The following is a 72,089-nucleotide window of genomic DNA, read 5'->3' as shown; positions in this document are numbered from 1 at the left end:
TTTCTTTCTCTTTCTTTCTTTTTCTTTCTTTCTTTTTCTTTCTTTCTTTCTTTCTTTCTTTCTTTCTTTCTTTCTTTCTTTCTTTCTTTCTTCTTTCTTTCTTCTTTCTTGCTTTCTTGCTTTCTTGCTTTCTTTCTTCTTTCTTTCTTTCCTGCTTGCTTTCTTGCTTCCGTTCTTCCCCTCTTCCTCTTCCTCTTTCTCCCTCCCTTTCTTTCTTCCTTCTTTCTTTATCTTCTTCTCTTTTCATTTCTTTTATTTTCTTCCCTTTTTTCTTGTCTCCAAGTTTAAATCTTTTCCAAGCTTTGGGCTAAACACCATTTCGTTGATAGACTCAAAAGAAGTATATATAATACCTTAAGGAAAATGCTCTGTCAGAGACATTTACTTTTCAGCAATATCAAGGAGAAACCAACGGGCATTTTATGAAGAAAGATGACTATAACGTTGGTAGTTTTCATCTTACAAAGTACTTTAGAGTGTTTCTTTCAGTTTCTCATAGTCCATCCCTTCTTATTTTCTTCTAGCACTCTGAACTATAATGATGTAACTGGAGAATTTTTGGTTCTAACGATATCATGAATCAGATAACTTTAATACTAACTTTCTGCAAACATCTACACATGCTGGATAAGTTGCAATACCCATTATTTTAAATGCATAGTTACATTTGTAAGAAAAAAAAGTAAATCTTATATATGTGAAAAAAAAAAAGCAATCTGAAAATCAGGATAGTGATCCCATTACTGGAAGTGGACTTTGCTAACTAGAGTGAGGAGTGGTGTACGTGTGGGGTGTTTTCAGTCTTAATAATCCAAAGACTTGAGTTTCATGCCTGCACAGGGACAGAAGATGGTGGTCTCAAGGCTGCATGAGGCTGGGAGATGGAACTGGAAAGCCACACAATCAGGACTTTAGAAGGAGAAACCAGAAAAAACATACTTCCATTGGCATAAGTTGGTGGCAAGGAAATTTTAGAGTTCTGTCAAGATCCAGGGTAAAAAAATAAAATAAAAAGACTTTGGAAATTAGGAATAAAAGGGCCATTCTTAAGCTGATAAGGGGAATTACAAAAATGTCTAGAACAAACATCAAACCTAATGCTAAAATTTTTTAAAACTTCACTTTGGGAGAAGGATATCAATACCACCACCTATAGTCATTATTAGTCATCACAGTGAGGGGAAAAAAGGGTATAAGAATTGGAAGTGAGGAGCTCAACACATTGTTTTACATTCTGTGATTTTCCTCATAGAAAACACTAAAAAAATCTACAGACAAATTTCTAGATATAATAGGGGAGTTTAGCAAGGTAGAAGAAAAAAAAAGACAAACTGAAACAATTCAAAGAAAAATGGTCAAAGGATTTGACCAGGTGCTTTACTAGAAGAGGAGATACAAGCAACCCATAAATATATTGAAAACAGCTCAACCTGACTAGCAATCAGGAGAATTCAAATTAAGACCATGCTGAATTGTGATTTTACATCCACCTGACTGGCAAAAAGCAAAGTATGATGAACTAAAGGAATCTCCTAAGTGGATTTCTGGAGATCTTTTTGTCTATATAGTTTCCTCCTTTCTGTAACTCTGCCCCAGAACTTCCAGCCACCTCACCCTCTCTGAGCCCCAATCTGTGCTTCCCCAGCTCGGTGAGACAACCAAACATTGCCTGCAATGATCTTCCCTGTTGGAATGTGCCTCCAGCAGAAAGATAGCTGGACAATCATTGGACTCACCTTGTTTTCCCCTTCTCTCAGGCATCACAGTCTGGGACTGCCTGTTGTCTAATACCTGAAAACAGTTGTTTAATTTACCTTGTTCAGTTTTCTAGGTGTTTGCAGTGGGAAGGTATTTCTGGTTCCTGTTACTCTTTCATGGCTGGAAACAGAAACCCCCTGTATTATGCATGGCTGAGTTCTGAGAGAATGAAGTAATGAAGAAAAAGGACTCCAGAAATCTGCACAGGGGTGCCCTTGAATATTTCTTGATATTAAAATATGCATACATAGGGTAAAACTTCATGCAGTTGGAAAGAAAAATGACAAGGGACCTGTAAACTGAGTGGTTCCAAGAACTCAAGCAGGATATGAAATTTTAACCAAAGTTGCAAGTCCTCACTGATCATTTATTAGAGACTGTAGATGGGTCAGACCATATAAATGAAACTAAATCATCCCTGCAGTAAAGGTTATTCTGGGATTTCCCTGACAAAGCTTAAAATAAGACACTAAGAGACTAATCTAACTTGCAATTAATGTTACTACCTATAAAAACAAAGTCTAAAAGTCTATAGAGGAAGTCAACAAAATCCAGACACTTAAAATATATTCACCTAAAAAATTCACAATGTCCAGAATTCAATGAAAAATTATTAGACTTGTAAAGCAGGAAAATGTGACAAAGGATTAGGAGAAAAATCAGCCATTAGAAAAAGACCAAAATGATAGAAACAGATGGAAATGATGGAATTAGCAGACAAGGATGTTAGAATTATATAAAGTAAAATGTGAACTGAATGAGAGAAATGGAGATGTAAAATAAAACCCAAATTACAGACATGAAAAATAAAATACTTGAAATGAGAAGTTCACCAAATTGTGCTAATGGCAGATTGCATTCTGCAGAAGATGACTGAATTATAGAAACTAACCACAATGAAGTACAGAGCAAATAATTTTAGTATGTCTAATCCAGTTGTATGTGTATGTGTATATATATATATATATATATAAAATATATATATTATAATTATATACTTAAAATTATAATTATATATAATATATATGTATAATAAAATATATTATAGTTTAAATTATATTTTATTATAATTATATATTATATAAATACATGACATATTATTATATATTGCATATTATAAAAATAATTATATATATTTATATATATAATTATATATATTTATATTATATTATTTTTTACAATATATAATATGTAATATATCATATATATTATATTACAATAATATTATATAATACTTATTATATATTACCTATAATATATACAATATATAATATATATTTTATAATATATTACATCATATTATATATTATAATATTATACATTAATATATAAGTATATAATCAACATATAATATTAATATATAATTAATACACATTAATATATTAATATATAATTTTATTATAAGTTAATACTATTATAATATAATATAATTAAAATAATTAAATAATTAAAATAATTATTAATATAATTAATACAACGTATTAATATAATTAATATATAATCAATATTATATTAATATAATATTATATATTAATGTAATATAATGATATATAATATATAATTATATTATGTATGATATACTATATCATATAATTATAATTATATATTATATAATAGGATGTAATATAGTATATCATATATAATATAATATATTATACATTATATATATTTATATATCTATAATAGTAATTTTAATATATCAATATAATATAATATTATATATATATTTAGATATATACATATAAATACATATATATGTATATGTAATTCTGTATATATAAACTAAAATATTATAATATTTGTATAGAAATATATCAAATTACAGAAGAGAGAAGTTAGAAACAGATCCCTATATATATAAGAAATGGAATATGACAAGAGTGTAATTAATAGCTAGTGGAGAAATAATAATTATTGTTATATATAACACATGTGTGTGTGAGATACACTTATAACAATCTTATTATCTGCCATGCTCAGTTATAAGCACTTCTATATATTAGGACGTAGTCCTTATAACCAGCCTTTGAAAGCAGACTGTTCAAAAAATAGTGACATCAGGGATTCTTTTCAGATACTCAAGATAATTCCCTAAATTATTTAGTACAATATTGAACATTTGTGGCTCATGTGAAAACTTATATTTATAATTCCCTCAAAAAAAGAAAAAAAAGACTTAAAAACATTGCAGTCTTGAAAACATCTTTTTTCCCTGTTAAAAATTATTGGTTTCTATACACACACATATACACACACACACTATTTAGTAATTAGTAAACCTTTGCTAGGAACTTTAGCATAATATATATGATTCTGTTAAACATAGTTGAGCAAATGGGAGAGAAAGTAAGGTATTCTCCTAAGTAAACAATCTCCTAAAATTATAATAACTATGTTTGTTGAGAATTTTCTATATGCCAGATACTTCCAATAGGTTATGTCAATGACTGTGTTATTAACATTAACATAGACCATTGATATACATTACTTGAACTTCATAAGTTTGGTAAGTTCTCTGTCATTAGGAATTCAAAACCTAATGAAAGAAGATATACACAAAACACAGATATAATGAAAATGAGTTAACTACATATGTTTCATCATTGAATCTATAAGTCAAAAAGATGTTTGTATTCTAAGGATGGAATAGTTTAACTGGATCTAAATCAGTTGAGGACTATGTCCTCAGGGAGATGAATTTTTAAGTGCTTTTACTAGGAAGAATCAGTCTATTCTAAGCATATGTTTATGTTTTAGTAAGGGATTGGATATGGAGAATCCTTTTCCTGGCTAGGTTGAATATGTGAACAAAATTGACTAGGAGGTAACTAGAGTTAAACAGTGTAGGCTAAAATAATAGAGTTCCTTAATCAAGATTAAGGAGCCAAAATCAAGATTTTATATTTCAGCCAATGGGTAAGTCTTATGCTCTTAGGTATCAGAAGAGAATTAAATAGATGCAGCCAGAAAAACCTGCATGAAAACTCTTGAAGAGTGAAGAAGCTGGGTATGGGCAAACCATACAATATACTGGTTAAGAACACCACAGTTTCTGGAGTCAAATGCCTGAACTCAAGTCCTGACTCAGTCACTTACTAGGTATGTGATTGCAGGCAAGTTTCTTAACCTCTTTGTGTCTCAGTTAGTTCAATAGGAAAGGGGGCAAACACTAAAAGCTCTCTCATACTGTTTTGAAAATTAATTAAAGAATCTACTTTAAGCAATTACTACAATGCCTAACATATAGTAAGAACTCCATAAATGTTAGTTTTTATCATTTATATTATTTTGGCTCTCGAACAAAGACTGTTGAAGAGGGGCCCAAGATGACAATGCAGGAAGAACCTGAGTTCACCTCCTCCCATGGACACATAAAATCTACATCTACATAAAGAGCAATTCCACTTGAAGAAGACCTGAGTGTTTACTGAACAGCTACTACACATAGAAGGACCACATAGAAATGAGTAGGAAAGATGGAGACAAGGTATCCACAAGAACACCACCCCTGAAACAGCAACCTGCAGTAAGGAGAGATAATGCTGAAGGAACTGAGTGTAGACTTGCCTGCCCTGAGACAAAGAGAAAAAACAAACAAACAAACAAACAAAAACAGAAGTTTAAAGTGCACCTAGACTATATGGGAAGAAAATCCATTTACTAACCCTGTAGCTACTGCCAATTAGAGACACCATTGAGGGTCATTGTTTGAGTTTCCCTGGGACTTTCCCTGGTCCGAACCCATTCCAGCTCCAGCTGCCCTGCCAAGGCAGCCTTGGCCCAGGAACTGCCTCCGGCCAGGGACTTCAGCCCCAGCAGTCCACCAAGGCAGCCCCAGGTGCAGTGCTTACCAGGAACTGCTATATATACAGGTGGTTATATATGAATCTCATGGTAAACACAAACCAGAAACCTACAACAAAAAATAGAGAGAAAGGAATGCAAACATAATGGTAAAGGAATCCATCAAAGCACAGAGGAAGATAGGAACAGAGAAGAACTACAAAAACAACCCGAAAACAATGAACAAAATTGCAATAAGTACATATCTATCAATAATTACTTTAAACATAAATGGACTAAATGTTCCAATCAAAAGACACAGACAGTGTGTCTGAATGGATAAAAAAACAGCATCCATATATATGCTGCCTACCAGAAACTCACCTTGGATCTAAAAACACACACAGACTGAAAGTGAGGGAATGGAAAAAGCTATTCCATGCACAGGGAAATGAAAAGTAAGCTGGGGTAGGAATATTTATATCAGACAAAAGAAACTTTAAAACAAAGAGTGTAATAAGAGACAAAGAAGGACATTACATGATAAAGATATGGATCCAACAAGAAGATGTAACAATTGTAAATATATATGTAACCAACATAGGAGCACCTAAACACATAAGGCAAATATTAACAAACATAAAGGGAGAAATCGACAGCAACACAATAACAGTAGGGGACTTTAATACCTCATTTACATCAATAGACAGATCATCCAGACAGAAGAATCAATAAGGAAATGTTGGCCTTAAATGACACATTAAATGAGATTGACTTAATAGATATATATAGAACATTTCATCCAAAGCAACAGAATACAACTGCACATAGAACATTCTCCAGGACAGATCACATGCTAGGCCACACAACAAGATGCAATTAATTTAAAAATATTGAAATCATATTAAGCTTCATTTCTGACCACAATGGTATGAGAATAGAAGTCAACTACAAAAAAAAATCTGCAAAACACACAAACATATTAAGGCCAAACTATATGCTACTAAACAACAAATGGGCCACTGAAGAGATCAAAGAGGAAATTTAAAAAATACCTATAGACAATAAAAATGGAAACAACAATTCAAAATCTATGGGATGCAGCAAAAGCAGTTCTAAGAGAGAATTATATAGTAATACAAGCCTACCTCAGGAAACAAGAAAAATCTGAAATAAGCAATCTAACCTTACACCTAAAGTAACTAGAAAAAGAACAAACAAAATCCAAAGTTAGTAGAATGTCTTTCCTTATAATAAAGATCATAGCAGAAATAAATGAAATAGAGACTAAAACAATAGAAAATTTCAACAAAACTAAGAGCTGGTTTTTTGAAAAGATAAGCAAAATTGATAAACTTTAGCCAGACTCTTGAAAAAAAAAAAAAGAAAGAGAGAGCCCAGATCAATAAAATCAGAAAATGGACAACCTAGAAGAAATGGATAAATTCTTAGAAACAAACAATTACCCAAGTCTGAATCAGGAAGAAATAGAAAATATGAACAGCCTGATTACCAGTAATGAAAATGAACCAATAAAAAATGTAAAACTCCCAACAAACAAAAGTTCAGGACCAGACAGCTTCACTGTTAAATTCTACCTAATATTTAAAGAAGAGTTAATACCTATATTTCTCAAACTATTGCAAAATTGAAGAGGAACACTTCTTAATTCACTCTACAAGGCCAGCATCCCCCTGATACTAAAACCAGAGAAAGATGCCACAAAAAAATTGTAGGCCAATATCCCTGATGAACATAGAAATAAAATTCCTCAACAACAAAGTAGCAAACTGAATACAACAGTACATTAAAAAGATCATACACCATAATCAAGTAGGATTTATCCCAGGGATGAAAGTGTGGTTCAATATCTGCAAATCAATTAATGTGATACGTCACATTAACAAATTGAAGAATAAAAATTATAAGACCATCTCCATTGATGCAGAAGGTATTTGCAAACAATATATTAGATAAGGGGTTGATATCCAAAATATATGAAGAACTCATACAACTCAATATAAAGAAAATGATTAAAAAATGGGCAAATGACCTGAATAGACAAATTTCCAAAGAAGACATACAGGTGACCAACAGGCACCAACATCACTAATCATCAGGGAAATGTGAATCAAAACCACAATAAGATACCACCTCACACCTGTTTGAATGGCTATTATCAAATAGACAAGAAACAACAAGTGTGGTGAGAATATGGAGAGAAGGGAACCTTTTGTGCACTGTTGGTGGGAAAGTAAACTGGTGCAGCCACTATAGAAAACAGTGTGGAGGTTCCTCAGAAAACTAAAATTAGAACTATTATATGATGCAGCAATTCCACTTCTGGGTGTTAACTGAAAGAAAATGAAAACACTAATTTGACAAGATGCATATACCCCTATGTTCATTGCAGCATTATTTACAATAGTTAAGATATGGAAGCAACTAAAATGTCCATCAACAGACAAATGGATAAAAAAGATGTGATACACACACACACACACACACACACACACACACACACACACACACACACACGATGGAATATTACTCAGCCATAAAAAAGAATAAAGTCTTGCATTTGAGACAACAAGTATGGATATGTAGGGTACTGTGCTATGTAAAATAAGTTAAACAGAAAAACAAACACAAAACAATTTTACATATATATGGAATCCAAAAAAAAAAAAATAAAACAAACGAACAAAACAAAACAAAACAGAAACAGACTCATAGATACAGAGAACAAACTGCTTTTTGCAGGAGAGGAAGGGGAAGTTGGGAACAGACAAATTAGGGAAAGAGGGTGATGAAGTACAAACTTCCAACTATAAAATAAATAAATCACAGGGATGTTATATACAGCATAGAAAATACAGGCAATAATGTAATAAGTTTGCATGGTGGTGGACAGTAACGTCTTAATATGGTATATATTTCATAATATATAAAAATATCACATCAGTATGTTGTATCACCTGAAACCAATATTGTATGTTAATTATAACTCAATTTTTAAAAAAGGCAAAGAAAATGTTGATAAGGAAAAAGAAAAAATGATTGCTTTAGGTTGTGAATATAATCTGATCATAATTTAGGTGAAATACCAACTTTAATGCACACACACACCTGCAATCCAGGAAGAGGTGACAGTTATAACAGTGCCGTTGTAAGACTCCAGTAAAAGTCTTGTTCATAGAAACAGAGGCTTAGAGACCAGTTGGAGAGGTATTATTAGCCAAGGAAAGTGTTGGGACTTGTCAGTGAACCAGAATTACTTTGATTTATAAGAATTTGGAAGAGACTGTTGAGTATTGTTTAAATGTGTAACCATTCCTGAATTACAATCTCAGTGAGTCATGCTGCACTTATTGCACCGGGGAGTGTAGGGGGTGACGCCCGTCTACGTTCTTGCACATACTGGCCTGTTTGCTCACAGGGGATGGGGTGTTTATGGACATAACTTCACTCAAGTCTGTGCTCCTTACAAAGTTGCAAACATTATGCCAATGACCTTCATCTTGCCTCAGTCTGCCTATTTCATGCACTTTTTCTAATCTGCTTGAGGCTTCAAATCCTCACTTCATCATTATCTCATATTGTACCCAGTTGAAGATACTAAGTATTTTTTTCACAGAGTCACATCTTCCTCATCCTGAACTTATGATTTAGGGGCTTTAGGAAAGGACTTTAAATTCCTTTGATAATATTTCAGTTTGCTAGATTCGGTCCATCAGTCCTGTCTGTCTGTTGAGATCAGACTCTGCCATCCATTCTGATTTTGGGTCCTCAGGGTATCTAGTTAAGCATGTGTTCTATGACTTCATCCAAGCCATTAATAAAAATATTGAAAATAATAAGCTGAAGGACAGAGCCCTAATGCAAATCACTGTAGAAATCCCTCCAGTTTAACATTAATTTGATAGTTAGCACGCTTCAGGTATATATTCTAATTAGCTCTAGATAGTAGACTACATCATTCAGCTAAGCCAAGGGATTGTATAATTGGGGGACTATATATAGTCAGGGAGTTCAAAGAAAAATCCCTTAAACTGAAATCTGAAAATATGGCTCTGATACTTCTCATTCACTATAACTGTTCAATTCCTAACAGGGCTATAGTTTTAGGGCTGAATCATAAAGCTGTGTTCTTAAAGAGTAGACAGGAGCTCCTATAAATTACCTTTGTGTATTTCTCATAGTGTCAGTCCTGGGAGATTTTTGGTTAAAACAACAACACGGGTTTCATAGTCAAATCTATTCTGAAGATGCTACCTTCGAGGTTCAAGTCGCATGTTAGCATCATAAAGATTTAGATAATCCCTCAGTGCAGAAGGACTTACTTGGCCAGGAAATACCTGTTCACGGAACACCACTTAACACTGCAGGGGACTGCAGTTGCAGAGCACGAGGAGAGCCGGAGGGTCTTGTGAAACAAGGTCTAACACCCCAGGGAGAGGCCCTCAACATCATGTAGGGTGGAATGACATCGTGTAGAGGGGCCGAAATCCTGTGTGAGGAGAGGTCCAGGCCTCCGGGTGTTCTGCTGGTTCTATTCCATGAGCTGGAAGTCTCCAGAAGCTCAGTGTTCTTCCTCACTGGTTGGCTAGTCCCTGCAGAAGAGTGTGGAGGACTCGGATTGTAGCCATGATTTCAGAAAGATAGTAAAGGAACTATAGTCAGTCCTGGCTCGAACCGGAATCATCCTGAGTGGAGGTGTCCGAATGGTTCTCCATAACAAATGAAAACAGTTCACTGTGAAATACAATGTCTCTAACATGTGTGACTCTTGGGTAACATGCTTCTCATTCCCATGGCTGATGTCAATCATTCTGTAATCTGTAGATAAAGTGACAGTCTATTCCCGGGAATGAACTGGAAGAAAGATATACTTATTCTGCATTTCCCCCCAACCCTCTGAAAGTCCTTTTTCTATTAGAGTTTCAGAGATAAGAAGAAAGAAAAGAATAGGCTCTACTTTGTTTGTTGTCTTTGTGAGGAGGAACCACGGTGGGTACAGAGGAATGAGGCTGACCTCTGCTTCACACAAGCCAGGACTGATGCCTGAATCTTCCTTCCCCTCTCCCTGGGTGTGCTGGGACCAAAGGATTATGAGAATGTCAAGACATGATTTCAGTTTTTTGATTATCTAGGGGTTATGTCAGACAGCTAAACAACACACTTCTGTCCCTGCCTCCTCACCCCAGAGCTGACCCTGACTTAGCAAGACTACCCTCCGCCTAGCATAACATCCAATCCTCCCATTTGTTCACCCTGAGTTCTCCTACGCCCTGAAGAGGCCAAATGTGTTTAATGACCAGAGATTATTTTGTAATCCAGTGGGCTACCACCCTACAGAGACTCCCGCTGAGATCAGAATGTTCATTTCCCCGTCAGAGGTCAGCTGTGATGTTAATCCATGTTGTGTCAGAAGTGAAGAGTTCCATGATCTAAGCTCAGATCTTAGACCGTATGTCAGTGACGGGATGCTTTCGGCAGCAGCAGGAATCATGTTCCCAAACCCCTAAACAATAACTTTTTAAAAAGTTCTTCCAATCTCTAAACACATAAATTCTCCTACCCAGTCCACCTTTTTTGCCTCCTGTTCTTCTTTCTATTTTTCTTGGCAGCTATTGGTGTTGGGTAAATACTCCTTTCATAGAGGTGCTTGTCTGTTGGGTCCCGCAGACAGTAAAGAAAATGGCAACTTCATGAATTGAGGACTGTGTCTGGCAGGAGGTGTGCTTCTATCCCATGTGGCACATCTGGCGGCAGGTTAAAACAAAATGAAACCTAACAATGGAGTAAAAATGCAGCACTCAGAAATCTGAGGTTAAAGCAGAATTAAGTAAATATCCTAAATGTAAATGTCCCTAAAACTGAGAGCATGTGATGAAAGCAGAGAAAGGGGACCAGAAGAAACAAATTCATCATTATTGGACAATTTAAAAAATACTTAAAAAGCAGCAATAAGAAGAATTCAAAATGAAGCAGGTCCAAAAATGTACAATGTTTTAGGCTCTTGCCCTACCGGTGCTGCATAAGGGAGGGACAAGTAATGAACTTCCAGGAGCAGAGCACTTTCTCTACGATGCAAGAGTTGCTCCAGGCACGTCCCCCTCAGTGTCTCATTCTCTGTAATGGCACTGCTGGTGCTTTAGAGAAAATGCAGGATGATTGGTTATTATTTCAAGGCAAAAAGATTAGACAATCACGTCTAAAGATGTTGCTGGTTGAAAGTGAGAACCGTTTCATTTCACTTCTACAAGGTGGTAGAAAGTTTTGTTTGCCTAAACCACTAACAACAAGTCTTTCTTTGCCAAAAGCAAGAACCCCCCCCCAAAACAAAACAAAAAACCTAAAAAGCAATAATAAAAACTGCAGATGAACAAACACAAATCCTCGGTGGTGCAATTAATTTCAAGAAATCCATGTGCTCATTGGGCATCTCATCATCCCTGACTTCTCAGCTTACACTTGTACCTCATCCCTCACCAATGTCAAGTACAGATTCACTTTAATAAGTAAATATTTGCTAACAAGCAATAACAGGATGGAAAGCAGATATTGAATAAAAGTATTCATCTTCCTTGAAGACTTGAAGGTAGGGAAACTGAAGGCAAAAATTTCCATGAGAAGAAAATTTGGCGTTTTATTTAATTATTCAAGTGGTCTTATGATGTTATCTGTTAGAAGGTTAGAGGGAGTCCCTCTGTAGAAGATATGTCCTAAGAGCCATAATGCACTGATGTTATGAGTTACCATTCCATACACCAAGACTCCCCTAAAGCCAATTAGACAGATTTCACACTGAACATGTATTATGAAGGAATGCCAGAGTATGAGCATGAACTCCTGTATCTGGAGGGCAAGAAGGGTTGACCTGTCAGAGGTCTTTTTGCAATGATGCCAGGGAACAGCACAGGAGAAACCTGACCCCAAGGATATAAGGAGACTCACTGGGAAACCCTAGTCCGGGGACAATAAACCACTGGTGAGATTAAAAGAAGAATTTTGAGAACAGCAGAATAGCAGTTACTCTATTTTTCCAAAGCCTTGCAAACTCTGACCCAGGGACTTGGACCAGATACCTAGGGAGAGGTGCTTATAAACTGGTAGGACTCTATGAATAAAACTGCTATGGAACATTTGAGTTCAAGGTAAAGCTCTTTGTGTACTGGTGTAACAAAATGAGTATAAAGGATTTTTCCTTCTCTTTGCTAAAGGGGTTATAGGAGCACACTGGAAGGAATAATGGAAGAATCAATGGTTATCACAAGAAGTGACAGAGGACTTGAAGCCACAGTTGCCTACGTCAAGGTCACATTTTTTCACTCTTATCCCAAACAAAAAAAACTAAAAAGCAATAATAAAAACTGCAGATGAACAAACACAAATCCTCGGTGGTGCAATTAACTTCAAGAAATCCATGTGCTCATTGGGCATCTCATCATCCCTGACTTCTCAGCTTACACTTGTACCTCATTCCTCACCAATGTCAAGTACAGAGTCACTTTACTTTACTGTACAGAGGAGTACAGAGTCATCCTCTAGTGGATTCCCACCATACTCTGAATAAAACTGAAACTCCTTGCCAAGGTGAACAAAACTGTATGCATTGACCCCCTCCCTTCTTCACCCACTATTTTCCCTCCCACTCTCTCTCCCTCTTTCAGCTTTAGTCTTTATGACTTTCTTGCTGTTTCATAAGCAAGCCAAACTACTGCAGCCTCTGGGCCTCTGCACTGGCCTTCCCTTCATTCTGCCCTGCTCTCACTCTAGATCTTCACCGTGCTTCCTCTCTCATTTCAAACAGGTTTCTTCCAAAATGTCTCCTTCTTAGAGAGGCCTTTCCTGAGTTCTGGAACCTGTGAGGAAGAATTAGAGTTGGGGTTAGAGTTTCCCTGTTCTGAAGGTTGAGGCTAAATCAGAATTGTGCTCTTAGTTAACAATGTTTCTGTGACGTGTTGAGACTAGGGTGGCCAGAAACAAGTGGGTATCACAGATACATTTCAAGGTCAGACTGTGATACCTTTTTTATTACAACTGTTCAGCATCATGATTTGAAAATTCTTTGAACTACTGTTACTCTGTAGAGTTGAATGCTGAAAGGTACTCTACCCAAACTCTCAGCATTGACAAGTAATAGATCAAACATGGTAATCAGATCATTCTGGAAATTAAGTTTCTAAGAAATAAGGAACTCTATGAAGCTGTATAAGAACCTCTAACAGTCTTGTGGAATCACATTTTCACACACACTTCAAGACATCAATACTGAAGACTGCTTGGGGCACAGCAAAATGAGTCTAAGAGTAAAAGTAAGTCACGTGACATCAAATTTTGACAAACAGGCAACCATTCTTAAATCTCTCTTTTCTATGATACAAAGTAATAATAGAACTAACAGAAAAGAGAACCGAGAATGAATATTTTTAACTCCTTTATTCTCAAATACCATGAATGAATATTTACTGCAAAAAAGATTGAATGCAGATGAGAGAGCATCTTATTATCAAATTTTGGTTTTAAAAAAACATGCTTTTAACTTTGGAACGTTTATAGGCAAGTTTGTTTATCTAAAGTCAATCACACCCCAGTGAATTTCCTAAAGTTACTACAGTGCTAACTCATTTAGTACCAGGCATGTCTAAGTCCTATCAGTTTAATAAGTCTTGGCACCATGCAAGTGGAGATGGAAAGAGATACTATCATAGTTTATAAACAAAAAAAGGGGAGCGACTAATGTTACATGAATCTGTTCACACTTGAGAGTGCCAAGATTTTTTTAAAGTTACAGTGCTGATCTTCATGATAATTAAAGAGTCGACACAAGCAGCCCTGATTTTCATTCATCAGTACTCATGAGGTGGGGTTTCTGCAGGTACAGGTGTGCATGGTAGGAGTATACACATGCCCAGGATGTCAGATTCCTGCTCTGCTCACACAGGTGAGGTGCGTAAGTGGGGAAATATTCTAGATGCTCTACTCAAAATTCATAGAACACAGACCCAAGAAAAGGCCTCCATCACCATAGTAACCATTCCAAGTATAGGCCATGTAATGGGTGGGTCCCAGATTTAGATTTAAAGTAAACTTTAGGGGTTTATCCAGGACTATAATTTCTTATTTAAGGGAAACATAAGTACCTGAGTTTGTCTCAGATATTTCTTCTGAAACCTCCACCTAGGCAGTGCTGATTCATTATAACAGTATTTGTCCTGAAATATTCTTCTTTAAAATATACATGATTTGGAGAGAGAGCTGATTCTAGAATTAGGACAGGGAAAATCCAAGCTGAATCCAGAGCATCTTGTAATAAGTAGGAAATTGCTCAAAAAAAGAGAAAAAAAAGCAAAGTTTGGTATCGGGTAATAAGTAACCCAGTTGATACTAAGGTTGTCAATTCTGAACTGTATTTTGAAAGCACGGACCTAGAACTACCATCTTAACATTTTGCCTTTTAGTAAATAGATGAGGGCTGTGAAATGGTGTTGTTTTCCAAGTTATAGTCAGATTGACTGTACTACCAGCTGCTTAAGGTAAATGTGCCCTTAAGATGAGCTGAGATGCATTGTTTATGGACCACTTACACATGAATGATACTCTTTGTAGCTTATCAGAGTACTGAGTATTCCTTGTCAGAGTACTGAGTATTGCTCCGTAATGTGATACCAAGATAAACAATGGAGACCACTATTTGGCAATGCTTATGTTTCAGAGTCTTCTATAGGAGCATGGCCAGTCACCCTGACAGCTATAATCACACTCTATAAAGTAAAAGGAGTGAGTGACCTTACCCAGACTTTGCCTCCCTCCACTGTCAAATCTTCCCTTTTGCTGGCTCCTATTTTCCTTTTGTATGATTTATTTTCTCATTTTAGTGAAGTATGGCCACTAGAAGTCTCTTAAGAAAGAAGAATGGGAGGTAAGTAATTTTCAAACTTGCCTGTCTGAAAGTGATTTTTTTTGTATCCATATATTGGATTGATAATTGAAGTATCAATTATTTTAAGTTGAAATTCATGATAAGGTTATAACATTTACAATTTTTATTGCATTACCTCACTGTCTTCCATTTACCGGTTTTGCTAGACTGAAAGCCATGCTTATTTCTCTCTCTTTTCTTCACAACAGAATGGTTTCTCCAGAATCTTTAGGATCTTCTCTTTATCCCAAATATTCTGTAATTCATGTTGTTATTGTGTCTGGGTATTGGTCTTTTTTAGTCATTTAGCTGGAATCTCACATCCTTTAGTTCTGGTAAATTTTCTAATATTATTTCTTTGATAATTTGCTCTCCTCTATTTTCTCTGGTTTATTTCAGGAGTCCTCTTCATTACATGCTGGGCTGCCAGAATTGATCCTCTAACTTTCGTACATTTTATCTCCAATTTTCCATCTCTTTACCTTTTGCCCTACTTTCTTGATGATGTCTTTGAATTTATTTTTCCAAATCTTCTATCAAGTTTTTATTTATGCTATCATATTTTTAATTTTCAAAAGCTCTTTTTCTCTTCTTCCTTTTTTATAATACCTATTTTTTAATGAATGCAGTCTCATCTTTTATTTATCTAAGTGTGTTTATCAAAGTTGCATTTTAAAAGTTATCTTATATTCCCTGCATTGTTATATTTTTTTCAAGTTCCTTATTTTCTTCCATTTGTTTTGGTTGCTACATTTAATTTTTGTTTTCATAATTAGCCTAAATGGTAGCTTAATCATTTAGGGGACCTCCAAATATCAGTATCTGTAAGTCTTTTCTTATGAGCTATTCCATTTCTCCAAAGGAAAAAACAATTCACCAATGTTCTGCAGAGGGTGGGGCTGGGGATGGTATATCCCTGACTGCCAGTGTCTCCAAAGGGCAAAGATGAGACACCGTTCACTACAGAACTCTTTGCTTAGTCCTCTTTCAGTTTGTATTTGACCCATTTCCTTCAGTTTTTACCTCTCATTCTCTTTGTCCTTTCTGGTTTATGTCTTTTTTTTTTTTTCCTTTGGGTTTATTTATTTTATTTATTTATTTATTTATGGCTGTGTTGGGTCTTCGTTTCCGTGCGAGGGCTTTCTCCAGCTGCGGCAAGCGGGGGCCACTCTTCATCGCGGTGCGCGGGCCCCTCACTATCGTGGCCTCTCTTGCTGCGGAGCACAGGCTCCAGACGCGCAGGCTCAGCAATTGTGGCTCACGGGCCCAGTTGCTCCGCGGCATGTGGGATCCTCCCAGACCAGGGCTCGAACCCGTGTCCCCCGCATCGGCAGGCAGACTCTCAACCACTGTGCCACCAGGGAAGCCCTGGTTTATGTCTTTTTAAAAATTTCTTTATTTCATGATTTGAGCTTGTGGTCTATCTACCATGTTTGACCAGTTTAAATTCCCCCATTCCACAGTGCCTAGAAGACAACAGATTTTCAGTAAATGTCAGCTGAGTGGGTGACTGAGAATCACAGACATTTAAACATGAAACAAGAGAGAACATTCTATTCTTTGAAATTTTGTTTTCTGAGAAACATCATTTTTTCCTCAAATATAGTAGACTTCTTCGATTAAAAGAGATGAGTTATGTTCCTGCCACTTTCCTCGCACAGCATCTGAAATTTAGAATTTCAATCACGTTCCCTGATTCCAACCATGGTTGGACTGAGAGGTCCTCAAGGTCAGGCTCAAGGTCTGACTCTTCCTTTAGGCTGGCACACAGCCAGCTCCTAAAAATGCTGAATGAAATTTTCCTTTGGATAAAAATAAACCTGGTCTAAATTGATCTTAATCAAGGTCTAGCTCCGTAGCTTGACAACAAGATGGGAAAATCTCGGAAGAGTCAGACTGACAAATCTCTCAGGCAGACCAATGTTTGAGTGTTCTGGGAAGACCTTTTCACACTGGTATTTTAAGATTTCATTCACTTTTATTTGGAAGAGAGGCAAGATTGAGTATCAAATGGTAAGATAAGAGGACCAGAGGTGGCAGTGTCCCAAACTTGCATATCCCACTTTATAAAAGAGAAGCTTCACATTAAAAAGATTGGCAGTTAATAAGAGCCCTTTAAAAATTATTTCAGACACCCTCTATTGCATAAACACAATCCTAAGAAGTGGAGCAATGCTAGTGGTGGTGGGAGTTCTTATAGCTTATCCCATGTGACTTATATGTTCTCTGCCTAAAAGGAGTACACATATGTTCAATTTTCTCTATCTCACTACATTTCCAGTGCCTCTTAGAAATTCAGGTCTGGAATAATTGCTCAACAAGTATTGCCCTTAATTGAACTTTGTTGAATGTATATCTACATTGAATTATTATTTTTTTTTTTTTTCTTTAAGCTGAAAAACTGATACTGGAGAGAAAGAAAGAAAAAGGTGACTTTATGATCTTAATTGAGCTAATTAGTCTTCCTAAGCTTAAATCTAGGGTATGACCACATATACTGATTTCCCAGAATTGTTATGGGATTATAAAGTGAATCTCATTTTACTAATCTGTAATTAGGTTTTGAATAATAAGTTCTATTAATTAGGTTAAGTGTTTCTCAGAGCTCATTGTACACCAAAATCACCAGAAGCACTTAAAAATAAATACAGATGTCTGAGCCTCAGAGATTCTGATCCAACCAGATGGTGTAGGACCTGGACGGTGGTATTTTTAAAGCTCCCCAGGTGATTCTAATGTGCAGCCAGTGTTGAAAACTATTGGACTAGAGCTCAGTGAATGTTGATGATCATCATTCTGGGGTGATGATGAGTAACTTCTTCTCAGGAAACTTAAAATGTTAACAATTCTTCAGCCACCATGGGGAAGATGAGAATCTATGGGCTAAAAAATAATCAGTTCATTCTCATCTACCCTCAGGGTTAGCAATACTAGAGGAAAAATAGTCATATATGGCATTTCTTCTTTTTTCTGCAGCTACAAATGCCCTTGAATGTATTTTATAGGTTCTGCAGAGAGAGAGAGGAGACTAGTGATCTTAATATCATCAAGATATTTTAAAAAACAGATTTTTTTAGTGGTTATTTCTCATAGATGCTCTCCTATAGTGGTTCACAAAATTTGATATAAAATTAAAAGGAAAATCCCTTACAAGGAGTCAAAATAATTCTTACATGTAAATTTACAGATACATTTTAAATGTTTGATATTTATTTTTTTATAAAACTTCAAATTGGAAACAGGTTATAAAACTTTAATATGTGTACTAAACAAAGTTTTAAGCTATTCTGACATAAATGTAAGTCAGAAATTCTCTATAATCTTCCTGGGATGGTTTTTGCTTTCAGTTGAAAAAAAAGACATAAATCTCATAGCAATATGTTACTAGTACTGGGGGATCTATAATTAAGTTATTCCATACTTAAAAGGTAACTCTAGAAAGTAAGTCAGAACAAACATTTTCACATGCTAACAAAATCAGAATAAGGATAAGGCCACCGGGGATGAATAAAGATCTGATTTTTTTGTAGCTTGTCCAGAGATCTGACTACAAGACAATTAATATACAGTACTATGTTGAAGGTAAATATATTATTATTTTTATTATTACCAATAATAATAAATGTATTCACTGCACTGGAGAGACTATATAAACAGCCAAAAATAACCACTTAAAGGAATTACTACAGTGTTTGGAAATGTAAAATAGAAAATTTGGAATGAGTTATTTGTTCCAGAACACACACACAAATTCACATCAAAGACATATAGGATGCCTTTGTGGGTTTTCCCATAAAATGTAACTAATATATAGTACTAAAATATCTTATCCTATTATCAAGCACTTAGTAGTTGCCTGGTTTCATCTCATTCAATCTTCATAACAACTTAACCATTATTTCCCCCATTTTATACATGAGGAAACAACTGAGGCTCAAAGAGTTTAAGTCCCCATTACTCAAAGGGTTGTCTAAGAACAACAGCAGTAGCATTACCTAGGAGCCTGTAAAAATTGCATAACGATAGGCTCTTTCCGAACACTATTAAATCATCATGACCATTGTAACAAAATCTCCAGGTGACTCTTATATGAGCGTAGCACTGGTTTAAGTAAGTTGCCCCGGCCATGCATGTAGGTGCTAACTGAGCCAGGACTTAGCTTGGCCAGTGTTAGAATCAACAGGCTCTAAAATGTGTATCTTAGGAAGTAAATGATAATATTATTTTATAAATTAAAATAAAAGAGGTAAGACTGTGAAAATGGGCATGCATAGGTCATCCCAGAGTGAAGGAGGGTAAAGAGGATCGCAGACCCTACAGGTGTGAGCCAGAGATGAGTCCTCCACATTCACAGCAATGTGATCCTCTGCCCTGACTCTGAGCAGACAGTTGCATCTGTTTCTCCAATGGCCCTAAGTGCCCACACCTCACGGTGTCTGTCCCCTCACACTCCACACACGGAAGGAGCCATTATCTTGGATGGGGTCAGCAGAGGAATTGCTCCACTCCCCTTGCTGTGGCTGTGGTCACCGTTGCTGGGACCATCCTCTGAGTCGGGTGTCAGCTCATGCTCCTGTAACAGGACAGGACTGCTTGTGAGTTTCCCTGGTTATGGAACATGCCTCTCGCTGCAGTTCTCCAAACCCTCACAAAGACAGAGCCCCCCTCATCTGTGTCTGAGAATCCCCATGGGTATCTTATGTGTGTTCACAGGTAGGTCCTACCAGCTGCCCCTTGGTGCCCGCTGTTTTCTTTTTCCTCCTCTGGTTTTCCTATTCCCAAATCCCTTGACTTTGTCCACAGATAACTGCTCTTCAGCCAGTCACAGCTGTAGGTTTTCCTGAGAACCTCTCTGTCCACCAGGCAGCAGCCAACACAGCGTTCCTGGGAGCCTTTAGCAGCTAAAGTCAGGCTATGACTTGTGCAGCTGTGAGAAGAAAGACACTGTCCCTCGAGGTCCTCCCCTCGACACCCCTGGAGAGCTCATAGGAAAGTCCAAGCCACGTGACCACGGGACAGCCCAGACTAAGACTAAGCTAAGACTTCACTACTGGCACCGCCTCCTCTGCTTGTTTTCCTTTTCCTGCACAGCACTATCTGTTTACCTCTCAGTATATGGGACTTTGTTCAGCAGCTAGTGCATCATAGATGCTCAATCAGCACTGATGGTTTTGAATGGATCATTAATTCTCTCTCCATAGCTCCTCATGCAAATTCACTAGACATGCTCAGACATGTCTGAGCCACCTCAGTGGAGAGAGCTTAAGCGCCCAATGGGATTCCCTTCCATTGATGCTGATGGTGGATTCTACAAAGATCGGGGTTATTACAAATCAGAGAGGAGCCACTGCTCTGCTCCTGCCTCTCCCCACTGCAGGCTTGTAACCTGCAGCTCCTGGAGGGCGGCCTCTTCTCCTGAGACACTTCCCCGACTGATCCTGCAGCCATGTGAAATTAAGGGAAGACCTGGCTTCCCTGACTCCCAAGTGATGTGGTCAAATGGGGCTTATCAGCCCCAGCCACCTCCTTGCCGCCGATGCACCTGACCCAGCCCCAAAGAGACGGGACTCCTTCCTATGATACCCCACATTTGCCAAGAAACCTCTAATCCCAGGGGATATGTGAATCACCACACTAGGGAATTATTGTATGTTTGGGTTCACTTTTTTTTTTTAGGGAAAGTAGCATATAACCAGAGACTAAACTAAGTGCTGTAAAATCAATTACTGCATTTAATTTAATCCTTACAGCCCCTTTGCGAGATAGAACATTTTTTAGGTGAAGAAACAAAGACTGAGCTAGGCAAGTTGACAAGCTAGGTAGCTAAGGAAGTAACTCAGTTAATAAGTGGTATAAGCTAGATTAAAATTCATATCTAGCTGCCTCCACATCTGGTCAGAGTCTCTGGACAAGTGTAGACAGTGGTCCGAGGGAGTGATGGGCTCTTTCTCCTGATGGGGCACCTTTACGAGGACGTGCGCCTGTCCTCAGTAGACAGAGAATTGGTGACTCTGAGCTTAAATGAGGGAAATGACGTGTGTGGTGTCGCTTAAGTCTGCACTACATCACACCTACAGAGGCCGTTTACAAGTTCATTTACAGATTGGTGTATAGGAACTCCTATGGAAATGCTCGGCGAGTCCCTGCTCTGGGCAGCCGTCCAAGGTGATGCTTAAACTGTCCCTACCTGTGTCAGCAAGACCCTCAGGGCCCAAAGGTGGGCCCCAGGAGTAGCGCTGACAGAAGCATGTCCTGCCACTGCCAACAGAAGGCCCTGCCGACAAGAGCCACCATCATTGTAACTTGGTGATGAGGCAGGCCTGGGAATCTCTGGCCAACGACTGCCGCCTCCTCCGAGAGCCAATTCCTCTCGGGAGGCTACGTGGAAGCCGGGCGCTGGCACAGCCCCTGGAAGGCAAGCCAGGCCACATTTGGGAGCCCAGATAGCACGTAGACTGGGGAGACCTGGCTCCCCTCACCGTTCCCAGCGTGAGTCACATTCGTGAGGATAGAGTTTGTTGATCTTTCAGGAAACTCCTCACTGAGAATGAATAACAAATTCCCAAATGAAAAACTGGCAGGATTAGAGGCGCTGAAACTTGAGGCTGGGGATCCTTCTGCAGAGAGTTTCAGTGCTGACTAGGTTCCTAGGCTGGCGGGGCGGCGGAGAGGGGGGGGGCGCCGGCAGAAGGAGCGTACGTGTTATTATTTGCCATGTGCTTTGGGACATCTGGCCAGCAGCTGTTTACCGGAAGTCATCTCTTCTAAACTTCAGGGGTCCCCATCATCACTGTGCAAAGACTTTTTTCCCTTATCCTTCCTTCTGGCACCTCCATCTTTCTGACATCTATTTTTGAGGTGTAACCTAATTCCCTCCTGAAATTTCTGGGTGTTTCTCTGAGGCTCTCGCCTTGTTCTCTATTCTAAACACTGTTTTGGGAGTTCTGTTTACACGCCTTTCTTAAGGGTCCCCAGACTCCTCTCCTTCAGCTGCCCTGGGCTGCCAGTGCAAAGCCTCCTTTCATCATTTCACTCATGTTTGGGTCTTGTCTTGCAGCTCCTTAAATGTCCCCTTCATGTTCCCACCACACAAACATTTCACTCTTCGCTCTTACACAAAAACACCCTCAGTGATGTTTACATATAATAAGCTACCTTTTTTCCAGGGCTTGAGAAATTTTCTAGGAAAAACTTAGTCATTTGCGGAGGCTTCTTTAAACTCTATCGTTCTGCTGAGTCTCCAGGTAATTACTGCTAACTGCAATGCTAACAGCAGCCTCGGATTACCTTCTCCACACCGGCCAAGGACATTCCCATGGCACTAGGCAGAGTTTCCGAGGGTGGGAGGTCACTGCCAATCCCTCCTTCAATGAAATGTGCCACAAAGTGCTGGTTGTCCCACAGGCTTGCCGTGGAGACTGAATGACATCATGGATCAATGCATTAATGTATATTAGTAAATACAGCACAATGCCTAGGCTCCTTTCCATCTGCATTATATGTCTTTGATGCTAAATATGTTTGAATTCCTTTCCAGTCATCATTCATTTTTCTCATATACTTTGACTCTCTTGTGATCAGGTGTCCCTACAGAGATGATTCTTAGGAATTGAATAAGTCTTTGCAAAGACTTTGCCTTATACATATAGACTATTTTTCCTAACAAATGGCACCTTTTACTTTTACTCTTTTCTTAATTTGTTTCTCCTTTTCTTACCCAAAAAGATTGCTAGAAATATGTACTGAATTCTCATTAAAGGCAACATGCCCCTATATTCTCAGGTGAACGTGCTTCAGAAATTTAATTACATTTTTTCCAGTAAAACAATTACAGTGATTTTTTTTTTAACTAAAAATATTTTCTCGTTACCTTGATGAAATGTTGTAAATGCCGTTTCTTATCTGGTTCAGACTCACCTTTTTGTTTGAGAGTAAAAAGATTATATATTCTCCCTTAATGCTGAAATATTTTATTGTGGATATTCCAGACCAAACATGCTTTAATTATTCTTTTAAACTCACTCTTTTAATTTGAAAATAGAAAATGTTTTTAAATTTAATCAACAACTGAATATATGCCATAAAAGGACATCTGAGAATGCCAAAAATGTCACAAGACCCAAGAAGAGGTCTTTATTATTTAATGATTTTAATCATTTAGTCATTTAGTTATAGGAAATATGCATAAAACAATAGATTACTAGGTTTAGAAAGTAATTCTTTTCTCCTAAACCAGGACTACTAATTTTCATTGTTTTATTATGGTATACTTGATGCATAAAAATGGAATATATTTAAGTTGTACACAGTGATGATTTCATATAGGTATACATTGTGAAATAATTACCACAATCAAGTTAATGAACACATCCATCACATTATATAGTTAATATTTTTGTGTGTGGGTGAGAACACTTAAGATCTACTCTCAGGAAATTCCACGTATACAACACATTATTATTCACTATAGTCCTCTGGCTGTACATTAGATTCCCAGAACTTATTCACCTTATAACTGAAAGTCTGTATGCTATGGCCAACATTTACCTGTTTCCCCAGTTCCCATCCCCTGGCAACCACCAGTCTACCTTCTGCTTCTAAGAGATTTAATGTTTTAGATTTCACATAAGAGTGAGATCATGCAGTATTTGTCTTTCTCTGTCTGACTTATTTCATTTAGTGTAATGTCCTCCAGGTCCATCCATGTTGTTGCCCATGGCAGGATTTCCTTCTTTTTTATGGCTGATATATGTCAACAGACACTTAGGTATTTTCCATATCTTAACTAGTGTGAATAATGCTACAAAGAACATGGGATTGCAGATATCTCTTGGAGATCCTGCTATCATGTGCTTTGGATATATACCCAGATGGGATTGCTGGATCATATAATCATTCTACTTTTAATTTAACAAAATTTTAAAGAAATTTCCATACTCTATAATTTCATACTTTCATAATAGCTGTACCAGTGTACATTCTCATCAACAGTATACTAAGGTTCTCTTTTCTCCACACGCTTGTGAAGACTTGTTGTCTCTTGTTTCTTGATTAAAACCATCATAACAGGTGTCACATTTTGATTTTCATTTCCCTTATGATTAGTGACGTTGAACACATTTTCATGTACCTCCTGGCCATTTTGTTGGCCAGGTACCTGTTTGTCTTCTTTGAAGAAATTTCTATTCAGGTCCTTTGCCCATTTTTTAATTGGATTATTTGATTTTTTTTGCTATTGAGCTGTACATGTTCTTTATATTATTTAGATATTAACTCTATCACATTTGCAAATATTTTCTCCTATTCCATAGGTGGGCTTTTCATTTTGTTGATGGTTTCCTTCACTGTGAAGATTTTAGTTTGTTGTAGTTCCATTTGCCTCCAGGGTCACAGATGGATATGTCTCTTACCGCGTTCCTGGACAGGTGGCGTTACTCCTGGACCATGGCTGAGAGGAGCTGGAGCTGGGTCATGGGTTTTATAGTCTACCCAAAGTTTTATCAATTTTGTTTATCTTAAAAAAAAACTCCTACTTTCATTGATCTTTTCTATTATCTTTCTAGTTTCTATTTCACTTATTGTTTCTCTAATTTTTGTTATTTTCTTCCTTCTGCTAACTTTGAGCTTAGTTTACTCTCCTTTTTCTAGTATAAAGTTAGGTTAAAACTATATAAAATTAAGTTGTTTATTTGAGATCTGTTTTTTTTTTTTTTTCTCTAAGTGTAAGCACTTATCATTATGTTTCCCTCTAGGAACTGCTTTTTCTGCATCCCATACATTTTGGGGTGCTGTGTTTCCGTTTTCATTTGTCTCAAGATACTTTTTGATTTCCCTTTTGAATTCTTCTTTTATCCATTGGTTGTTCAAGGGTGTGTTAGTTAATTTCCACATATTAATGAATTTTCCCATTTTCCTCCTATAATTAATCTCTAATTTCATACCATTGTGGTCAGAAAAGATACTTTATATCAGCTGGGTTCACAGACAGATCTGCAGATGGTGAGCCTGTTACAAGGTCCACAGAAGGGGTGCTTCAGGGTCCATAGTTAGGACCAAAGTTGACCTGTCCATTACCCAAGGCATGGGCAGGCATGGCTTTTCCCGGGTAACCCGAGGGATGGTGCTGTGGCAGGACCAAGGCTAAATGGGGCTGTAGCCAAGTCCATGGGGGACTGGGCTGTTTTGGGGTCTGTAGCCAGAACCACAGTCAGCAAGCCTGTCACCTGCAAGTGGTCCTGCCTTACCAAAATGGCCCTTCAAAATGGCCCTTACCAAATGGCCCTTGGGCTCCATCAGGGCTTCACTACAATTTGACTGAATCCTAAAGCTCCCACAAAGGTACTTTTGCTCATGGATGACTACCAAATTATTGTTTCTGTAGGAGGATACAAGCAGGGTAATTCCTATTTTGTCATCTTGCTGACATCACCTCCAGGCTTATTAATTTGTATACTGGGAAATAGGAAACAATCTTATCTAATTCAGTGGATTTTTCTTTCATCAGTAAATAAAAGATAAAAACAACTGGCAATCTTGGTTAAAAATATTGAAGATTAAAAATAAAAAGGGCAGCCGGGGCCTCCATTTATGGTTTTGTGATGAGGTTGGTGATCCTCTCCCCACCACTGCCACCCCCCAAAAAATACTTAGCTGGACAAAATTGGAAAAACAACCATTTCTTACTGATTATAGGTAGACAATAAATTGAAAAACATTTGTAGTTGAAAAATTCCTAGAGCATCAGGTAAGAATGTGGGAGTCTGTGGCCTATTTGCTAGTGGTTCCTCCCACTCCACCCATCCCGAGGCACAATTGGATGATGACTATAGTTTCTTTTTTTTAACATCTTTATTGGAGTATAATTGCTTTACAATGGTGTGTTAGTTTCTGCTTTATAACAAAGTGAATCTGTTATACATATACATATGTCCCCATATCTCTTCCATCTCGCATCTCCCTCCCTCTCGCCCTCCCTATCCCACCCCTCTAGGTGGTCACAAAGCACCGAGCTGATCTCCCTGTGCTATGCGGTTGCTCCCCACTAGCTATCTATTTTACATTTGGTGGTGTATATATGTCCATGCCACTCTCTCTCTTTGTCACATCTTACTCTTCCCCCTCCCCATATCCTCAAGTCCATTCTCTGGTAAGTCTGTGTCTTTATTCCCGTCTTGCCACTAGGTCCTTCATGACCTTTTTTTTTTTTTTTCCTTAGATTCCATATATATGTGTTAGCATACTGTATTTGTTTTTCTCTTTCTGACTTACTTCACCCTGTATGACAGACTCTAACTCCATCCACCTCATTACAAATACCTCCATTTCATTACTTTTTATGGCTGAGTAATATTCCATTGTATATATGTGCCACATCTTCTTTATCCATTCATCTGTCGATGGACATTTAGGTTGCTTCCATGTCCTGGCTATTGTAAATAGTGCTGTAATGAACATTTTCGTATATGACTCTTTTTGAACTATGGTTTTCTCAGGGTATATGCCCAGTAGTAGGATTGCTGGGTTGTATGGTAGTTTTATTTTTAGTTTTTTGAGGAACCTCCATACTGTTCTCCATAGTGGCTGTATCAATTTACATTCCCACCAAAAGTGCAAGAGGGTTCCCTTTTCTCCACACCCTCTCCAGCATTTGTTGTTTGTAGATTTTTTGATGATGGCCATTCTGACGGGTGTGAGTTGACATCTCATTGTAGTTTTGATTTGCATTTCTCTAATGATTAATGATGTTGAGCATTCTTTCATGTGTTTGTTGGCAATATGTATATTTTCTTTGGAGAAATGTCTATTTAAATGTTCTGCCCATTTTTGGATTGGGTTGTTTGTTTTTTTCTTATTGAGCTGCATGAGCTGCTTGTAAATCTTGAGATTAATCCTTTGTCAGTTGCTTCGTTTGCAAATATTTTCTCCCATTCTGAGGGTTGTCTTTTGGTCTTGTTTATGGTTTCCTTTGCTGTGCAAAAGCTTTTAAGTTTCATTAGGTCCCATTTGTTTACTTTTGTTTTTATTTCCATTCCTCTAGGAGCTGGGTCAAAAAGGATGTTGCTGTGATTTATGTCATAGAGTGTTCTGCCTATGTTTTCCTCTAAGAGTTTTATAGTGTCTGGCCTAACATTTAGGTCTTTAATCCATTTTGAGTTTATTTTTGTGTATGGTGTTAGGGAGTGTTCTCATTTCATACTTTTACATGTACCTGTCCAGTTTTCCCAGCACCACTTATTGAAGAGGCTGTCTTTTCTCCACTGGATATGCTTGCCTCCTTTATCAAAGATAAGGTGACCATATGTGCGTGGGTTTATCTCTGGGCTTTCTATCCTGTTCCATTGATCTATGTTTCTGTTTTTGTGCCAGTACCAAACTGTCTTGATTACTGTAGCTTTGTAGTATAGTCTGAAGTCAGGGAGCCTGATTCCTCCAGCTCCATTTTTCGTTCACAAGATTGCTTTGGCTATTCGGGGTCTTTTGTGTTTCCATACAAATTGTGAAATTTTTTCTTCTAGTTCTGTGAAAAATGCCATTGGTAATTTGATAGGGATTGCATTGAATCTGTAGATTGCTTTGGGTAGTAGAGTTATTTACATAATGTTGATTCTTCCAATCCAAGAACATGGTATATGTCTCCATCTATATGTATCATCTTTAATTTCTTTCATCAGTGTCTTATACTTTTCTGCATACAGGTCTTTTGTCTCCTTAGGTAGGTTTATTCCTAGATATTTTATTCTTTTTGTTGCAATGGTAAACGGGAGTGTTTTCTTAATTTCACTTTCAGATTTTTCGTCATTAGTGTATAGGAATGCAAGAGATTTCTGTGCATTAATTTTGTACCCTGCTACCTTACCAAATTCATTGATTAGGTCTAGTAGTTTTCTACTACTAGAAAACTTTAGGATTCTCTATGTATAGTATCATGTCATATGCAAACAGTGACAGCTTTACTTCTTCTTTTCCGATTTGGATTCCTTTTATTTCTTTTTCTTCTCTGATTGCTGTGGCTAACACTTCCAAAACTATGTTGAATAATAGTGGTGAGACTGGGCAACCTTGTCTTGTTCCTGATCTTAGTGGAAATGGTTTCAGTTTTTCACCATTGAGGACAATGTTGGCTGTGGGTTTGTCATATATGGCCTTTATTATGTTGAGGAAAGTTCCCTCTATGCCTACTTTCTGCAGGGCTTTTATCATAAATCGGTGTTGAATTTTGTCGAAAGCTTTCTCTGCATCTATTGAGATGATCATGTGGTTTTTCTCCTTCAATTTGTTAATATGCTGTATCACATTGATTGATTTACGTATATTGAAGAATCCTTGCATTCCTGGGATAAACCCCACTTGATCATGGTGTATGATCCTTTTAATGTGCTGTTGGATTCTGTTTGCGAGTATTTTGTTGAGGATTTTTGCATCTATGTTCATCAGTGATATTGGCCTGTAGTTTTCTTTCTTTGTGACATCTTTGTCTGATTTTGGTATCAGGGTGATGGTGGCCTCGTAGAATGAGTTTGGGAGTGTTCCTCCCTCTGCAATATTTTGGAAGAGTTTGAGAAGGATAGGTGTTAGCTCTTCTCTAAATGTTTGATAGAATTCGCCTATGAAGCCATCTGGTCCTGGGCTTTTGTTTGTTGGAAGGTTTTTAATCACAGTTTCAATTTCATTACTTGTGATTGGTCTGTTCATATTTTCTATTTCTTCCTGGTTCAGTCTCGGCAGGTTGTGCATTTCTAAGAATTTGTCCATGTCTTCCAGGTTGTCCATTTTTTTGACATAGAGTTACTTGCAGTAATCTCTCATGATCGTTTGTATTTCTGCAGTGTCAGTTGTTACTTCTCCTTTTTCATTTCTAATTCTATTGATTTGAGTCTTCTCCCTTTTTTTCTTGATGAGTCTGGCTAATGGTTTATTAATTTTGTTTATCTTCTCAAAGAACTAGCTTTTATTTTTATTTATCTTTGCTATTGTTTCCTTCATTTCTTTTTCATTTATTTCTGATCTGGTCTTTATGATTTCTTTCTTTCTGCTATCTTTGGGGTTTTTTTGTTCTTCTTTCTCTAATTGCTTTAGGTGCAAGGTTATGTTGTTTATTCGAGATGTTTCCTGTTTCTTGAGGTAAGCTTGTATTGCTATAAACTTCCCTCTTAGAACTGTTTTTGGTGCATCCCATAGGTTTTGGGTCATCGTGTCTCCACTGTCATTTGTTTCTAGGTATTTTTTGATTTCCCCTTTGATTTCTTCAGTGATCACTTCGTTATTAAGTAGTGTATTGTGTAGCCTCCATGTGCTTGTATTTTTTACAGATCTTTTCTGGTAATTGATATCTAGTCTCATAGCGTTGTGGTTGGAAAAGATAATTGATATGATTTCAATTTTCTTAAATTTACCAAGGCTTGATTTGTGACCCAAGATATGATCTATCTTGGAGAATGTTCCATGAGCACTTGAGAAAAATGTGTATTCTGTTGTTTTTGGGTGGAATGTCCTATAAATATCAATTAAGTCCATCATGTTTAATGTATCATTTAAAGCTTGTGTTTCCTTATTTATTTTCATTTTGGATGATCTGTCCATTGGTGAAAGTGGGGTGTTAACGTCCCCTACTATGATTGTGTTACTGTCGATTTCCCCTTTTATGGCTGTTAGTATTTGCCTTATGTATTGAGGTGCTCCTATGTTGGGTGCATAAATATTTACAATTGTTATAACTTCTTCTTGGATCGATCCCTTGATCATTATATAGTGTCCTTCTTTGTCTCTTGTAATAGTCTTTATTTTAAAGTCTATTTTGTCTGATATGAGAATTGCTACTCCAGCTTTCTTTTGATTTCCATTTGCATGGAATATCTTTTTCCATCCCCTCACTTTCAGTCTGTATGTGTCTCTAGGTCTGAAGTGGGTCTCTTGTAGACAGCATATATACGGGTTTTGTTTTTGTATCCATTCAGCCAGTCTCTGTCTTTTGGTGGAAGCATTTAATCTATTTTCATTTAAGGTAATTATTGATATTTATGTTCCTCTTCCCATTTTCTTAAATGTTTTGTGTTTGTTCTTGTAGGTCTTTTCCTTTTCTTGTGTTTCCTGCCTAGAGAAGTTCCTTTAGTATTTGTTGTAAAGCTGGTTTGGTGGTGCTGAACTCTCTCAGCTTTTGCTTGTCTGTAAAGGTTTTAATTTCTGCATCACATCTGAATGAGATCCTTGCTGGGTAGAGTAATCTTGGTTGTAGGTTTTTCTCCTTCATCACTTTAAATATATCCTGCCACTCCCTTCTGGCTTGCAGAGTTTCTGCTGAAATATCAGCTGTTAACCTTATGGGGATTCCCTTGTGTGTTATTTGTTGTTTTTCCCTTGCTGCTTTTAATATGTTTTCTTTATATTTAATTTTTGAGAGTTTGATTAATATGTGTCTTGGCATGTTTCTCCTTGGGTTTATCCTGTATGGGACTCTCTGTGCTTCCAGGACTTGATTAACTATTTCCTTTCGCATATTAGGGAAGTTTTCAACTATAATCTCTTCAAATATTTTCTCAGTCCCTTTCTTTTTCTCTTCTTCTTCTGGGACCCCTATAATTCGAATGTTGGTGCATTTAATGTTGTCCCAGAGGTCTCTGAGACTGTCCTCAGTTCTTTTCATTCTTTTTTCTTTATTCTGCTCTGTGGTAGTTATTTCCACTATTTTATCCTCCAGGTCACTTACCCATTCTTCTGCCTCAGTTATTCTGCTATTGATCCCTTCTAGAGTATTTTTAATTTCATTTATTGTGTTTTTCATCATTACTTGGTTCCTCTTTAGTTCTTCTACGTCCTTGTTAAATGTTTCTTGCATTTTGTCTATTCTATTTCCAAGATTTTGGAACATCTTTACTATCATTATTCTCAACTCTTTTTCCAGTAGGCTGCCTATTTCCTCTTCATTTGTTAGGTCTGATGTGTTTTTACCTTGCTCCTTCTTCTGCTGTGTGTTTTTCTGTCTTCTCATTTTGCTTATCTTACTGTGTTTGGGGTCTCCTTTTCACAGGCTGCAGGTTCGTAGTTCCCATTGTTTTTGGTATCTGTCCCCAGTGGCTAAGGTTAGTTCAGTGAGTTATGTAGGCTTCCTGGTGGAGGGGACTAGTGACTGTGTTCTGGTGGATGAGGCTGGATATTGTCTTTCTGGTGGGCATGTCCACGTCTGGTGGTGTGTTTTGGGGTGTCTGTGGTCTTATTATTATTTTAGGCAGCCTCTCTGCTACTGGATGGGGCTGTGTTCCTGTCTTGCTAGTTGTTTGGCATAGGGTGTCCAGCACTGTAACTTGCTGGTCATTGAGTGAAGCTGGGTCTTGGTGATGAGATGGAGATCTCTGAGAGATTTTCACCATTTGGTATTACGTGGAGCTGGGAGGTCTCTTGTGGACCAGTGTCCTGAAGTTGGCTCTCCCATCTCAGAGGCACAGCCCTGATGCCTGGCTGGAACACCAAGAGCCTTTCATCCACACGTCTCTGAATAAAAGGGAGAAAAAATAGAAAGAAAGAAATAAAGAGGATAAAATAAAATAAAATACAACAAAATAAAGCTATTATAATAAAAAATAAGGAAAAATTATTAAGAGAAAATTTATTAAGAAAGAAATTTTTTTAATTTTTTCAAAATAAATTTTTTAATTTTTAAAAATAAAACATAAGAAAAAAATTATTAAGAAAATTTTTTTTTTAATTTTTTAAAATAAAAAATAAGAAAAAATTTATTAAGAAAAAATTTATTAAGAAAAATAAATTTTTAATTAAAAAAAAAAAACGGACAGATCGAACCCTAGGACAAATGGTGGCAGCAAAGCTATACAGACAAAATCTCACATAGAAGCCTACACGCACACACTCACAAAAAGTGGAAAAGGGGAAAAAATAATATATCCTGCTCCCAAAGTCCACCTTCTCAATTTGGGATGATTCATTGTCTATTCAGGTATTCAACAGATGCAGGTACATCAAGTTGTTTGTGGAGCTTTAATCTGCTGCTGGGAGAAATTTCCCTTTCTTTTCTTTGTTCGCACAGTTCCCGGGGTTCAGCTTTGGATTTGGACCTGCCTCTGCATGTAGGTCGCCTGAGGACGTCTGTTCTTTGCTCAGACAGGACGGGGTTAAAGGAGCAGCTGCTTCGGGGGCTCTGGCTCACTCAGGCCGGGGGGAGGGAGCGGTACGGATGCGGGGCGAGCCTGTGGTGGCAGTGGCCGGCGTGACGTTGCACCAGCCTGAGGCGTGCCGTGCGTTCTCCCAGGGAAGTTGTCCCTGGATCACGGGAGCCCGGCAGTGGCGGGCTGCACAGGCTCCCAGGAAGGGACGTGTGGAGAGTGACCTGTGCTCGCACACAGGCTTCTTGGTGGCAGCAGCAGCAGCCTTAGCGTCTCATGTCCCGTCTCTGGGGTCTGCGCTGATAGCCGCGGCTCGCGCCCGTTTCTGGAGCTCCTTTAAGCAGCGCTCTTAATCCCCTCTCCTCGCGCACCAGGAAACAGAGGCAAGAAAAAGTCTCTTGCCTCTTCGGCAGCTCCAGACCTTTTCCCAGACTCCCTCCTGGCTAGCTGTGGCATACTAACCCCCTTCAGGCTGTGTTCACGCCGCCAACCCCAGTCCTCTCCCTGCGATATGACCGAAGCCCGAGCTTCAGCTCCCAGCCCCCGCCCGCCCCGGCAGGTGAGCAGACAAGCCTCTCGGGCTGGTGAGTGCTGGTCAGCACCGATCCTCTGTGTGGGAATCTCTCCGCTTTGCCCTCCACACCCCTGTTGCTGCGCTCTCCTCCATGGCTCCAAAGCTTCCCCCCTCTACCACCCACAGTCTCTGCCTGCAAAGGGGCTTCCTCGTGTGTGGAAACCTTTCCTCCTTCACATCTCCCTACCACTGGTACAGGTCCCGCCCCTATTCTTTTGTCTCTGTTTTTTCTTTTTTCTTTTGCCCTACCCAAGTACGTGGGGAGCTTCTTGCCTTTTGGGAGGTCTGACGTCTTCTGCCAGCGTTCAGTGGGTGTTCTATAGGAGCAGTTCTACGTGTAGATGTATTTCTGATGTATCTGTGGGGAGGAAGGTGATCTCCACATCTTACTCTTCTGCCATCTTGCTCAGACTCCCTCGATAACTATAGTTTTAGTAGCTGTGGACAGACTTCAAAACTTGCACCATTGCTACCAGAGGATTGATTTGTCGCAGAGCATGAAAACTCATAGCTTTGCAACATTGCTATACTTAGTAGAATTAGTCAATACAGTAGTAACCTGAAGTGGATTATGATGAGATTATGACCAGTTAAAGATTTATCTTGGCGCCTTCAAGATGGTGGAGAAGTTAGACGTGGAGATCACCTTCCTCCCCACAAATACATCAAAACTACATCTACATGTGGAACAACTCCTACAGAACACCTACTGAATGCTGACAGAAAACCTCAGACCTCCCAAAAGGCAAGAAGCTCCCCACGTACCTGGGTAGGGCAAAAGAAAATATAAAAAACAGAGACAAAAGAATAAGGATGGGACCTACATCTCTGGGAGGGAGCTGTGAAGGACAGAAAGTTTCCACACACTAGGAAACCCCTTCCCTGGTGGAGATAGGGTGTGGTGGGTGGGAAGCTTTGGAGCCATGGAGGAGAATGCAGCAACAGGGGTGCGGAGGGCAAAGCAGAGAGATTCCTGCACAGAGGATCAGTGCTGACCAGCACTCACCAGCCTGAGAGGCTTGTGTGCTCACCTGCTGGGGCAGGTGGGGGCTGGGAGCTGATGCTCGGGCTTCGGAAATCGGATCCCAGGGAAAGGACTGGGGTTGGCTGTGTGAACACAGCCTGAAGGGGGCTAGTACATCACAGCTAGCCAGGAGGGACTCTGGGAAAAAGTCTGGAACTGCCTAAGAGTCAAGAGACCATTGTTTCAGGGTGCATGAAGAAAGGGGATTTAGAGCATTGCCTAAACAAGCTCCAGAGACATGCATGAGCTGCGGCTATCAGCGCAGACCCCAGAGACAGGCATGAGATGCTAAGGCTGCTGCTGCGGTCACCAAGAATCCTGTGTGCAAGCATAGGTCACTATCCACACGTCCCCTCCCAGGAACCTGTGCAGCCCACCACTGCCAGGGTCCCGTGATCCAGGGACAACTTCCCTGGGAGAACACATGCTGCACCTCAGGCTGTTGCAATGTCACGCTGGCCTCTGCCGCCGCAGGCTCACCCCGCATTCCATACCCCTCCCTCCCCCCAGGCCTGAGTGAGCCAGAGCCCCCTAATCAGATGCTCCTTTAACCCTGTACTGTTTGTGGGGGAACAGACGATCTCAGGCAACCTACACACAGAGGCGGGGCCAAATCCAAAGCTGAACCCCAGGAGCTGTACGAACAAAGAAGAGAAAGGGAAATTTCTCCCAGCAGCCTCAGGAGCCATGGATTAAATCTCCACAATCAACTTGATATACCCTGCATCCATGGAATACCTGAATAGACAACAAATCATCCCAAAATTATGGCGGTGGACTTTGGGAGCAACTGTAGACTTGGGGTTTGCTTTCTGCATCTAATTTGCCTCTGGTTTTATGTTTATCTTAGTTTAATATTTAGAGCTTATTATCATTGGTAGATTTGTTTATTGATTTAGTTGCTCTGTTCCTTTCTTTTTATATATATATATTTTTTTCCCTTTTTCTCTTTTTGTGAGTGTGTATGTGTATGCTTCTTTGTGTGATTTTCTCTGTATATTTGTCCTAGGGTTCTGACTTTACTTTTTTTTTTAGTACACTTTTTAGCACTTATTTTCATTGGAGGATTTGCTTTTTGGTTTGCTTGTTCTCTTCTATCTTTCTTTTTTTTAATTGATTTTTAATTTTTTTATTTTTAATATTTATATTTTAGTAACTTTATCTTATTTTTTTCTTTCTTTCTTCTTTCTTTCTTTCTTTCTTTCTTTCTTTCTTTCTTTCTTTTTTTCTCCCTTTTCTTCTGAGCCATGTGGCTGACAGGGTCTTGGTGCTCTGTCTGGGTTTCAGGCCTGAGCCCCTGAGGTGGGAGAGCCGAGTTCAGGACGTTGGTCCACCAGAGACCTCCCAGCCCCATGTACTATCAACAGTGAAAGCTCTCCCAGAGATCTCCATCTCAACGCTAAGACCCAGCTCCACTTAATGACAAGCAAGCTACAGTGCTGCACACATTATGCCAAACAACTAGCAAGGCAGGAACACAAACCCACCCATTAGTAGAGAGGCTGCCTAAAATTATAATAGGTTCACAGACACCCCAAAACACACCACTGGACGTGGTCCTGCACACCAGAAAGACATGATCGAGCCTCATTCACCAAACACAGGCAGCAGTCCCTTCCACCAGGAAGCCTACAAAACCCACTGAACCAAACTTACCCACTGGGAGCAGACACCAGAAACAACGGGAACTATGAACCTGCAGTCTGTGAAATGGATACCCCAAACACAGTAAGTTAAGCAACATGAGAAGACAGAGAAATACACAGCAGATGAAGGAGCAAGGTAAAAACCAACCAGACCAAACAAATGAAGAGGAAATAGGCAGTCTACCTGAAAAAGAATTCAGAGTAATGATAGTAAAGGTGATCCAAAATCTTGGAAATAGAATGGACGAAATACAAGAAATAATTAACAAGGACCTAGAAGAACTAAAGAGCAAACAAACAATGATGAACAACACAATAAATGAAATTAAAGATACTCTGGAAGGAATCAATAGCAGAATAACTGAGGCAGAAGAATGGCAAAGTGACCTGGAAGATAAAATAGCAAAAAAATTACCACAGAGCAGAATAAAGGAAAAAGAATGAAAAGAATTGAGGACAGTCTCCGAGACCTCTAGGACAACATTAAATGCACCAAGATTTGAATTATAGAGGTCAGAGAAGAAGAAGAGAAAAAAAACGGACTGAGAAAATATTTGAAGAGATTACAGTTGAAAACTTCTCTAATATGGGTAAATAAATAGTCAATCAAGTCCAGGAGGCACAGAGAGTCCCATATAGGATAAATCCAGGGAGAAAAAGGCTAAAACACATATTAATCAAACTATCAAAAATTAAATACAAAGAAAAAATATTAAAAGCAGAAAGGGAAAAACAACAATTAACATACAAGGAAATCCCCATAAGGTTACCAGCTGATCTTTCAGCAGAAACTCTGAAAGCCAGAAAGGAGTGGCAGGACATATTTAAAGTGATGAAAGGGAAGAACCCACAACCAAGATTACTCTACCCAGCAAGGATCTCATTCAGATTTGATGGAGAAATTAAAACCTTTACAGACAAGGAAAAGCTAAGAGAATTCAGGACCACCAAACCAGCTCTACAACAAGTGCTAAAGGAACTTCTCTAGGCAGGAAACACAAGAGAAGGAAAAGACCTACAATAAAACATGAAAAACGATTAAGAAAATGGTAATAGGAACATAAATATCGATAACTACCTTAAATGTAAGTGGATTAAATGCTCCAACCAAAAAGCATAGACTGGCTGAATGGATACAGAAACTAGACCCATATATATGCTGTCTACAAGAGACCCACTTCAGACCTAGGGACACATACAGACTGAAAGTGAGGGGATGGAAAAAGATATTCCATGCAAATGGAAATCAAAAGAAAGCTGGAGTAGCAATTCTCATATCAGACAAATAGACTTCATAATAAAGACTATTACAAGAGACAAAGAAGGACACTACATAATGATGAAAGGATCAATCCAAGAAGAAGATATAACAATGTAAATATTTATGCACCCAACCTAGGAGCACCTTAATACATAAGGCAAATACTAACAGCCATAAAAGGGGAAATCGACAGTAACACAAACATAGTAGGGGCCTTTAACACCCCACTTTCACCACAGGACAGATCACCCAAAATGAAAATAAACAAGGAATTGCAAGCTTTAAATGATACATTAAACAAGATGGAGTTAATTGATATTTAAAGTACATTCCATACAAAAACAGCAGATTAAACTTTCTTCTCAAGTGTTCATGTAACGTTCTCCAAGATAGATCATATCTTGGGTCACAAATCAAGCCTTGGTAAATTTAAGAATATTGAAATCGTATCAAGTATCTTTTCCAACCACAACACTATGAGACTAGATACCAATTACAAGAAAAAATCTGTAAAAAATACAAACGCATGGAGGCTAAACAATACACTACTAAATAACCAAGAGATCACTGAAGAAATCAAAGAAATCAAAAAATACCTAGAAACAAATGACAATGAAAACAGAGTGACCCAAAACCTATGGGATGCAGCAAAAGCAATTCTAAGAGGGACGTTTATAGCAATACAACCCTACCTCAATAAACAAGAAATATCTCAAATAAACAACCTAACTTTACAGGTAAAGCAATTAGAGAAAGAAGAACAAAAACACCCAAACTTATGAGAAGGAAAGATATCATAAAGATTAGATGAGAAAGAAATGAAAAAGAAAAGAAGGGAATGATAGCAAAGATCAATAAAACTGAAAGCTGGTTCTTTGAGAAGATAAGCAAAATTGATAAACCATTATCCAGCCTCATCAAGAAAAATAGGGAGAAGACTCAAATCAATAGAATTAGAAATGAAGAAGGAGAAGTAACAACTGACACTGCAGAAACACAAAGGATCATAAGAAATTACTACAAGCAATGATATGCCAATAAAATGGACAACCTGGAAGAAATGGACAAATTCTTAGAAAGTGATAACCTTCCAAGACTGAACCAGGAAGAAAAGGAAAATATGAACAGACCAATCACAAGTAATGAAATTGAAACTGTGATGAAAAATCTTCCAACAAACAAAAGCCCAGGACGAGAGATGGCTTCACAGGCGAATTCTATCAAACATTTATAGAAGAGCTAACAACCATCCTTCTCAAACTCTTCCAAAAAATAGCAGAGGGAGGAACACTCCCCAACTCATTCTACGAGGCCACCATCACCCTGATACCAAAACCAGAGAAAGATGCCACAAAAAAAGAAAACTATAGGCCAATATCACTGATGAACATAGATGCAAAAATCCTCAACAAAATACTAGCAAACAGAATCCAACAGCACATTAAAAGGATCATACACCATGGTCAAGTGGAGTTTATCCCAGCAATGCAAGGATTCTTCAATGTACACAAATAAATCAATGTGATAAACCATATTAACAAATTGAAGGAGAAAAACCACATGATCATCTCAATATGTGCAGAAAAAGCTTTTGACAACATTCAACACCCATTTATGATAAAACCCCCCAGAAAGTAGGCAAAGAGGGAACTTTCCTCAACATAATAAAGGCCATATGTGACAAACCCACAGCCAACATCGTTCTCCATGGTGAAAAACTGAAACCATTTCCACTAAGATCAGGAACAAGACAAGATTGCCCACTCTCACCACGATTACTCAACATAGTTTTGGAAGGTTTAGCCACAGCAAGCAGAGAAGAAAAAGAAATTAAAGGAATCCAAATCAGAAAAGAAGAAGTAAACTGTCACTGTTTGCAGATGACATGATACTATACATAGAGAATCCTAAAGATGCTACCAGAAAACTACTAGAGCTAATCAATGAATTTGGTAAAGTAGCAGGATACAAAATTAATGCACAGAAATCTCTTGCATTCCTATACACTAATGATGAAAAATCTGAAAGAGAAATTAAGGAAACACTCCCATTTACCATTGCAACAAAAAGAATAAAACACCCAGGAATAAACCTACCTAGGGAGACAAAAAACCTGTATGCGGAAAACTATAAGACACTGATGAAAGAAATTTAAAATGATGCAAACAGATGGAGAGATATACCACGTTCTTGGATTGGAAGAATCAACATTGTGAAAATGACTATACTACCCAAAGCAATCTACAGATTCAATGCAATCCCTCTCAAACTACCAATGGCAGTTTTCACAGAACTAGAACACTAAATTTTACAATTTGTATGGAAACACAAAAGACCCCCGAATAGCCAAAACAGTCTTGAGAAAGAAAAATGGAGCTGGAGGAATCAGACTCCTTGACTTCAGACTATACTACAAAGCTACAGTAATCAAGACAGTATGGTACTGACACAAAAACAGGAATATAGATGAATGGAACAGGATAGAAAGCCCAGAGATAAACCCATGCACATATGGTCACCTTATTTTTGATAAAGGAGGCAAGACTATACAACAGAGAAAAGACAGTGTCTTCAATAGGCGTTGCTGGGAAAACTGGACAGCAACATGTAAAAGAATGAAATTAGAATACTCCCTAACACCATACACAAAAATAAACTCAAAATGGATTAAAGACCTAAATATAAGGCCAGATACTATAAAACTCTTAGAGGAAAACATGGGCAGAACACTCTATGACATCAATCAGAGTAAGCTCCTTTTGACCCACCTCCTACAGAAATGGAAATAAAAACAAAAATAAACAAATGGGACCTAATGGAACTTAAAAGCTTTTGCACAGCAAAGGAAACCATAAACGAGACCAAAAGACAACACTGAGAATGGGAGAAAATATTTGCAAATGAAGCAACTGACAAAAGATTAATCTCAAAAATATACAAGCAGCTCTGCAGCTCAATAACAAAAAAACAAACAACCCAATCCAAAAATGGGCAGAAGACCTAAATAGACATTTCTCCAAAGAAGATATACAGATTGCCAACAAACACATGAAAGGATGCTCAGAAGCACTATTCATTAGAGAAATGCAAATCAAAACTACAATGAGGTATCACCTCACACCAGTCAGAATGGCCATCATCAAAAAATCTACAAACAATAAATGCTGGAGAGGGTGTGGAGAAAAGGGAACCCTCTTGCACTGTTGGTGGGAATGTAAATTGATACAGCCACTATGGAGAACAGTATGGAGGTTCCGCAAAAAACTAAAAATGGTACTACCATACGACCCAGCAATCCCACTACTGGGCATATACCCCGAGGAAACCATAATTCAAAAAGAGTCATGTACCACAATGTTCATTGAAGCTCTTTTACAATAGCCAGGGCATGGAAGCAACCTAAATGTCCATCGACAGATGAATGGATAAAGAAGATGTGGCACATATATACAATGGAATATTACTCAGCCATAAAAAGAAACGAAATTGAGTTATTTGTAGTGAGGTAGATGGACCTAGAGTCTGCCATACAGAGTGAAGTAATTCAGAAAGAGAAAAACAAATACCGTACGCAACACATATATATGGAATCTAAAAAAAAAAAAAAAATGGTTTTGAAGAACCCAGGGGCAGGACAGGAATAATGACGCAGACCTAGAGAAGGGACTTGAGGACATGGGGAGAGGGAAGGGTAAGCTGTGACAAAGTGAGAGAGTGGCATGGACATATATACACTACCGAATGTAAAATAGATAGCTAGTGGGAAGCAGCTGCATGACACGGGGACATCAGCTAGGTGCTTTATGACCACCTAGAGGGGTGGGATATGGATGTTGGGAGGGAGACACAAGAGGGAGGAGATATGGGGATGTGTGTATATGTATAGCTGATTCCCTTTGTTATAAAGCAGAAACTAACACACCATTGTAAAGCAATTATACTCCAATAAGGATGTTTAAAAAAAAAAAAAAAAAAAGAATTAAGGGTCACCTGCTGTTACACATTTCACTCTCATCCCAATCCCAGCCCTTGAAAAGAAAGCTGAAGGAATTTTCACCGTGACAAAATCAAGCAGAGGATGGATCTGCCAAAGACTATTTTTTCTACTCAGGAAGAAATATTGTGACATCTTGTTTCTAACAGCCTTGTTTTTATTTTGATTCCATTTTTTGTTTTAGGCATTTAGAATGATGTATATTTTATTTTTTAATTCTGTTAGAAAAGGAGGGCATTCATTCCAAGAATGCAGAGAGATCTTCGTGTCTGAGTTGGTGTTGAGGCTCTTTCAGAAAAATTAATGAACGTTTCTTTTTCAGACCCTAAATAAAAGACCAGATTTAAAGTCTGGAGTTCAAATCTGCATCCAGGCAGACCCAAAATAATTTTCACTATTCCTCTTTAAATTACTAGACTGCAAGATTAAATACAGAGCATCAAGTACCCTGATATTACTTTATATTACATTTACAAAATTTAAAATACTGTGTATATTTTAAATAAACTAAGCAACTACTTAAAAAAAAAAAAGAAAAAAGATTTACCTTGTAATCCCCAGAGTAAAGAAATCTCAGAAATATAGTTAATAAAATAAAAGGTAGTTAAAATTGCACACTAAAAGTATATATATGTTCAACGAAAAAGAAGATAGTAAAGAGGGGACAGAGGAACAAAAGGATGTAAGACATATAGAATACATATACAAAATGTAAATGGACTAAACATTTTAGTTAAAAAGCATAGAGTGTCACACTGGATAAAAATGATACAACTGTATGCTTTCTATAAGAGATACGCTTCAGTTCTAAAGATACAAATGAGTTCAAAGTCAAAAGATGGAAGAAGATATACCGTGCAAATAATAACACAAACAGTAACTGTAGGAGAGCTGTAGAATCTATATTAATCACCTACACATGTATCATTTCAGTTTCTCTGGATCAGGAACCTGGGCATGTCTTAACTGGCAATACAGGTATCAGTCAGAACTGCAGTGTCATGTGAGGCTCAAGTGGAGGAAGATCTGCTTTCAAGCTCACTCAGGTTGTTGGCAGAATCAGTTCCCTGCAGTTTTTGAACTGATGGCCAGAGGCCGCCTTCAGCTCCTGCCACATGAGATTCCTCAGCATGCCCACAGGCTTCCTCAAAGCCAGAGGGGTGGGGTGAGAGAGTGAGAGACTCTGGTAAGATTACCGACAAATTTCAACCCAACTACATATATAGAAAACTGGACCCAACTCCAGCAGAATATACATTCTTTTCAAGAGCACATTGAACATTCTCCAGATAATAAATGCATGGTGCTTTAAACTGTTAACTTTGTGGGTATTTTTATGAAGTAGTGGATAACTAATACAAAGGGAAACTTCTTCAGCTTGATACATGGCATCTATTTAAAAAAATGTATAGCTAGCATCACACTTAATGGTGAAAGTCTGAATGGTTTCCCTCTTAGATTGAGAATAAAGCAAGGCTGTCTACTCTCACCACTCCTATTCAACACTGTACTGAGGGTTCTAGCCAGGGAAGTAAGGCAAGGGAAAGAAATTAAAGGCATACAGATAGGAAAGGAAAAAGTAAAACTGTCTTTATTTGCAGATGATATGTTTATGTAGAAAATCCTATGGAACCTGTACAAATTTTAATCTAATAAGTGAGTTTAGCAAGGTTCAAGATGCAAGACCAACGATCAGTATACAAAACTCAATTGTAGTTTTATATATTAGCAATGAACAATCCAACCACAAAATTAAGAAAATGATTCCATTTACAAAGAATATTCCTAAAAGCTGGGAGGGGAGGATGAGGTGGAGGAGGAGGAAGGGGAGGAGAGAAAAAAGGAGAGAGGATGAGAGAGAATGAGAATATTTCTGTAGGAACTGAAAGAAAGTTGGGAGAGTGGTTTGAAATAAAGTTATAAAGGGCACAGGAGGGCTGGGTCATAAAGTTCCTTGCAAAATATATTAAAGAGTTTGGACTTTAGCCTAAGAACTAGTAGGACATGTCTGAAGGTTTTATGTTTTTAAAGAAGGAAAATAACATAGAATTTTTATTTTAGAAAGATGGTTCTGGCTGCAGTGTGGATTGAAGAATGACAAAATTGAATTTAGGGAGATAGGATGCTGTTGCAGTAACACAGGCAAGACTGGAAAGTTAGCAAAACTGGAAATAAGTGGTCAGATTTGAAGGCTATTTTGAAAGGTAAGTAATCTGAAAATGATTAGGTATACAAAACAAAGTAGGATTCAATATTTTCAGTGTTTTCTCATGAATACAGAGTTTTCTGAGAAAGCCGTCTAGATGGGCTATGAAACTTGGTTCCAGGCAAGATCATATTTCCTCATGGAAATTTCCTCAATCTCTTTTACCTGGTGGCTTTCTGAGAACAGTCCTCAGCTATGGCAGTTGGGCTAGATGAATGTTAAGGTCTCTTTAGCTGCTAAGAGTCTATGGATGGTAAAACCAGCTACTGGGCAAAATGCTCAGAGGACAAATGAAGGCAAGAAAAAGGGAACTTTTGGAAATGAGCAAAGGGTATAAAACTCTTCTATCAATGAGCAAAAACTCCAAGAGCAAGATGAAATTATGACATGGGCCGTGTTTTTCAATTTTTCACATATTTACTCATTTATTCATTCAGGAAATATCTATTGTGTATTTACTATACACAATATGTCAGGAATTATCTCAGGCATTTAGGGCACAAAAATGCACAGGACAGTAAGGTCACCTTACCATGATGAAACATATTCTAGTGGGGAGAACACTACAAACTGATAAATAAATGAGTAAGATGGTGTCAGAGATTCTGAAGAATTTCAAAGGATACAAACTTGGAGATGTAGTAGAGCCTGAGAGGGGATTCCATGAAAGGGTAATCAGCAAAGTCCTCTTTGAGAAAATGGCACCTAAACTGAAACAAAGGAGCTCCCAAGGCATCATGATATGTAACAGTTGAAACAAATACAAGATCGAAGATAGTGAAGATGTGCTCATATTCTACTTAGGTCTAAAACAATATCATGGATAGAATCAGTGAGTTATTTGATAAGTCGAAGTAAGCTAGCTGGGATGTTGTTTGTTATCTTGAAAGTTTTCTAAAATCCTAAAACTGAGAATAATAGGAAATAAGTACAGTCAAATTCTAAAGACGCTGGCTGCAACCAACTTATGATCGATCTCTGTCACTCAGGTCTGGACTATAAAGGAGAAGATCAGATGTCTGAAAGGATGATTTGAGAGCACCACTGACATAATGAGTTGTAAGTCAAGTAGAGATTACCCCTCCCCTTCTTGTGGAGTCAGCCAGTTCATGGCTCTTATCAGCAAAGGGGAATTAGTGATTCCTGCAGGGTTTTCTTCAGAAGCAACTTTCCAAACTTTTGTGTCTCTATATTGGAACTAACGGTGTTGAGGTACATGAGGAACTATTTTCTGGTAAATGCCCAGAATTGATACATGGGAAAACAGAACAGGAGGCATATGAGCCTGTTTGCAGCTCCACAGTTATGGAGTACAGTGGGGCCCAGGGCCCCAAGGTATAGGAGTTGCCCAGGCAGAAACAGTCCTTTGCCCACAACTATCCCATTCCATCCCTTGGTTTTCATGTTATTTTCCTTGATTCTCTTTGGCTCTTCCCAGCTCTGGAGTAGTACCCTGTTTTCTACCTCTGGCAACTTGTCTCTACCAACTCTTTGATTTCTCTTGTCTGACTGAGGCCTAGGGTAACTGTTTTTCTAAATGGCTCAAACATTTCACATGCCCACCAGCACTGTGTGAAGGTTCTGATTTCTCTACATCTTCACTCACACTTGTTACTGTCTATCTTTTTAATTAGAGCCATGCTAATGGTTGTGAATTGTTACCTCATTGTAGTTTTGATTTGCATTTCCTAAATGACTAATGATGTCACATGTCTTTTCATGTGCTTTCTGTCCATTTGTATGTTTTCTTTTGAGAAAGGTTTACCCAGATCTTTTGCCCATTTTTAAATTGGATTATCTTATTTTTTATTATCTACTGTTTTTTGGTGGTGTGTTCTATTAATATCTATTACGTCTAGTTTTTTTATGGTGTTGTTCAAGTCTTCTATTTCTTTATTAGTTATTGTCTAATTGTTCTATATTGAATTTTCTATTTCTTCCTTCAATTCTGTCAGTCTTTGATTCTCTTAATTTGGGGCTCTCTTGTTAGGTACATATATGTTTAAAACTGATGTATCTTCTTGACGTAGTGCCCCTTTATCTTTGTAAAATGCTCTTCTTTGTCTCTAGTAACAATTTGTCTTTTTTTAAAAAAAATGTATTGAAGTATAGTTGAATTACAATGTTGTGTTTAATTTCTGCTGCAGAGCAAAGTGACTCAATTATACATATATATATTCATTTTCATATTCTTTTCCATTATAGTTTATCACAGGATATTGAATATAGTTCCCTGTGCTATACAGTAGGACCTTGTTGTTTCAATTTGTCTTAAAGTCTGTTTTTTAAAATATTTATTAGTATAGCCATTCCAACTCTCTTTAGGTTACTGTTTGCATGGTTTATATCTTTTTACATCTTTTTACTTTCAACCTATTTTTGTCTTTGGATATTACATGTGTCTCTTGTAGACAGCATATAGTTGAAGCATGAAGTTGGAAAGGGGAAAATTGGAAAAGTTAAAATACCACAAATCTCACTATTCTTAATCAGAATAGTGATTAATGAGATTTAACCATTTTTCTTGGATAAATGCTCCCTGAATTTCTATAAGCCTTTAGTAAATTTCCAGAGTTCAGAAAGGCTGATTCTGACAATTTTTACCAATGTTCCCTTTTTTTTTTTATGAATGAAAAGATTTTTGGAAGTTTTAGTTACCATTTTTAGGGATATAACAATGTAATTTGATTTTTTAAATGGTGTATCAACCAAAGATATTGAGGTATTCATAAATGATTATAAACTATAAAAGAGAATCATCAATATAATATCTGAAAAGTATAAATAATAATTGCAAATCCTGCATTCATGCCTTTCAAGGACTGCATTATATAATGGTTGTTGGTTAGTTGTTCAAAACCAAATTATTTTTAGAGAAAGGAAAGAGAGTTTCTGCCTGACTTGTGAGATGTGGAATTGTTTCTTTACATAAATGCTTTAGTCTAGACATAAGATACTTTTAGTTCCTCTGAATAGACAGTTTTGTCTTCTTGTTTCTAAGCCTCTGAGTATACATATTCCTGTGCTTAGAACAGAATCATTCCTTAATATGCTTGAATATCTCCTCCTTGTTTTTCAGGACTTAAATTAGACGTTTATTTCTCTGGGATATAATCCCTGACAACCAAGTCCAACCACGTCAAGAGAATGTGTTTAAAAAGGAAATGATGACAAAGAATAACTGTACTTTCTGCTTTTACCTTACAAAATTAATACTTTTTATCAACTAGTTACAGCAACATAGGAGAGTTTGATATACACGGGGCTTGCAAATAATTTTTCAGATTGAAAGTAGCCATAGGACAGATTATGAAAAGCCCCACATACACTGATAGGGAGTATATAGGTGGTGGTGGAGTATCTGATCATATTTGCCTTTTATTTTTTAATTTATTTTTTAACTTACAGCTTTTTTTAAATTTTTATTTTATATTAGAGAATAGTTGATTTACAATGTTGTGTGCTTTCCAGTGTACAGCAAAGTGATTCAGTTACACATATACATATATCTATTCTTTTTCAAATTATTTTCCCATTTAGGTTATTACAGAATATTGAGTAGAGTTCTCTGTACTATACAGTAGGTCCTTGTTGGTTTTTAGAATATCACTTTAGTAATACAGAATTATATTGTTAAATATTGAAGAGTTAAATGTTAAAGTGGGATGACCATTCATCAGGCTATTGTAATCTTATAGGCAAAAGCTATGAGGGCCAAAACTAAGGCAAGAAAAAATGAAATAAAAAGAAATATTTAGAGTCAGACTATATAAGACTTGATTACAATTAAATATAACTTCTAGAAAGAAGATTTGAGCATCATAACAAGAATTCTGTCTTAGGATGTCTATTGGAATGAAGGACATTTATGGAGTCTGTGGAGGAGCAATGTGAGTGGAAGAAGAGTTCAGTTTTGGGTTGGATATGTGGTGCATGAGTTGCCTCTGGTACATCTGAATGGAGCTAGATATATAGATCTGGAGTCCAAGAGAGAATTCAAGGAGAGGTTAGAGTTGGAAATATAATTGGACTTCCTTTTATCTATTATGGAGCCATGGATACCATGTGACATAGTCTGAATGAGATACAATTGGAAATCTCTTGAATGGGAAGTTCCAGAAAAAGTGAACTTCCTCAATTGCAAAAGATATGGACTTGGCCATCATGTTCCTTGTCCTTCTGCCCTTTGTCATTTCTCCTTTTCTTTTCTTAGCTGGAATGAGATCATAAGGCTTGGAGGTACAGAAACCATTTCATATCCATTGGCAACAGCAGAAAGGCAACAACACCTGCAAGTAGGGGACAGAGTAGCAGAAAGATGAAAGGAGCCAGGATCCCTGTAGGCATCACTGAAATACCCTGGACAGAAAACCCTTGTATTTTTTCTTACATGAGATAATCCTATAAATATTTAATCCACTATTAGTGAAAATTTTATATTGTTAAGAGTTAAATACAGTTAAAACTGATATAGCCATCATTCACTCTTAGATGGTAGTTGAATAAGATCATGACTATATATGCCCGAGGCACTCAACTAAGTATTCAGGAGATATTAGCTTGCATATATTGAGTTCCTGTGCAAGCCAAAAAGAGTTGTGTCACCAAGGAGCAAGTGAACAATTGAAGCAAATAAGCCCAAGAGGTCAAGTAAAATGGCCCTAGTATTTCAGTTGTTTACAAAATTCATTCTATAGATGTGCATCAGGCACTCACAGCTCAGTGAGTAGCCTCCTCTGGGGCAAGTGAAAATGGTAGAAATTTTCCTACATGAGTTTTCTTAATAATTTCAGTTGATGATCTTGCCGAAATGTATTCTTACTCACATTTGTTTTTATTTCAGTCTCAACTTCCTGACTTCTGGGGATCCCTAGTCTTAGACTGAATCCCCATCAACATGTGTGCTTCAAAAACACACAAACAACACAAACTCTCTCTGTATATTAAAAGGGGGTTGTTATGGATTGATTGTGTCTCCCCTCCCAAATTCGTATATTGAAATATTATGGTCATTGCAGATGTAATTAGTTAAGATGAGATCATATTGGAGTAGGATGGACCCCTTAATCCAATACAACTTAGGTGTCCTTATGAAAAGGGGAAATTTGAACCTAGACACATACAGAGGAAGAACACCATGTGAAGATAAAGGCAGAGATCAGGATGATGTTTGTATATGCCAAGGAAAGTGAAAGATTTCCAGAAAACCACCCAGAGGCCAGGGGAGAGGCATGGAACAAATTCTTCTTCACAGCCCTCAAAAGGAGCCAACTTGTTGACATCTTGATCTGAGACTTTTGGCCTCCAAAATTGTGATATAATAAGTTTCTGTTGTTTTAGCCACTCAGTTTGTCATACTTTGTTATGCAGTTCTAGCAAACTAATGCAGAGGCTTTTGTTTCTTTCCGTTGGTATTCCCTTGTATAAATTCAATAGAAAGAATTTTTCTCTCTTCTTTTTTTGCTTTTTCTTTTCTCATAAGACACTCACTTCCTGGATCTCTTGGGACCTCCCTTTCTAATCAGTTATCTGAGGAATCTTCTCTATAATACATTCTTAAGGTGGTCCTTGTATTTATGTTTCAAAACCAAAATGTTATTAATGGTCTTCCTCTTGATGACTGTGTTGGAAAGGTTGATTGGATCCATTCTTTAAAGTGTGATCCAACATTCATTTGTCTCCTTATTTATTCTCCTGGACTGGCAAAGAGTATCTGAAAATGAACTGTTATGGAGATTTTATGGTTCTGATGAAACATTTATATTCAGAATTAAAGTAAAATGTTCAGTTTCAATGCCATTCCTTTCTATTTAGAGTGAGTAATAGGGTTTAGTTACCCTCAACTTCAACTGAAGAGAGGGTATATTGGAAAGAGGCCTAGTAGAGGGGTGTGGGAGAGGAAGTTTGTGCTGCATTTCTGAGTTTGTGATGGATGCTGTTTTAGATCATGGAGAGCTACATAAAATTTGGAAAGGATGAGAAAAAGAAGCTAAAAGGTGGACTATTACTGTACTTTATTCCAAGAAAGGATAGTCTGTCCTCTTTAGAGAGCAGCATGATTTAAAGAGGGGGTCAGCCAATGGCCATCTGTATCAGAGAAATACCCAAAACAGCCTGAGCTTCCATACCCTGTGCAGGGCCCTGCCAGGCCACAGAACCATTTTGGTCTGTTTCATATGCATTCTTCAACCATGCACAGAGAGTTACATTAAAGGAAAGTAAATGACAATCCATCTTTTCTATAATTTAACTTAATTCAAGCCACATTTATCAAATGCTTCTATGTGGCATGTCCTGTGCTAACTGTGCAAAGATTAATAAGGTTTGGGGTACGCCTCATTCACTGTACAGTCCACCGAGGAAAATAAAAAAAAACTTCATGTAATGGGTCAGACTTGTAATATACCGAGAATAGTGATCAAGTCATATTCTTCACATATAGTAGATCTTTGGTAAGAATTAAATACTACAGGTACTTGTGAGGTGGCTATAGGGACCCAGAAGAAAGGAACAATTAATTCTACCAGGAGACATTAAGGAAAGGCTTGGAAAAGAAGCTATAATTAGATTGGGACTTAAAACCTATCTAGAACTTCACTTGGTTCAAAAAAAAGTAGAAAAAAAGGCATTTCTGGTTGAGATACTAAGTTTAGTAAAGGCTAGAAGGCAAACAAGCATGACTTGATTAGAACAAATGTAATAATAGTATTGACTAAATGCATAATTCATTCTGGGTGTTATACATACCTCATATTAATGTTTCAACAATACTGTGGGGAGTATTATTATACCTAACACAGGAATGAAATCATGATGGCCACACAGCCACCAAGTATCAGCCAGGATTTGAACCACTAGCCCCTCACTATACAATCTTCCTTGGAAAAAAGCGGGGAGGGGATTCTGATGATTTTTAATCAAAGAGATGGCATGTTTTCATTTGTTTTCAGCCAAGAGGAACAAAGATTGGAAGGTGGAAAATTTCTGCCAAGATTACTTAAACCAGATTCAATAATCAACTTAGAAAACACACACCTCTGATGCTCTAATTCAATAAAACGATTTGAAGGTAGGTACTCAGTTTCTAAGTTCTGAACATATATGCTTTCAGCACCATTGAATGTAGAAATAATCCATAGTAAATGTATATATTTGTAAGTATTTTAAATTAATGTTGGCCCCATGGACATACATTTAGAACCAGGATATTTAATATACCCTGCCTTTATCCCACAAGGCCTAATTCCAAAGTCAGGCAACCAAATATATAAAGATTCAAGTGCAATTTTTAAAAAATGGAGGACCTAAGAAGGGATAGAATTTTTAACTTCTGCATCCTTAAACATAGCAATTTACCTTCAAAAGAGGCCTAGACTTTATTGTCCTCAATGTCACTTTGTAATAATTATTATAGTCTGCTTTCGTTCAAAGGTCCAAATGCTAGTATTTATAAGCAGGAATTCTGGAGGACATTTGGCTTATGGATGTCAAGAACTTCAGAAGGAGCATACAGGGATGCTTTCAAAATTTTAGTAATGACTAAAATTTTAATTCACCTTCCTCTCACCATGAAGTCAATTTTATTTTTCCAGCTGAGCAGCTTCCTACAAGTCATTATGGCTCACTCAGACTCTCAACAATCATAAGAACACATGAGGAATTAGAAAGAATTAGAGGTGAAGAAAATGGGAAGTCTGTTCAAATATACTTGTAGTAACACAGTAACCAAAGTAGTGACCAGACCTTTCCAACTGGCAGATTTTATTGTTTTAGATACTTCTTAAACTGTTGGTCTTCTTTCAGATATTATATCAGTATTCTGACTATATTCTTTCCAGGGAAGAGAAAAGAATACTATATGGATACTTTTACACATATTCTCCATTCTCCCTAAGACAGTTGATTTTAAAGCTGTATTATTACTTTTCATATTGTTGCTGTTTCTTTTGTTATTAATGATGAAACCCACCATTAATTGGACACGCTTTAAAATCATACATGGTAGGCAGAATTTGGGGAAAGACAAAATGGCTCAGAAGTTCTAAGACTCTGTGTTAAACACTAGCAATTCCTAATCAGGGAGTTGGTGGGTAAATGGAGGGACTTAGAATTAACTGAGTTATCTGCTATTTTTTCCCATAGGAGAAAGAGGCAATTTAAGTCATGAAAAGAATGGCAGTTACGTGTTATCATTTTGTGCCATGTTAATAGGATTTTGGCCAAGTAAGGAAAATTGTGGCCTCTTACATTTCCACAAAGGGAAGCTCAGCATTTCCTGGGGTATGATCTGCAGAAAAATAGTTCCTTGCAGCCAAAAAATAGGTGTTATAAGGAAAAATGGGAAGATAAGTTTTTATAAAGATTTAAACAAAATTAAATGTGTCTCTTTGTAACAGGACTTCTCAGAGTTTTTTTTAACATGCTAATATACATTGTGTTACTGAAACAAGAGAATTTATTATGTTGCATTTGTAGAATTTGTCTCTTACCTTTTTGTGGAGGAAGTGTCAGGACCAGTGTTCCTGAAAACACCTTAGAGCTCACAGCAAAAGATATTTCACTTTGGTGTAAGAAATGGCCTCACGCTACTTCATGAAGTAAAGGTGTTACCCACTAGGTATAATTTAAATAAGTTACTTTGGCTATTAGGGTACTTTTTTTCATTTCCCCTTCAGAATTTTTAAGGACTAACATCTCTTTCAAGGTCAGAGGGTGGACAATATGGCAGCTTTTTGCACTTTATTTAGCTGACTGCACCAAAAGTTTTCTTGTATCTACAAACATAGTTGATAAATATCTAAAAGGTTGCCATGACCCTTTGCTAGCAATGGCCCCTGAGGGAAGGACAAGAAATAATTAAAGCAGGAGGTTTAGGAAAAATAATTTTAAAAGGCAGATTGGTTTACTGAAGAACTATGAGTACTCTGCCAGTGTGGGAGGCATGCAGTTCAATGTAACTTAAGTGAGTTATTGAGATCTCACAAGTGACCTTACACTATATTTTTAGATGGGAGTTTTATGTTGGGTGGTGTGCTTAGCCAGAAAATACAGAACGAATGGCAACTGCTAAAATTCTGTGAACAGGAAGGCTGATGCTTTCATAGAAGTCCTACCAGTAAATTGAAAGCTCAGCCATTCCAAAGACAGAAATCATTGTGGCATAACAAATGGGAAGACTCTTGTTATTTGATGGCCATTTCTCTTAGAACTTTGTTTTAAAAAATCTCATTCTTTCAACTTTCAAGGAGATGGTATGAATGTTGTCAAAATCGTTATGATTTCAGAAGTTGGTCCATTCCCAAGTAATAACTGAATTTCCCAAAGAAATACTCCCAGAGTAAACATCTCTTGTTGCTCAATGAATTCCACAAAGCATCTTTAGAGGCTTTTAAAAGTTTGTTCCAAGGTCCTTGATGAAATAGCCATGTATAGTGTTGAAATCCATTCAGTAGGGTGAAGGCCCAAAGAATAACTGTATCTCCAAATCCAGAACTCCTGGGCATAAGTGTTTCCATGATATAGTCTTCTTCATTCTCCCAGGGTACTTATTGCTTTTAATGTATTTTAGAAAGTAAGTGAAGTATTTAAATCACTTCTACAGTATATAAATCCTCGTATTTCAAGCTACATACATTTGAGAAGAAAGACATTTAACATTCTTCTCTGCTTTTCTTATATATGAGGTTGATTTCAGAGGTTTTTTTCAGTCTTTACTGTCAACAGACTGATCTGTTCAACATCTTATACTCAACAATTCATATTATACTGAATATCTACCTGACAATTTTATACAGATACTGACTCCCAATCTGTCACTGGCTTCCCAATATAGGTAGTATTATTACTTCATCTTCAACCAGATTCACTGGACACCTGTTTTTATGTCTGCCCAGTTTTTGCTCATGCCTATTCTTTGATGGTATAGACAAGCTATAAGATCACAAACACCAATTTAACTCAATAAGCTATAGTCATCAAATGTGTGAAAAGCAATCCAGACCTTTAAACAATCCTGTAGTAAAGCATTCTTTCCAAGCATCAATGCAAGAGAATTACAACACGACATCATGGACTTACTGAATGGAAGAGCAGTAAAACACAACAACAATAGAAAATCAGGCTTAGAGTCTTAGAATGTTAGAGCTAGAAAGGGAAGTTAGACATTATGTAGTTCAATATTATTTTACAGTAAGAAAACTGAGCCTTCCTGAGATTAAATGACTCTTCAGTAAAAGTTAAACAGTTTCAGAGGTTTTCTGTTTCTTAATCTGGTGAATTTTTGGTATATCATTTGACTAGCTATAGTATCTTTGCTAAAAGACCACTGTAGCTATGGTTCTCTAGCTCGCTCCCAAATTACCCAAAATACTCAATGAAACGCAATTATTCAATTTTCTCCATTAATATTATACCATAGGGTCTTCTGGCATAGATCTGTTGTCTGCATATGTTATCCTTCTTAAGCTTGAAGGCATCAGGCTATAGAAAATTATACCAGACAAAAACAGGCCCTTTTTATAAGTCATCCTAAGTTCTTCTTACTCTGTCTTTATATTCTGGCCAATAAAATGCCCAGAAAAGTATGATTTGATTCATTCAAATTCAGTGTGGTTAGACTTTCAAGATTTTATATGTATTGAAAAAGAACTAAAATAATATTGTGTAATATTCTACTCTTGATCTAAACATACATCTATAGAACATACAATAGTTATAGATAATTTTAGAGGCCTCACTGACATGTGAGTTTATCAATCACCATTAATGCCACCTCGCTAGAGAAGAGGAAATACTTCACTAGGAATGGGAAAACGACTCTCCAGTTTTGCGTCAGAGTCTTTGCCATCCTTTCTCATGCTGATTCTCTATTATCCACTGATTCATTTCTAAGACCACATATTTTAGTCCAAGACTCAGACGAAGTCACAGTGTTACATAACAGATCCTCCATCATACTTTAACTCAGTAAAGATTTAAGGGGTGACTATACGTGCTGAAATCGGACCAGTAAGTGGAGATCGTATATTGAACATAATCCTCACTCTCATGGTGCTCACATTTTAGTGACTGTATCTTTTTTGACATATAGACTGTAGAAAATTACTGGATTTTATGTCTATAGTTGCTCAATGTTTTTTTTTTTTTTAAACATCTTTATTGGAGTATAATTGCTTTACAATGGTGTGTTAGTTTCTGCTTTATAACAAAGTGAATCAGTTATACATATACATATGTTCCCATATCTCTTCCCTCTTGCATCTCCCTCCCTCCCACCCTCCCTATCCCACCCCTCTAGGTGGTCACAAAGCACCGAGCTGATCTCCCTGTGCTATGCGGCTGCTTCCCACTAGCTATCTATTTTACATTTCGTAGTGTATATATGTCCATGACACTCTCTCACCCTGTCACATCTCACCCCTCCCCCTCCCCATATCCTCAAGTCCATTCTCTAGTAGGTCTGTCTTTATTCCCGTTAGAGTCTGTCATACAGAGTGAAGTAAGTCAGAAAGAGAAAAACAAATACAGTATGCTAACACATATATATGGAATCTAAGAAAAAAAAAAGGTCATGAAGAACCTAGTTGCTCAATGTTTTGTCATCATTCACTCTTCTGTGTTGTTTCAACTATTTTTATTCTTATTTTATACTGGTACAGGCAATTCAACATTGAAATATTGGAGACTTACTCTCTCCTTGTGGGAATGTATTCATTTAACTCCTATGATCAAATGCTTCCTTTACTAGATTGCTGAAATGAACAGGGTTTTACACATTTTCCCAACTTGCAGCAAGAAGAGAATAATCCAAATTGTATATTCTTGACCCATTTTCTTCCCTACTCCATGTAAGTTCTTTATATTATGGTTATCTTCTGTTTCCTAATGTTATGTGTCTTCTTGACTGCAGATAATTTTAAGAGTTGAGTTTTTGCTTTCATATTAGATTTGGTATTCAAAAACATTATTCTGTATAAGTGTCACTACTATCTTCACATAGTCAATGCACAATCTAAACCATCACCCACCAAAAGCAAAAACCAAACAACTCATTCAAAAAAGATGTATCTTTGAGAGGCTGTGGTTCCAGAATAACATCACGACAAACTGAAGATCTGCCTCTAGACTTGGAAGAGAATCACAGTTTTCCATATTGAAGTGGCTATGAATGATATATTTGTTTTCTGGGGGTGTCTCATTAATGTTACCTATGAAGCATATTTTACATTAAACAGAGGAATAGGCCTCGAATGGCACCAGTATATTTATTTTAAACCAATGACCATGAATTCCAGAGGTGCCATTTTTGCATAATAGTGATCTGGGGACAAAGGTTATCCATCCTGGAGTTTTCATAAGTGGTGAAAGCAAGCAAGACATTTCCATTAATCCTGTAAACAAGTGCTAAGCTTGTGCATGCATGTTCAAAATTTAGAATTTTATATAAATTTATGTGCAAATTAAGCATGGCCCTCAGGCTTCTGGCAAGTTGCCATTGTAGCCCTTGGAATATAGAACTGGGCAGCTCCAAATTTATAGCTTTTTCCACTGAGGTCTGTTTTACAGATTTCTGCTTTTTTGTGGTCTTCTGGGAACTCGATGCCTGCTTCTAAAACATACATTCTTGATCTTATCTCTCAACTAGTGAGACCCAGTGAATGAAATGACAAAAACAAGTAAATTAAATTATTTAAGTTTGGAGAAAATATTTTGAGCTCACTTTTCCTGTTTTGAGACTCTCTGTTAAGCTATTGAAAACTTTCATTTGTTAATAATTATATAAACAGAACAGTAAAAAGGTGGATAAGTTCTCTTGCTTTTAGGTACCTCCTATTAAAACTTACCTTTCCAAATGGTTGATCTTGCAAACATTAAATTGTCCCTGACTTATTCAAAGGTCACTAACTTATCAAACTTTGCCAGATGATATCCAAGTACCTGGAAGAATTCCTACAAAAACAATCAAAACTGATTTTGAGGTCTCTGTGCCAAAGGTCATGTACTACACCCATAAAAGAGACTTCTCTGACAATCAATAAAAGCCCATTGTATTCATAATTTGCCTTTAAATTCTAATATATTTAATTAGTCCGTTTCCTGGTCCACACTAGTTTGGATGCGAAAATTCAGGAGAAGTGGTTTTACAGCCAGGCTCCCTGACTCCAAGAAGCAATGACATTTGACAATCTGATAATACAATGGGAGAGGGAAAACCAAAACCAAAACCAAAACAAAACAAAACAAAAAACTGGCTTAAGAGTATCAATCTGAGGACATTTGCTATGTGGTCAAAAGCTCCATTCACTACTGCAGACCATATTATCATGGCCTTACTACACAACAAAGAGATGGATTATTCCGTTCAACATACATTTATTAAGAACTTAATACATGCCTGGGGTTGGGGAAACAAAGACAAGTAAGACATAGTTCATGCCCTTGAGAATATTACAGTTCACCTGGGAAAACAGAAACATAAGCAATTATGAGAGAAAGAGAAAGTGCTATAAGCATATAGAGAAGGGAAAACTGATTTGTCTTGAAGCTTAATGGAAAAGTGAGATCTGAAGTTGGTCTTAAAAGCCAATCAGGGGCTTTCCAAATTGATAATGAAGGAATGTAATGAAGGATATAATAGAAAGAAAGGACAGAATATGCAGCAGCGTAAGTAATGAAAGAGCATGCCGTGTACAGCAGACAGAATTCTAGGATGACCCCCTCTGAACATGCTCTGTATAATCCCTTCCCCTTGAGTGTGAGCAGAACATGCCTGTGAATATAATGGAATATCACTTACAGGATGGTATTGCATTATATGTCAAAGGGATTTTATAGATTGAATTAATGCTCCTAATCAGTTGACTTTGAGTTAATCAAAATGGAGATAATTTTGGGTGGGTCTGACCTAATTAGATGAGCTCTTCAAAAAGGCTAAAAGATTCAAAGATAGAAGGGTATTGAGAAGAGTTCCCTGTGGTATACAGTAGGTCCTTACTAGTTATCTATTTTGTATATAATAGTGTATATATGTCAATCCCAGTAAAAGAATCTAAAAAAGAGTGGATATATGCATATGTATAACTGATACACTTTGCTGTACAAGCAGAAACTAATGCAACATTGTGAATCAACTATACTCTAATAAAAATTAAAAAAATAAAACAAAATAAAAAACAGACAAAGATTCAAAGAGAGAGATAGTTTCTCCTGCTGGCCTTGAAGGAGCACACTGCCACAGTGTAAACAGGGCCTGTGATGGGTACCTAAGAGCCACCTGTAAGGAGCTGAGAATGGCCCCTATTTCTAGTGGCCCCTACAGCAGCTAGTAATAAAACAGCTACCTCAGTCATACAGCTGCAAGGAAATAAATTCTACAAACCACCTGAAGGAATCTGGAGTTGGCTCTCCCCCTAGTTAAGCTTCCATATAGGGACACAGATGGCTGACACCTCGATTTAGTGAGACCCTGGGTGGAAGACACAGCTAAAATGTGCCAGAGTCCTGATTCACAGGAACTATGACATAATGAATTTATGTCACTTTAAACTGCTAAAGTTCTAGTTATTTGTTACATACCAATAAAAAGTTGAATACAGCATTTTGGAGGAATAGAAGTTTAAATTTTCTGGATCATGGAGTAGATGGACAAGACAGCAGGAAGAAAATAGACAAGGGAAAAATTAATTAAGCAGTTTGATACATAATGAAAAAAGTCATCTGAATTTATCCTCTGGGTCACAGGGAGTTATTAAAAGTAGTTAGTGTAAAGGGTGCCAATGTAAAGGGTATTTTAGAAAGTTGATGCTGGCCAAAGTGAGAAAGATGGATTGAACAGGAGAGATGATGGAAGAAGGGAATTGGACTGTACTAAAATAATCCTAATAAGTGGTTATGAAAGTGTTTTGAAAGGCAATGACAGTAGTGAGGAAACAAAAGGAAAAGATTAGAAAAATATTTAGTAGGTAAGATCAACACGATCACCAATGTGAGACCAACATGAAAGAAAAAGATTAACAGAGAATGATTCCAAACTTCCTTGCCCCAAAGTTATGAGAATAAAGGAAGATAAACCGTTAGAGAGAAAAGTTATTTCGTATTTTGAAAACATTTTAGCTGCCTGCAGGATTTCCAAGTGATTAAGATGGAGCTACTCATAGTTAGTTAAAAATATAGTTCCGGACTTTTTTTTTTTTTTTTTTCCCGGACTTTAAAACAAGGTGGAGGCTGGAGATTTATTTGGGGAGTTATCAGTAGAGGTGAAGGCATGGAAATAAATGAGATCATTTCAGAAGAATATGTCTTCTGAAAAGATAATGGCGGATTAAGCTATGGGGAACGTCAACATTTAAGTGTAAATACAATAAAAGGACCAGAGGAAGAAAATAAGGAATTGTTATTATAATAGGAGTAAAATCTGGAAAAAATGATGTAATGGAAGTGAACGAGGAGAAATTTTAAAAGAAAAGAAGATTGAACATTGCCAAATGTCAGATGGCAAGTAGAATGAGCTTTAAGAAAATGCCTTTGGATTTAACAATAAGAAAGTCCTCTTTGGCCGTAATAAGAACAGTTTGGCCTTAGTAAGAGGGTTTCAAAGGAATAGTGGGTGTTGACACAACACTGCAGTAGATTTTAGGCAAGAATGAAAAGTGAGATGTAGCAGACTACAAGGACTATGAGGAACTTCTTTCAAGTAGCTGGGCAACAAGAGAAGCAGGAAATTAAGGGAAAAGGACACCATCAAGAAAGTGCAAAAAGCAACCTATAGAGTGGGAAAAAATATTTGCAAATCATATATCTGATATGGGACTTGTCATATATTTTATATATAGAATACAGTATATAGAGAGAATCTATAAAGAACTCTTACAACTCAATAGTAAAAAGATAACCCAATTAAAAGTGGGCAAAGGATCTGCATAGACAATTCTACAATGATATACAAATGGCCAACAAGCACATGAAAACATGCTTGACATCATTAGTGATCAGGAAAATGCAAATCAAGACCAAAATGAGATACCACTTCACACCCACTAAAATGGTTAGAATCAAAAAGTCAGATAACAAATGTTGGCAAGGATGTGGAGAAATTGGAAGCCTCATATACTGCTGGGGTCGTGGGGGGGGGAGGGTGTAAAATGGTACAGTCACTTTGGAAAATAGTCTAGCAGTTACTTAAACAATTAAATATGGAATTGTCATATGACTCAGCAATATCAGCCCTAGGTTTATACTCAAGAGAGATGAAGACATGTCCACACAGAAGCTTGTACATGAATGTTTATAGCAGCATTATTTGAAAGAGTCAAAGGTGCGATATTTGTTTTTCTCTTTCTGACTTACTTCACTCTGTATGACAGATTCTAGGTCCACCCACATCTCTACAAATGACCCAATTTCATTTCTTTTTATGGCTGAGTAATATTCCATTGTATATATGTACCACATCTTCTTTATCCATTCCTCTGTCGATGGACAGTTAGGTTGCTTCCATGTCCTGACTATTGTAAATAGTGCTGCAATGAACATTGGGGTGTATGTGTCTTTTTGAATTATGGTTTTCTCAGGGTATATGCCCGGTAGTGGGATTGCTGGGTCCGAAAATGGTACAGATGAACGTATTTGCAGGGCAGGAATAGAGAAGCAGACGTAGGGAACGGACGTGTGGACACAGAGGAGGAAGGGGAGGGCAGGATGAATTGGGAGATTAGGATTGACATATATACACTACCATGTGTAAAATAGATAGCTAGTGGGAACCTGCTGTATAGTGCAGGAAGCTCAGCTCGGTGCTCTGTGGTGACCTAGATGTGTGGGATGGGGGGAGAAGGTCCAAGAGGGCAGGAGTGGATATAAGTATACATATAGCTGATTCACTTCGTTGTACAACAGAAACTAACACAACATTGTAAAGCAACTATACCCCAATTTTTAAAAAAAAGGGGTCAAAGGTAGAAACAGCCTAAATGTCCATCAACAGACAAATGGATTCTTAAAAAGGTCTGTTATACCTGCACAATGGAGTGTTATTTGGCCATAAAGAGGAATGAAGTACTGATATAAGGATGAACCTTGAAAACACTATGCCAAGTGAAAGAAGGCAGTCACATAAGACCCTCTACTATATGATTCCATTGATATGAAGTCCAGAATAGGGAAATCTAGTGACCAAAAGTGGATTAGTATTGCTTTGGGCTGGAGGGGATGAGAGGTGGTACCAAAGGGCAGGGAGAATGATAGCTAAAGGGTATGAATTTCTTTTTGAAGGTGTTCTGAAATTGACTGTGGTGATGGTTGCACAGATGCATAAATATGCTAAAACCATTCAACTGTACACTTTAAATGAGTAAATTGTATGGTATATGGATTATATCTCAATAAAGTGGTTTTTAAAAAAGAACATAAAGGGGGAAATTCAAGGTAGATAAGGCCAAAAAGAACATTTCTTTTAGCCTGTGAGAGATTCCAGTATGTGTATATTTTGAGAGGAAGGAGTTGGTGGCTATTCACAGTGATTGATGCTCATAATGATAACTCTAAATCATCAGAAAAGGTCAAATCCTGTTCAATATGTAACACCTTTTAGAAAGAGTTCCAGCAAAAATATCTAAATGAAATTTATGTCTTTGAACACGAAACTTGCTTTCTTTTATAGGAAAATTAATTTACGAAGAATAAGTGTTCCCTCGATGATGGACAAATGATAATGGTTACCAAAAAAGTGTCCTGTTAAAAATTATTTTTTATTTTTGAAGCTTTGAGGCAGTTTGCTTTTGAATAAAAGAAAAATAAAAACATGCTGAATCTCATGATTTCCATACAACTGTTAATAAGATCTCTATTAACGTTTAGCTGTCTGGCTCATAAGGGGGAAAGGTTGTATAGTCAGGCTACATGCCTGTCACATTGCTCTGGAGTAAGAATGGAGGGGCCATTGTACTCAGCCATCCAGCTGATAGATATTTAACCCGTATGATTTCTGGTACTCCTTTTGTTTCAGCCAGGATATTTGCTGTCACCATTTTGCTTCCATTGCGTTGAACATTATTCTTGCTTTTATTTATTTTTTTTGCAAAGTATTTTTATTATTCTTCAATGCCTGCTGTTGTAGCATATTGCCTGACTATTAAAAACAGATTGTTAAAGACTTACTGGCAAAACCCCAGAGAATCTATGTGGAATTATTTGTTTTAATATTTATTAAAATTCTCTAGATACAGATTAATTTTGCTTGCTCAAGATTTTTTATTGTTTCACCTGCTATTGAGTAGAAACTGCAATGGGGAAGGTTTCTGTTTTGTTTTGTTTAAGTTACCAAGTTCTATCAGAATTGTTTGAAAGTGCCTAAACATTTTTTACCATAATGATCTGCTTTCAAACAACCCGCCACCCTCAGGAGAGGGTTACTGACACAAGATATCCAGATGTCTTGGGTAATGAGCAAGTATTCAGCATCTTTAAGGAATGGTGAGAGCACTTTGGAACTTGGCAGGAGCTCAGCCCATTAAGAGGAGAGACTCCCCATTTCTCTGTTGATGACCAAGGAAAATGGTCTCCTGGATTCCGAGTGTGAGAAAAGACAGCTGAGCCTTCTACTGATGGGATAAGCCAGGCAAAACAACTTGCCTAGTGCTAAGAGAGAGAGCCAGATCAGAGTGTCCTGTAAAAGAAAGTCTGAGAGGGACAGGGATTCATTTCTGGGAAGAACATAATGAGAGCAAACTGAATAATAAATAAGAGCTGTTTTTCTCTTGATTTGAATTTGAGCTTCAACATAGAGATCAGGTGGTTTTACTAACAGAAAAGAAGCAGGGTCTCTGGTTTAAATAAAAGTGATGAGTTTTCACTTTGTACCTGTTTGGTGAAGAAGACTTCAGAGAGAAAAAAATATATATTTTATGACTTTGCTGTAATTTCCTCATGTCAAGTATGAAAATGGATCTATTATGCTTTTCTTCCAAAACTTACCCCATATATTCTCTTGCCTTTTTATCCTGACACCAGAAACTTCAAATATGCTCCTTCTAGTGTTTTCAGAGGTCATAATAGTGGAAAAGGACTAAAGAAGGCCTCAATTCTAGAAAAAAAAGTTGTTATCCAAAGGCACAGATCCATTGATCTACATCTATTTGCTGTCAATATACTCACGAAAATGGGAAAGACATAGACTTTGGACTCCAAAAACCTTAGTTTGAATTCCTGTTCCTCCATTTAGTAGCTGAATGATCATTAGCCTCTTTAAGCCTCAATTGCCTTATCTTTACCTCTGTTTCCTCATCTGTAAATTGGGGGTAGTAATACTGTCTAACGCTGTTTGACAATCAACTGAGATATATGTGAAAGTTCTTTGTATGATATAAAAGGTAATACTTATTTTAATTGGGAAATATTGAACACTTTTCACCTAACTTTGCAAAGTCAGGATTTGAATATAGGGCTATATGACTCTAAAGGTTAGTCTTTTCCTAAAATTGCCTTGTTAATCATCTATTAATGAATACATATTTATGAATAATACTTCATAATAATATTTATAAATAAATATTTCCAACATGGAAGGCATTTTTCTTTGAGGGATACCAAACAGAATCAGACTTACTGTTTTCAAGGAGCTAATAGCTTATTATGAAGACATGGCTACAAATATCTACCCTCATGAATTAGAAAATGCTGGGTCTTAAGAGATGTTCATTCAGCTACCTGTTTGATAATTACCTACTGAGCCTCTACAATGTGACAGGTACTGTGTTAGACCCTGGAGACAGAATGATAAACATAAATAGGCATGGTTCTTGCCCTTTTGGAGCTTATTGTCTAGAAGGAGAAGAAAGATATTGATAAATAAATGCAAAATCACAACATTTATAAGGGCTACAAAGTAGAAATACTTATAAAGTGCTAGATGATCCAGAGAGAAATACTACTTCCAATGGTGGGTATAGAGGAATCCTTTTTTAAAAGGGCTCATTGGAACTCAACTTTTGAAGACAAATAAGATTTAGAGCTACTGAACAAGAGGGGAAGTTGTCTCAGATAGAGGATGCAGACAAGGTTAATGAAGGAGTGAGTATTCAAAACGATTTGGAGGAGTTGAAGGCAAACTCATTTGCATGATGTAAGAGAAGATGATTAGAAAAATATAAATGGACAGGTATGTTGGAGCCAAGAGTTTGGATATTATTTTATGATCCATAAAGAATCTCTGGAGGTTTATGAACAGTAGGAAATAAAATAACATGCCAGGTCTATGAAGGATGTACAGGGGGTGGAAAGAAGGTTGGAACATATAGAATCTAGGAAGCTACTTCAGCAATGAGCTACTTGAGAACTGAGACAAAGAAGGTCCAAATCAGGCAGTTAGCAATGAGAATGAAGAAGAGGGAAAGATGCCAAGGGTACTACTGTCAAAATATTGACCAATCTTGGTTGTGGAAGACAAGGACAATAAGGAACCATTAATAAATATGTGGAAGAGAAAAATAAATCAGCTATAAATTGGCATAACTCATTTTTTTTTTCTGACTGCAACCCTTATACTGGTATTGTATATATATTAACATAACACTTTTGGACTTCAATTTCTTTATCTATAAATAAAATAAGGTGAATAATAATCACTTAGATGGAACAGTAATAATAAATATTTTATTCAATAAAACAAATAGACACATTAGGGTTCTTTGTGGGAAATGGATGACCTAGATTCACCAACTCGAGTAGCGAATGTCAGGACTACATAGAAGCTTAGTGACCAGAGTGAGCAGTGGGTTTTCCAAGCTAGGAAGCTAAAGTCCAGAGAGATTAAAGGACTCAAGTGAGGCCAAATAACTAGTAAGAGGCAGAGTCCAGATGTCCTGCTTCCCAGGCCAGGGCTTTTACACCACTTCGCGGAACCTCTTATTTTTAACACTGATGTTTATTTAGGAAAACGATACTCTCATTGCAGCTGGGCTTGCCCAACCCATAATGGCCGTACACTGTTTAACAGAGTCTGTGAAGGAGAAATCCCTTCTCACTTTGGATGAGAACAGCTGGGTGCAGGCTGTTACATCCAGGGCTCTAGACAGATTCTCTGCTGTGTCCATCCTGGGATTCTGTCTTGGGTCTGAGAAAATGAAATAAGTGATGGAAAAAGCCACAGAGGACTGAAAAGCCACTCAGGAGAAACCTCATTCCAAGACAAAAAGAAGCCAAGATGCATTCACTTGGATCAAGTTGTATAAACCAGGTCTGGGAGAGAGAATTTTGCCCCTGGCCTTGTCACTGTTGTCTTCCTTTTGAGTCACTGGATGAAGGGGTTTGACCAAAGACAAATAAATAAAACTTAAAAATTGCTGTTTCTCTACCATCTCTGGGAGGTACTGAGAATGCAAGGTAAAAACAGCAGGGATGTCAGCAGACCTGGCATTGGCAGCCTCCATGGTGGTGGGTGGCCAGCAGTGGCAGTGGTAGCATGTGTTGTGTGGGCCAGAGTACCAACAACTAGTCTTAAGCATCAGCTCTCTTGATTTTAGGCATTGGCATCAATGCAGATATCAGTAGCATCAACATCAGCAAATATGCCTTTACTTGGCATTTGGTAGCTAAGTTGTCACTTCTCCTTTGGCACCATGGTGGAGAAGAAGTGGGTACAAATGATGAAGGACCAAGGGTGTTTGTGGGAAACATCTAGAGGACTCCCAGAATTCCTAGCGTGGAAATTCAGGGGGATGAATTTCCTACAGAACAAGGTGGAGGTGAGCAGGTACATTCTCTTATTACCTAACACCTCTTGCATAGGTAAAAAACAAAAACAAATTTAAACCTGCTTTTTAAAAATTATTATTATGTTTGTTTTTTTGATATGGTCCTAATATCTGGAACACTATTTGGGGTTTGGTGAGCTTGTTGGTTTATATTTCTGAGTAATCAGTTTCTGTCAGATCTCTGAAGAGTTGACCCTTTGTGTCATAAGATCTACTGGTGAGTTCTGTGGAAAAAGTTAAAGACCATTTGAATTGACTATTTTTCTTTTGCTAGATCTCAAACGAGCTCTTGGTCCATGTGTTAACCTGTAGAAAGGGCAGAAGATTAAGAGTTAAAGATTTGAGTTTTACACTTATTCTGCAATATGACCTTAGGAGAGTTATTTACTTTCTCCGTCTGACAGTTTTATCTTTAAAAATAGAGATGGTCATCTCTACTTTAACTGATCTTTCTGGAGTTCTGCTTAAATTCTCTTCAGTAGAATAGAATTTGTTTTAAATTGCATTTAACAATAGGAAATCTATCTTTCTATGCATATTTGGAATTATTTCATAGTCTTTGCAGTATTTTTCAAACTGCACTCATCATAATACCAATAACCCATGAGCTATTTCTTCATTAACTCAGTTAGGCAAATGCCGGATAAGTATTTGTTGAGTAAGTCATTACTGAAGGTCTTATCTGAACCTTTAAAATACACTTTGTCAGTATCCAAGAAGGGGATATATTAAGTAGCTTTTCTTATCTAACACAAGTGTTTTGCAGAATACAAGTGTGGGAAAATCTGTTTATAACATTATACAGACTTTTTTGAAACATGCTATTGGAAAAATTCACTTAGGCTCCTTTATCATTTTGTCAAAAAAAACCCCATTTATTAGTCTGAGTCATGCCTGCTGATAAATATGTTTTAATGATGAGAATTGTCAATACCTTGGCTTATAATAGTGAATTGGGGTTATACTGATATTTTTAAATTGTCATTAATTTTTCAAGAGTTGACTCAACAATTCAGGGGCAGTTAAAGGAAGGAAAGTGGCTCCTCTATCAGTTTTGGCTAAACTTGGCTTGAGGTGTAAGATAAGACAATAAACAGATAAAGTACTTCTACTTACATTCCTCAATTTTGAATATTTGGATTCTACAGGCAAAGAATTTTGAGCTCCTTAAATACTAGGTGACTCGTTACCATCCATAGCTGTGTTCTCAACTCTTAATAGAGGTGTAATACATGTCATTACCATGTAATGGCAGTGAGCCCCTGGGAACATCCATTTGTACAACTATGTCTAGTCCCTTAGACATAGTTGATTGGTCAAGAATACGGGTCCATGACTTATGTTGACCCGATGACAACCTCTTCTTAAAAAATTCTGAATTGAAATTATAAGATTCTGGGCTTAGTTTTGGCTTATCGCTTAATTGCTGTCATGCAGGCATATAGTGAGCAAACCTGTTCACTACCAATTGGACTGGAGTGCAGAGAAAAATTTGTCTGCTGAGCATGGTAAGGATGAAGTTGATGTGTAAGAGAAGAAGAGCTGAGAGGTGGAAAGAGATTGCAACTTTCCAGTCCCTGGTTCTTCCTCTTCCTGGGGGCCAGCACATTTTTGATCTTGGGTACTGCAAGACAGCTCATATTCTATCATTTTCCATCTCAGAATAACTTGAGTTTGTTTCTATTTTTCCAAACAACAATGGAATAGTATTGCTCAAAACAAAACAGTACAAAAGGGTATAATATTGTTCCAAATACTGGAGTATGATTAATAAAATGGAAGGGTCAAGTTGAGACAAAGTATGTATAGCTTTGAGTGACAGACACACCTGAGTTTGAATCCTGGCTTTTCCAATTGCAGAAGCCTACTGATAGTGGGCAATATTACCCTCTCTGAGCCTCAATTTCCTTATCTATAAAATGGGTGTAATAAAAATACCTACTTCAGAGAGTTTGGGTGAAAATTCAATGAGATAATGCATAAAATGCACACAGCACATGATAAGAATTCAATAAATCCTACATTCATTATTATTTATTCTCTCATGGAAGTAAGTTTAATCAGCTTGTTGTCTTCATAATTGTCAAGTATCAGATTCTTAATAATGGAGTTGTTGTTTTTATTGGTTTTATTGTGTTTTGTTTTTGAGGTTTGTGCCTCTGAATCACGGTGGGCAAGGAGGCCTAGCTGGGACTCTGCAGGGGACTGTGGGCAGCCCCAAAACAGCCAAAAGGTACAGATGCTGAGAATGTGGTAAACAAGACCATGCAGGTGAGAGAGGAACACAGAAAAAAGGGAGGAAAATCATCAAGACCAGTCCTGGGAAGCAGTCCTGCTGTGCTAAATGTCCCTGGAAATCACTTCAGTGTCCTTCTCGCTCAGAGTACTTTCCACACATTTACATTTCAAATCATTCCTTTCACTTCGTTCTCCACTGTAAGTAATTCTGTCTTCAGGATTATTTATGTGACCATCCCTTCCTTCTTCACAAGAGCAATGTGCCTATGAATTACATTGGAATCATGGAAACAGACCGCCCTTCTGCAGACAAGAATCCCTGCAGCTCATAAAGGGGGCAGGAAAAGCCTCAGGTTCTCGTCCAAATGCTCACTGTCGTGAGGGTGGAACCCACTCAGGTCACACCCTCTAATGCCCAGCCTTTCACACTACTGACTGCTCCACCAGGTATTTGGGAAGCAAAGGAAACACTGTTGACATGACTGTAAAGAATACAATGGTATTTTTGACTTTTTTCTAACAGGAAAATGGACTGTTGTCAACATATATCTTTCTTTCTTATTTGTCATTTTCAATGAGTTTGCATCCTTTTTCATAGTGCTGCTTTGTTTTCAGGATTAGGATTAGATAATCTGTCAGCAAAGTTAATTATGTAGATGAGAATATTTCTATTTCTGCAGGGGAAAAAATGACTTAAGTAAACCTGATGAGCATGGTGTGCAAACTGGAGAAAATTCTCTAGATTAAAACAACAGGAAGGGGAGGAAACAAAAACCTGTGGGAGCTCAAAATTGGGTAAAGCAGAGAGGAGCTTGACTCAGAGCCGGAGGGAAGGAGACCTGTAGACTGACCTGAGTGGGCCCACATCTCTCACCATGGCAGCTGGTCAAGACTGCAGCCTGGAACATTCTTTCAATGAATTCTGCTGTTTTTCTGGGTTGGCACAAAAAAATACGTCTCCTGGCTACCATGACGTGACTCTTATTTTATTTAGGATATACAGAGACTTCTTTTAGAGAGAGATGCCACAGGTTACATTCCCTGGTTGGATATTATTTCCTGTCATAAATAAAAGTATGCCTCAAATCTTGGTTAATAGCATAAATTGTTTTTTGATAACATATTTTAATGCAATCTCTCATTCTTTTTGGCTCATTCTCTAAATTTACACCTCAATCTCAGATCTCCTTGCTGTAACTGTCACCTTACCATTGCTTTTGTAGGTTAATGAGATCTGTTATGATTGTTGTTTTAATTCCTGAGACGCTCTAAGGATGCTAATGTAGACTGGCCCATAATTCAGTTCTAGATTTTTTAAATTACTTTCTCAGCTCTGCAATTTAGAACCAAATGGAATCCATTAGCACCCATTAGCTATGTAGCTGTTTTATCAGTGACATGGGATTTAGTTCTTAAGGTTTGGGAGAAAAACAATAAAATAATGGAATAAAGAAAGTTCTCCTCTCCCCAACTCATTTTTATATTGAATGGTAACACTATGATTACCAATGAGTGAAAAAAACACACCATATATAAAAGTGGGCTTTGGAAATGTTAATATAATGATTGATTAATATGACCTCATTAATTAAGTTGATAAACTTGGAAATGAGTTCAAGAAGGTGAGGAAAAGAAATGTGTTCTAAAGAACTGGGTTCATGAAAACGATGGAAGATGGATAGAAAAGATTTAAGCCTGCAGAGCACCCACTGTGGGAAATTTATCCGAGACCACAAGGGCTGAAAAGCTTCATTTCACCTTCTTGTGGAACATTCTCAAGTACCTGTCTCTTTTCACTTATATATTATTTCTTATTATACTCTACTGGAACTTTACAATGCAGAGCTCTTAGCCTCTATCTAAATAAAGCTAAATAAATAAATTAAAGTACCACAAGGTAGTCATTTGCATAATTAAAGAAGAAAAAAGCCACTTGAAAAGACCATTCCCACAGGGAAAGAATGAAGACCTATGAACTGGAACACTAGAAAAGTCTTGGGTTTTTAAAAAATATGAGTCTAGCGGATATTGTTTCAAGATGGCAGAGGAGTAAGACGTGGAGATCACCTTCCACCCCACAAATACATCAGAAATACATCTACATGTGGAACAACTCCTACAGAACATCTACTGAATGCTGGCAGAAGACTTCAGACTTCCCAAAAGGCAAGAAACTCCCCAGGTACTTGGGTAGGGCAAAAGAAAAAATAAAAAACAGAGACAAAAGAATAGGGACGGGACCTGCACCTCTGGGAGGGAGCTGTGAAGGAGGAAAAGTTTCCATACACTAGGAAGCCCCTCAACTGGTGGACATGGGGGTTAGTGAGGTGAAGCTTCAGAGCCACAGAGGAGAGCACAGCAACAGGGGTGCAGAGGGCAAAGTGGAGAGATTCTGGCACAGAGGATTGGTGCCGACCAGCACTCACCAGCCCCAGAGGCTTGTCTGCTCGCCTGCCAGTGTGGGAGGGGGCTGGGAGCTGAGACTCCAGCTTCGGAGATCAGATCCCAGGGAAAGGACTGGGGTTGGCTGTGTGAACACAGCCTGAAGGGGGCTAGTGTGCCACAGCTAGCAGGGAAGGAGTCCGGGAAAAAGTCTGAACTGCCTAAGAGGCAAGAGACCATTGTTTCAGGGTGCGTGAGGTGGGGGGATTCAGAGTACCGCCTAAACGAGCTCCAGAGATGGGCATGAGCCACAGCTATCAGTGCAGACCCCAGAGATGGGCATGAGACCCTAAGGTTGCTGCTGCAGCCACCAGGAATCCTGTGTGCAAGCACAGGTCACTATCCACACCTCTCTTCCTGGGAGCCTGTGCAGCCCACCACTGCCAGGGTCCCGTGATCCAGGGACAACTTCCCTGGGAGAACACACAGAGTGCCTCAGGCTGTTGCAACGTCATGCTGGGCTCTGCCGCCACAGGCTCACTCTACATTCCGTACCCCTCCCTCCCCCAGGCCTGAGGGAGCCAGAGCCCCCTAATCAGTTGCTCCTTTAACCCCATCCTGTATGAGTGAAGAACAGACGCCCTCAGGCGACCTACATGCAGAGGCGGGGCCAAATCCAAAGCTGAACACCAGGAGCTGTGCGAAGAAAGAAGAGAAAGGGAAATCTCTCCCAGCAGCCTCAGGAGCAGTGGATTAAATCTCCACAATCAACTTGATATACCCTGCATCTCTGGAATACCTGAAAAGACAACGAATCATCCCAAAATTATGGCTGTGGACTTTGGGAGCAATTGTAGACTTGGGATTGGCTTTCTGCAGCTAATTTGTTTCTGGTTTTATGTTTATCTTAGTTTAGTATTTAGAGTTTATTATCATTAATAGATTTGTTTATTGATTTGGTTGCTCTCTTCCTTTTTTTATATACATAGGTATATATATATTTTTCCTTTTTCTCTTTTTGTGAGTGTGTATGTGTATGCCTCATTGTGTGACTTGTCTGTATAGCTTTGCTTTTACTGTTTGTCCTAGGGTTCTGTCTGTCTGGTTTTTTTGTTTTTGTTTTTAGTATAGTTTTTAGTAATTGCTATCATTGGTGGATCTGTTTATTGGTTTGGTTGCTCTCTTCTTTCATTCTTTCTTTCTTTTAATGACTTCCAATTTTTAAAATTTTTAATAATATTTTTTATTTTAATAACTTTATTTTATTTTATTAGTTTTTTCTTTCTTTCTTTTGTTTTTCCTCCCTTTCCTTCTGAGCTGTGTGGCTGACAGGTTCTTGGTGCTCCAGCCGTGTGTCAGGCCTGTGCCTCTCTGTTGGGAGAGCTGAGTTCAGGACATTGGGCAACCAGAGACCTCCTGGCTCGACATGATAACAAACGGTGAAAGCTCTCCCAGAGATCTCCATCTCAATGCTAAGACCCAATTCCACTCAGCAACCAGCAAGCTACAGTGCTGGACATCTTATGCCAAACAACTAGCAACACAGGAACACAAACCCATCCATTAGCAGAGAGGTGGCCTAAAATCATAATAAGGTCACAGACACCCCAAAACACAGCAACAGACGTGTTCCTGCCCACCAAAAAGAAGATATCCAGCCTCATCCACCAGAACACAGGCACAAGTCCCCTCCACCAGGAAGTCTACACAACACACTGAAACAGCCTTAGCCACTGGGGGCAGACACCAAAAAAAATGGGAACTATGAACCTGCAGCCTGTGAAAAGGAGACCTCAAGCACAGTAAGGTAAGCAAAATAAGAAGACAGAGAAACACAGAGCAGATGAAGGATCTAGGTAAAAACCAACCACACCAAACAAATGAAGGGGAAATAGGCAGTCTACCTGAAAAAGAATTCAGAGTAATGATAGAAAAATATCCAAAATCTTGGCAATAGAATGGAGAAAAGAAAAGAAACGTTTAACAAGGACCTGTAAGAATTAAAGAGCAAACAAACAGTGACAAACAACACAATAACTGAAATTAAAAGAACTCTAGAAGGAATTGACAGCAGAATACCTGAGGGGGAAGAATGGATAAGTGAGCCGGAAGATTAAATGGTGGAAATAACTGCTGTGGAGCAGAATAAAGAAAAAAGAATGAAAAGAATTGAGGACAGTCTCAGACACCTCTGGGACAACATTAAACACACCAACATTCAAATTATATGGGTCCCAGAAGAAGAAGAGAAAAAGAAAGGGACTGAGAAAATGTTTGAGGAGATTATAGTTGAAACATTCCCTAATATGGGAAAGGAAATAGTCAGAACAACCTTCCAAAAGTGAACCAGGAAGAAAAGGAAAATATGAACAGACCAATCACAAGTAATGAAATTGAAACTGTGAGGAAAAATCTTCCAACAAACAAAAACCCAG

Source organism: Balaenoptera borealis, assembly GCF_965194805.1.
Source record: "Balaenoptera borealis genome assembly, chromosome: 13".
In the NCBI taxonomy this organism is placed as follows: Eukaryota; Metazoa; Chordata; class Mammalia; order Artiodactyla; family Balaenopteridae; genus Balaenoptera; species Balaenoptera borealis.
The sequence above is the reverse complement of the archived record's forward strand: the minus strand, read 5'-3'. Positions refer to the sequence as shown.